This window comes from Ovis canadensis, chromosome 18, assembly GCF_042477335.2.
Source record: "Ovis canadensis isolate MfBH-ARS-UI-01 breed Bighorn chromosome 18, ARS-UI_OviCan_v2, whole genome shotgun sequence".
NCBI classification, from domain to species: domain Eukaryota; kingdom Metazoa; phylum Chordata; class Mammalia; order Artiodactyla; family Bovidae; genus Ovis; species Ovis canadensis.
Genome location: NC_091262.1, coordinates 82,659,984 through 82,721,518, shown reverse-complemented (window position 1 = coordinate 82,721,518; position 61,535 = coordinate 82,659,984). Strand labels below are relative to the sequence as shown.

At 63.9% G+C, this 61,535-nt stretch overlaps 2 protein-coding genes across 11 annotated transcripts; both read right to left on the bottom strand.

The window, feature by feature from the left end:
* Positions 1-6,524: 6,524 nt before the first annotated feature.
* On the bottom strand, positions 6,525-25,400 carry ADSS1 (adenylosuccinate synthase 1). 3 transcript variants are annotated; one of them, XM_069559717.1, is made up of 13 exons: positions 25,030-25,400; positions 18,761-18,863; positions 15,523-15,585; positions 14,757-14,807; positions 14,502-14,568; positions 12,776-12,883; positions 12,594-12,675; positions 11,848-11,974; positions 11,028-11,182; positions 10,247-10,371; positions 9,626-9,723; positions 8,462-8,611; positions 6,525-8,390 (listed from the first exon to the last, which is right to left on the bottom strand). In XM_069559717.1, exons 1-13 carry the CDS (start codon positions 25,219-25,221, stop codon positions 8,338-8,340), a joined length of 1,374 nt encoding a protein of 457 aa, XP_069415818.1. In that variant the 5' UTR covers positions 25,222-25,400; the 3' UTR covers positions 6,525-8,337. The 3 variants fall into 3 exon arrangements, with proteins under 3 accessions (XP_069415818.1, XP_069415817.1, XP_069415816.1); XM_069559716.1 differs by having other exon boundaries at positions 11,826-11,974; positions 25,030-25,325; XM_069559715.1 differs by lacking the exons at positions 6,525-8,390; positions 8,462-8,611; positions 9,626-9,723 and having other exon boundaries at positions 9,734-10,371.
* A 3,214-nt stretch (positions 25,401-28,614) lies between these two features.
* INF2 (inverted formin 2) lies at positions 28,615-56,719 on the bottom strand. Of its 8 annotated transcripts, none has more exons than XR_011250436.1 (24): positions 47,571-47,739; positions 44,491-44,890; positions 43,267-43,382; positions 43,031-43,190; positions 42,556-42,589; positions 41,601-41,742; positions 40,639-40,780; positions 39,802-40,476; positions 39,233-39,378; positions 39,095-39,156; positions 38,394-38,496; positions 38,214-38,299; positions 37,630-37,730; positions 36,669-36,739; positions 36,466-36,573; positions 36,123-36,193; positions 35,344-35,464; positions 34,234-34,398; positions 34,023-34,125; positions 33,710-33,871; positions 32,467-33,102; positions 31,999-32,055; positions 30,707-30,759; positions 28,615-29,499 (listed from the first exon to the last, which is right to left on the bottom strand). XR_011250436.1 is itself a non-coding variant. In XM_069559986.1 (24 exons), exons 3-23 carry the CDS (start codon positions 44,879-44,881, stop codon positions 32,000-32,002), a joined length of 3,651 nt encoding a protein of 1,216 aa, XP_069416087.1. In that variant the 5' UTR covers positions 44,882-44,890; positions 55,317-55,438; positions 56,568-56,719; the 3' UTR covers positions 28,615-29,499; position 31,999. The 8 variants fall into 8 exon arrangements, 7 of the variants coding, with proteins under 7 accessions (XP_069416087.1, XP_069416088.1, XP_069416085.1 ...); XM_069559986.1 differs by lacking the exons at positions 30,707-30,759; positions 47,571-47,739 and adding exons at positions 55,317-55,438; positions 56,568-56,719; XM_069559987.1 differs by lacking the exons at positions 30,707-30,759; positions 47,571-47,739 and adding an exon at positions 56,568-56,719.
* Between the last annotated feature and the right edge of the window lie 4,816 nt (positions 56,720-61,535).

Here is a 61,535-nt window from a genome sequence, read left to right as displayed (position 1 = left end):
GATTAACAGTGTGGCGGTAGTTTCAGGTGACTAGCAAAGGGACTCAGCCACACGTGCACGTGTGTCCGCTCTCCCCCAGTGCCCCCTCCCGTCCAGCTGGCGCCCAGTGTGGAGCAGAGTTCCATGTGCTAACTTGTCTTTATTTCTTAATTTGGAGGAACGTCTCGCCTTCACAAGTGGAGAGTGCCTTACACGGGGCCGTTCTGGGCCCTGCTACGTCACTGAGCAGGGCTGAGGCAATGTTGGGCTCTGACCGAGCAGCGAGGCTCCGGCCCCACCCAGGCCTCTGCCGGCTGCCTGCCTACCTGACCCTCATCCTGTCTGCTGGCCCAGGAGCCATCCAGCATGTCCCTCTGTAGCCCGGATTTCTGGAGACAAAGCCGAGGGCCTGTCTCACAGGACACGCCCCACATGAGGCACCTCACAGCCCTGAACACTGACCCCGCCTAGAAGGAATATGGGCGGGGCCAGCCTCTGGTCCGGGTGCCCCTTCCCGCCTGGCCTAGTGGGTCTGGAAGAAACAGGTCCGGAGGGGGCTTTGGCAGCGTTTTCCCGGTCGTGTGGCTGTCGTGTGGTACTATTCCTGTTAGCCATCTGCAGTAACTGACTGAAGAGACGCTTGATTGGTTTTATCCTAGAAATGGACGAAATTCCCAAGAATATTGTTTTTAATCTTACAGATCTTGGGAATTTTAAAAACTTTCTTTGGGTTCAGATTTGAAACTGCCTTAGACTCTTTTCAGTCACAGTAAATATTCAACAGGTGCAAAACATTGTGATTAAAAGAGAATCTTGATAGCTCTTCTAGCTCAATTTTAAGAAATATTTGTGGAGGGCCTGTTCATTGTTGGATTCCTTTTCTAGAGGTGCTAGTAACAAAGCTCTCAGACTAGGGGCTTAGACAATACACATTTCTTCTCTTTAGTTCTGGGAGGTGGAAGTCCCAGATCGAGGCGGGCAGAGCTGACTTCTGAGGCCTCTTCCTCATCCCCTTCTCTTACAAGGATCTCAGTCAGACTGGATTAAGGCGAAGCCATAAGACCTCTTGAAAACTTATTACATCCTGGTTTCTCAAAAAGTTGAAAATAGGACTACCATGTGATCCAGCAATACCACTTTGGTGTATACAAAGGAACTGAAGCCAGTATCTTGAAGTGCTGTGCCCCAAGCTCACTGCAGCATTTCTGCAATAGCCAAGACATGGAGACAACCTAAGCGTTCGTCTGTGGATGAATGAATAAAGAAGTGAGTGGTATTAGGAATTACATATAAGGAAATATTATTCAGCCATAAAAAAGGCCATCCTGCCCACTGGAACAACATGAATGAACCTGGAGGACATTTTGCTAATTTAGAGAAAGACAAATATAGTACTGTATAAGTGCGCTTACATGTGGAATTCAGAATCATCATAGAAGCAGAGTAGAATGGTGGTTGCTGGGCGCTGGCATTGAGGGACATGGGGAGCTGATGGTCTGAGGGTACAGACTTCAGTTATAAGATGAAGTTCCAGGGTTCTCATAATGTATAGCACAGTAACTCTAGTTAACAAGTATTATGTACTTGAAAGTTGCTAAATGTAGATCCTAAATGTACTCACCATAACAAAAACAGCCAAATGGTAATTATATGAGGTGAAGGATGTATTATCTCACCTTATCATAGTTTGCAATATGTATGTGTATGAAATCATGGCGTTGTACACCTTAGTGTTATAAAAATTGAGAGACAGAAACCTCATTTAGAAACGAGTCGGAGGGACTTGCCTAGTGGTCCAGTGGTTAAGATTCCAGGCTCTCAATGTAGGGGGCCTGGGTTTGAGCCCTGGTTGGGGAACTAGATCCCACATGCAACCAAGAGTTCAAGCATGCTGCAACTGAGATCTCGTGTGCTGCAGCTAAGGCCCAGAACAGCCAGACAGATAACTCGATATTTAAATGAAATACAGTGGAGTCAGAGAAAATTCCCTGGCGGTCCAGGGGTCAGGATTCTGCACTTTCACTGCCGAGGGTTGAGGGTTGGGTCAGGGAACTAAGATCCCACAAGCGGCGTGGTCAAAAACTTAAAAAAATAAATTGGAGTCAGTAGGCCAGAGAGGGAGCAAGCAGACCCTGTGTGTGCCGTGCGCTCAGTCACTTCAGACTCTGCAACCCATGGACTGCAGCCCACCAGGCTCCTCTGTCCCTGGGATTCTCCAGGCAAGAACATTGGAGTGGCTTGCCACGCTCTCCTCCAGGGGATCTTCCCAACCCAGGAATTAAACCCATATCTCTGGCATCTTCCTGCAAGGAAGAGAGTGCCTTGTGTTACTTTACTAATAGGAGGAGGGAGGAAGGATTTCTCCACTCCTGGCAACAAGCCAGCCAGTGGAAGACCGCTTACATGCCAAATTCTCAGTTTCCACCAATGGACTTCTTGCTTAGACGGGCCCTTCCTAATTCTCCATTCTCCTCTATTAAAGAATTGCCTCTTTGTTCTCCAGACTTGCCTGTGGTTTGCCATAGACTGCATGTTCCAAACTGCAACTCTTGGCTGTTTCCGAATCAACCCATTTTGCTGGTCTCTTTTATTGTTGTAGGTCAAGAGTGTGTAATTAAAGTGTGCACTGTATGTGTCAGTTACTCGTTCTGTGTCGATTGCATCTTGATATATGTTGGATCATAAGAAAAGCAAGCGAATTCCAGGAAAAAATCTGCTTCACTGACTACACTAAAGCCTTTGACTCTGTGGATCACAACAAATTGGAAAATTCTAAAAGAGATGGGAATTTCAGACCATCTTACCTGCCTCCTGAGAAACCTGTATGCAGGTCAAGAAGCAACAGTTAGAACTGGAAATGGAACAACAGACTGCTTCCAAATTGGAAAAGGAGTACGTCAAGGCTGTGTGTTGTCACCCTGCTTATTTAACTTATATGTAGAGTTCAGTTCAGTTCAGTTCAGTTGCTCAGTCGTGTCCAACTCTTTGCGACCCCATGGACTGCAGCACACCAGGCCTCCCTGTTCATCACCAACTCCCGGAGTTTCCTCAAACTCCTGTCTATTGAGTTGGTGATGTCACCCAACCATCTCATCCTCTGTCGTCCCCTTCTCTTCCCTCAATCTTTCCCAGCATCAGGGTCTTTTCAAATGAGTCAGTTCTTCGCATCAGGTGGCCAAAGTATTGGAGTTTCAGCTTCAGCACCAATCCTTCCAATGAATATTCAGGACTGATTTCCTTTAGGATGGACTGGTTGGATCTCCTTGCAGTCCAAGGGACTCTCAAGAGTGTTCTCCAACAGCACAGTTCAAAAGCATCAATTCTTCAGCGCTCAGCTTTCTTTAAGGTCCAACTCTCACATCTATACATGACCACTGGAAAAGCCATAGCCTCGACTAGACAGACCTTTGTTGGCAAAGTAATGTCTTTGCTTTTTAAGATGCTGTCTAGGTTGGTCATAACTTTTCTTCCAAGGAGCAAGCACCTTTTAATTTCATGGCTGCAGTCATAATCTGCAGTGATTTTGGAGCCCAGAAAAAGTCTGTCACTGTGTCCACTCCCCATCTATTTGCCATGAAGTGATGACCTGCCTCTTGAGAAATCTGTATGCAGGTCAGGAAGCAACAGTTAGAACTGGGCATGGAACAACAGACTGGTTCCAAATACAAAAAGGAGTACGTCAAGGCTGTATATTGTCACCCTGCTTATTTAACTTCTATGCAGAGTACATTATGAGAAACGCTGGACTGGAAGAAACACAAGCTGGAATCAAGATTGCTGGGAGAAGTATCAATAACCTCAGATATGCAGATGACACCACCCTTATGGCAGAAAGTGAAGAGGAACTAAAAAGCCTCTTGATGAAAGTGAAAGTGGAGAGTGAAAAAGTTGGCTTAAAGCTCAACATTCAGAAAACGAAGATCATGGCATCTGGTCCCATCACTTCATGGGAAATAGACAGGGAAACAGTGGAAACAGTGTCAGACTTCAGTTTTTTGGGCTCCAAAATCACTGCAGATGGTGACTGCAGCCATGAAATTAAAAGACGCTTACTCCTTGGAAGAAAAGTTATGACCAACCTGGATAGTATATTCAAAAGCAGAGAGATTACTTTGCCGACTAAGGTCCGTCTAGTCAAGGCTATGGTTTTTCCTGTGGTCATGTATGGATGTGAGAGTTGGACTGTGAAGAAGGCTGAGTGCCGAAGAATTGATGCGTTTGAACTGTGGTGTTGGAGAAGACTCTTGAGAGTCCCTTGGACTGCAAGGAGATCCAACCTGTCCATTCTGAAGGAGCTCAGCCCTGGGATTTCTTTGGAAGGAATGATGCTAAAGCTGAAACTCCAGTACTTGGCCACCTCATGCGGAGAGCTGACTCATTGGAAAAGACTCTGATGCTGGGAGGGATTGAGGGCAGGAGGAGAAGGGGACGACAGAGGATGAGATGGCTGGATGGCATCACTGACTCGATGGACGTGAATCTGAGTGAACTCCGGGAGTTGGTGATGGACAGGGAGGCCTGGCGTGCTGCGATTCATGGGGTCGCAAAGAGTCAGACACGACTGAGCGACTGAACTGAACTGAACTGAACTGATGGGACCAGATGCTGTGATCTTAGTTTTCTGAATGTTGAGTTTTAAGCCAATTTTTTCACTTTCCTGTTTCACTGTCATCAAGAGGCTCTTTAGTAGGGTACATCATGTGCTCTATGCAGAGTACATCATGTGAAATGCTGGGCTGGATGAATCACAAGCTGGAATTAAGATTGCCAGGAGAAATATCAACAACCTCAGATATGCAAATGACACCACCCTTATGGCAGAGATTGAAGGGGAACTAAAGGGCCCCTTGATGAAGGCTGAAGAAGAGAGTGAAAAAGGTGGCTTAACACTCAACATTCAAAAACCTAAGATCATGGCCTCTGGTTCCATCACTTCATGGCAAACAGATGGGAAAAATGGAAACAGTAGCAGATTTTATTTACTTGGGCTCCAAAATCACAGTGGATGGCGACTGCAGGCATGAAATTAAAAGATGCTTGCTCCTTGGAAGAAAAGTTACGACCAACCTAGACAGTATCTTAAAAAGCAAAGACATTACTTTGCCAACAAAGGTCTGTCTAGTCAAAGCTATGGTTTTTCCAGTAGTCATGTATGGATGTGAGAGTTGGACCATAAAGAAGGCTGAGCACCAAAGAGCTGATGCTTTTGAACTGTGATGCTGGAGAAGACCCTTGAGAGTCCTTTGGCCATCAAACCAGTCAATCCTAAAGGAATCAACCCTGAATATTCATTGGAAGGACTGATGCTGAAGCTGAAGCTCCAATCCTTTGGTGACCTGATGTGAAGAGCCGACTCACTGGAAAAGACCCTGATGCTGGGAAGATTGAGAGGAGGAGAAGGGGATGGCAGAGGATGAGATGGTTGGACGGCATCACTGACTCAATGGACATGAGTTTGCTCAAACCCCAGGAGATGGTGAAGGACAGTGAAGCATGGTGTGCTGAAGTCCACGGGGGTGCAGAGTCAGACACAACTTAGCGACTGAATAAGAACAGCAGTCACATGACTGTTGATTCTCTTTTTAAGTCCTTACCTCCAAATGCAGTCACAGTCACAGTGTGAGGCGCTAGGAGTTGAGATGTCCACATGTGAATTCCAGGGGGACACAGTCCAGCCCGTGACTGGTGCCACTCTCTGTGCTAGGCCCTCGGGGGTGCTTCTGGGCAGAGCCAGCTGGGTCCCTGCCCTCTGGTGGGACAAATGTTACCAAAGGGCCAGCCCAAGGAGCTGTGGAAGCAGAGCAAGGAGACCCACCTTGCCCGGGGTGGGGGGCACCCCAGCAAAGCTGGCTGGCCGGGAACCGAACGCAGGCAAAGCATCTGTGGAAGGGCATAGTTTGATCTTAGAAAGTTGGGCATTCTGGAATTGAATACACATCAGATGAGGAAGGAACATGCTTTGTGTTTTCCCAGAAGAAGCGCAGCAATGTTCCCCTCCAACAAAGGCAGAGGGGCAGGGCTGGCCGGAAGTGTTTTCGCTAAAATGTCTAAGCAGTTTCCCCGGGGTCCTGCAGTTTTGACGCTAATCATCTCAGTTGCGCAGCATGGTTGTCCTGCTTTGAGTGACTGTTAGCTTGGGAAATAGTTTGCTTATAGTGCAGTTGTGTGTCCTTACGTCCACTGGAATGCTCGGATGGTCAGTGTTGCCATGGTGACCCGTCGCCCCTGCCCGCCCCGGCAGAAGCGATCCTTGCTCACTCTGCGCACAGCCCTGTGTCTGGCTTTCCCCCTCAGCTGGCTGACTCCCAGACCGTCCAGGGTCCCTCACCGGCCGTGGTCTCCCCCTCCGGTTGCTGAGTGTGCCCGTGTGTGGACGGACCACAGCTTTCGTTGCCCTGTGGACAGGCGCGTGCGCTGTGCTGGGTTTCGTGCTGGTGAAGGCAGCTGCTCTGAACATTCTCTTCTGAGGCTTCTTCTGGACATTCATGGGCCAGTGCCTAGGAGTGGGATGGCTCAGTGGCAGGGTAATGAACATTAACGACAGCTTTCCAGAGAGCTTGAAAAACACATTTTATCGAGCAGCAGCCTCAAATCACTTACTTGTCTTTTCCCCACATACTCAATTGAGACTAGTGTAAGCTCCTCTACCCTGGAGGTCTGCTGTTGGTGCCAAGGAGAGAGGACACCAGGTTATAATTGCTCAGACCCTCACAGCACCTGATGCTGAAAGAAGGCAGCCAACCTCACCCCCCACCCTCCCATCTCTGGGCCACACAAGGGTGAGGACGCCGGTGCCAGCCAAGAATGGCGACCCCTTGAGTTTGGTCTTTTCTGTAAAACTTCTGCAGATAGTCAGACATACCGCCTGCGGCTGCCTCCCCAGGATGTGGTCCAGAGCTGGAAGGAAACAACAGCTTGTACTGGAGTGAAGGATTTAGCGGCAGCTTTCTAATCTAAGTTGCAGGCTGACCTTGCTGAGCCAGGAGTACAGCTTTTTACACAGAACAAAGTGATTTCTCTTTCTTCTGAAAAATGTCCGTTCTGGTTGATTGCCCAGAGCATGCACCCCTCTGTTGTAGCAAGATGGGATGAGACGGTCATCTGGTCACAAGAAGCACAGTCCCCGGGGGCAGGGAGGAGAGCTGGGGTCCACCTCCTCCTTCCCTAAGAGCTCACCCTGCCTCGGGGCTCTCTCCTTTCCTCTCCTTTGCTCTATCGTGAAGGGAACGCCAGGGTCTGTTTCTTCTTCTAGCCCTGCTGCCCGAGGAAGCTGGTCCACACATGTGCTCCCGCATTCTTTCAAATCACCGAAGGCCATTCTCGGCCGTTTGGAAAAGCTCACTAGTGTGTGTGAAGCCATACTCCCAATATGCGGCCCGTTCACCTAATATGCTGTCACGAGAGTCCGGGACTCCAGGGTGCGAGCCGGTGACACCGGGCCCGGCAGAACATCCTGGGGCTGGCGGGGCCCACGGGGAGCGAGCAGGTTGGCATCTGCCCAATGCCAGGGAGCCCAGATGACATCCTCAGCTCCAGAAAGTGAGGGTTTAAGCCTGGCAGACTCCCAGTCTCTCCATGTGTATAAACCCTCCCCTCTCTGAAATGACACCAAAAGGCCAATTATTTCTCTAAACTGACTGCGCACTCTGAAGCGTTGTTGAATGAGCCGAGCACGGCTTCCAGTTGAGCACAGACCACAGCAGGGCCTCTGCAGGTTCTGCCAGCTGAGAAGCGTCTTCCTCGCCTGGGGAACATGGGGCGGGTCAGAGGGTGTCCCACTGAAAGGCAGGGCCTGCCGTGTGGGGAAGGGCTCTGGCGTCTAGAGCGGGTCTGCGGAGACATTCCATCTTGGAAAACATGCTTCATGCCCGTGGCCTTCCATCCCTGGGCTGCTCCCATTTTGTTGTCTGAGCAAACAAACGGCTTGGCTTCCTGACACCGAAAATGTGAGTCACCCAGGCCACTGATGCTGCCGAGTGATGCCTCTGAGCAGTTAAAAGTCGAAGCAACGATGACGAAGTCAGAAAAAAGCCTGCACTGCTCACTGCTGCTCAGCGGCTGCGGGATTTGTTTATTACTCAGTGGCTCCAACTGCATAGACAACCACGTGACAGTTAAGGAGCCAGAAAAGGGCTCTGGTTTGAGCTCATGTGAAACAGCAGGATTTTAAAAAACGCACACAGCACTGGCTTTCAGATGTTTCAAGTTGTGGAAGTCAGTGGGTTGGGCTGAAGGCTTAAAGAGTAATACGAAAGTACAGAAAATAGCTTTCAAATCTCTTTGTTCACGGCGTTGGTTCTGCCGGCCGAGGAAAGGACACGACGTGGGCCACGCCGCTGGGGTCAGCTCCGGCTTTGTCTAAAACAGCTGGATCATCGAATCTCTGGACTTGCCGACACCAACCCATTTCACTGAAAGGGGAAGGGGAGGTTCAGCCTGGGGTGAGGCGGGTGGAGGGCGTGGCTGGACGCGGGGCACCCACCTGCCACTCCGACGCGGTTCTCCACAAAACGAATGTAGCTCTGGGCCTGCGGGGGCAGGTCCTCCCACTTCCGGGCGGCCGTGGTGTCCGCCTTCCACCCCGGCAGCGTCTCGTATTCCACCTCCACCTTCTGCAGGACCTCCTGGTTGGCTGCGGACATGGGCTGGGTGAGCCGTGCGCCACCGACGTCTGCGTAGCTGCGGGCCTGGGACCCCCAGCCCGGGGTCTGCTTGCCCCAGCGTTCGGGGGCAGAGAAGCCAAGCAGCTCTGCTTGGTTTTCTCAGGGATGGGGGGTGGTTCTGGGACGCTACCTGATCCCCTTCCAGCCAAGAGGACACGCCACCCTGGACACGGATTCCAGGGGACACCTCAGCTGAGCAACTCTGAGGCCCCCGCTTCTAAGGGGATTTGAGGTCCTGCGGTATTAGGGTTCCTGAAGGGTCTACGTTCCCCTCCCCAGGGCAAGGATCCCACTTGGTCTGGACTCCTGGCCTCACAGCAGACGCCAACGACCCCTGTGGTCAGAAATTGCTGGAAGGAGCTGTCCATTGCAAGTGCATGCCCGGAGTCCCAGCGCTCCCCTGCTGTGTCCTCTGAGTTCAGAGTCAGTCAGTCCGGGGGACACTGGCCGAGAGGACGCACGGGGCCCCACAGCCGGGCCTGCGCACACACACTGGGGGCAGCTCGCCCACGGCCGCCAGTGGGGGTGGGGTCATCCGTGACCCCAGGCCAGACACACAGGACAACATCACTGCCTTTACGCTTTTCAGAAGAAGAGACGCTTGCTTGGTCACAGAAACTTCAGGGAGACCTTAAAAAGTCTAACCAAAAACATGTGTTTTCCTAGGTCAACATCTTCTTCCTATTTGTCCAGAGCTTTGAGCGTCCAGGGCCCATGTCTGCTATTTCAGGTGAGTCCCCAGCTCCCGGGAGGTGGGCATTGACCCTGGGGATTCCCCAAGGTCTTGGGGTCAGGCCAGCCCTTGAGTCCCTCTGAGCCCTCCTCAGAGTGTGGACGCACAGGCCTCCGCTCAGGGTGAGAATCTGCAGCGCACAGAAGTGGGAAGAGCCTCTGTCACAGGCTGCCCCGTGTGCCCAACGTGCACACGCTGTCCCTTCACCCAAGACCAGTGGCCAAGGGCAGGGGGGCGGCGGTGCCCGCACCTGGGAAGTAGGGGATCCGCTTCCCGCCGAGCTTGTACGCCACGCCAACCTTGATCTCGTCCAGGGCGTCCAGGATGTCCAGCTTCGTCAAGGCCAGCCTGTCCAGAGCACAGCGAGAAGCCGAGGGCCATCAGCTGCCTCGCTGCTCCCGCCCAGCCCCACCCCTCGCTCCTCTGTTTGCAGGACTAGGACGGAGGATGGCAGAGCCCCCGACGGTTAGGCTGGGAGTCCAGCACTGCCCCGGCCCTACGGCCCAGCAGAACAGGGGTCTGGACGAGTGCAGGCCCTTTGCTCTGGGATTGCTCCCCGGCTCCAGGAGAGCCGTCTGCACCACTTCCGGCGGCGGGACACCCTCTGGCTTCACGATGTTGCCTTCCCTGTCTATGCTCAGGAGCCAAGGCAGGGCCAGCCCCAGGGCGCCCTGGACGGCCCTCCCCATCACCCCCCAGTGGCCTCGCTGTGTGGAAGGGTCTCGCTGGGGTGAGGTCCCCCTGTGTGGGGAGGACTGTGGGCCGGAGCCCCGAGGCCCGGCTGCCCTGCTCCTGCAGCGTCTGGGGAGTTGGGGCTGGGCCCCCGGGGGGTGGGCGCCAGGGGAGTGGAGGGCGCCTCAGCACCACCCACGCGGTGAATCCGTTGACCATGTGGGCGTATCTCAGGATCATGAGGTCCAGCCAGCCACAGCGCCGCTTCCTGCCCGTGGTCACGCCCCACTCGTGGCCGCGGCTCTGCAGCAGGTCCCCGATCTCCTGCGGGGCGACAGAGGGTCCGGGGGCTGCGGGGACGGAGCCCGAGCTGGCTGCCCGCCCCGCCATGGCCCCCAGACGACCACCCTTCCTCACGCCCGCTTGCCCGTCCCGGGCCCCAGGCAAGCCCGCCCCAGCTGAGCCTCGTGGCCGCCCCGTCCCGGCCTCATGGGCAGGTGAAGGTGGATCTGTAGACCCTGCAGCTGCCCTCAGGCAGGCTGCGTGCTTATTTTGTGCTTCTTCCTCCGGGATTCGTAGCTCTGCCCAGCATATCCCCTTCCTGCTCTGGCCCTCACACACCTGCTCAGGACAGGAGCCTAGTGTCCCTTCAGCCTCGCGGGCACAAGGCTGGGGAGAGAAAGGCAGGGGCCGTCCTGAGCTTTCAGAGACACCCACGAGGCTGGAGGGCAATTTGCTGGGGAGGCGGGGCGCTGCTCCACCCTGCTCTCGTCCGGCTCGCTCAGGCCCCGGAGGAAGGCGGCCTGGGTGCCCAGGAGGAGCCAGAGAGAAGGCTCTCAGGGTCCTTCCTCAGCCGGGGGCTCTGCGGGACAGCCACACGGTGGTTGGGGGGCGGCTGGAGCTGCAGCCTCAGCATCTTCTCTGCGGCCTCCCCGGTCCCTCCACAAGGTGCCCGCAGTCCCCCGGGGCTGGGGACTCACGTTGATCTGCTCGGTGGGGAAGGCGCCGATGCCCACGCGTGTGGTGTAGGCCTTGACCACGCCGTAGACCTCGCCTATGTTCTGGGGCGGGATGCCCAGGCCAGTGCACACACCGCCTACCGTGCAGTTGGAGGACGTCACGAAGGGGTAGGTCCCTGCGAGACAGAGCCAGTCGGGTTGCTACCCCGCAGGAATCCTGGTGAGGGGTCGCCCCGGTGGGCCCAGGGACCCTTGGGGGCGTGGCCGACGCAGGGTGCTGTGTGTATGAGCTGGCGGGGGGGGAGGGCCCCTCAGGTTTGGGTGGTGGGTGCCTCGCCTGCGCCAGGCGGCCTCAGGACTGGTGTGTCCCTGGGCACACCAGTGGGGACACACAGAGTGGGGACAGCGGGGACAGAGGCCCAGGCGGGGCAGTTGGGGCTCCCCGGCCCAGCCAGTCTCTCCCTCATCCCCATCCCTCATCCCCATCCCTCATCCCCGTCCCTCATCCCTCATCCCCGTCCCTCATCCCCACCCCTGTCCCTGATCCCCCTCATCCCTCATCCCCATCCCTCATCCCTGCTCCTCATCCCCACCCTCATCCCCATCCCCGTCCCTCATCCCCCTCATCCTTCATTCCCATCCCTCATCCCTGCCCCTCATCCCCGTCCCTCATCCCCAGCCTAGCCTCCCTTCCCCCCTCCCAGCTGAGGTCGTGGGAAGAGGGCAGTAGCACTCTTTCCCGGGCACAGAGGGCAGCCTGGTGTGGAAGGCGAGCCCACCACAGCTGTCCCCTTGGCAGACAGCACAGGCGGGACTCACGGGGCTCTGGCCGGGGACGCACCGAAGTCAAGGTCAAGGAGGGCTGCATTGGCGCCCTCCACGAGGATCTTCTTGGGGGGGCCATGGAGCGCCTCGTACATGAAATACACGCCGTCTCGGACCATGGGGCGGATCCGCTCGGCGAAGCCCTGGGAGAAGGGGCCAGGATGCAAGAAGGGGGTCCACCAGGCTCTGGCCTCCTCCCGTCTTCCAGCAAATTCCTGCCCTGTGAGGCCCTTGGTTGGCATGCATCCCTGTGGGTCCATCCCTGCCTACATCTAGGGCCCCAGAGGAGGCTGGAGGAGCTGGGGTCCGGCCCTGGAGGTTTCCAGAAGGGCTCTGTGCGGACATCCTCCTGTCTCCCGCCTGCTCTGTCCCTCTAGCAGTGAGCTGGGACACCTCGAGCTCCTGCCCGCAATGGACGGGGTTGGCCTCTGTCCCCCAGCACGTCCATCCCACCTGCTCCATCCCTCTAGCAGTGAGCTGGGATGCCTTTGCCTCCTGCCCCAGACCGACAGGGTCTGCTTATGGTCCCTGGAGTATCCAGGGTCGTTTCCTCAGAGAGGACTAGAGCGGCCAGGTCAGCGGGTGAGCCCCTGGCCTCCTGAGAAGACCGCCAACCAGGGGCTCCCACAGGAGGCCTGTGGTCCCCGAGCCCAGCCACCGGGAAATAAGGTCTTGTTCCAGGGGCGCCACGGCAGTGCGCACGGCTGTGGAGGGACCCTCGGTGGGGCTGGGCCTGCCCAGCGCTGGGGTGCTCAGCTCTACCTTGAGCCTTTTGAGTTGACCTTCAATGTCCACTTCCAAACTGGGGAACATGGACTGGTGCTGGTGTGCCAGGTTCTTGAATCTGCGGAAGCGACAGTGACTGCCACCCCATCTGCCTGAGCCCCACGCCCGCCTCCCTGGCCTGGCTTCCCCCAGCCCAGGGCTGGGGACGGGTCAGGTACCGGGAGGAGAACTCGTCGAAGTCGGACAGGAGGTCGCAGATGCGGAGGCCAGTGCGGGCGGCCTTGGACGAGTAGGCCGGCCCGATCCCCTTCCGGGTGGTGCCGATGCTGGAAGACAGGGCAAGGGCCATGAGCTCAGGGGGCCTAGGCGGGCCTGCTGGAACTGGGGGAGGAGCCTGGGAACCCGGGGCCCCCGGCCAGCCCTCAGCATCCACCCCTGTAAACCAAGGTTGAGCCGGGCGATGCCCGAGGGCCCTCCCCAGCCCTAGCCTCAGTGGCTGGGTTGCGGGGCCGGCACGTGGGTCCAAGTCCCGGCCCTGGCCCTCCTGTGGCCCCCAGAGGCCCAGTGCCCGGCGGTGCCCTCCCTGGCCCAGCTGCCTTCTGCCCAGCACTGAGGCTGCTGCTCTGGGCACCTGCCATCTCCTCAGAACTGAAACCTGGCAGTGCCACCCTGTACCCACTGCCCACCACAGCCCAGCCCAGGTCGGGGAGTGGCCAAGCCTTGTGAGTGTGTACTTGTGCATGAGTGTGTGAGGGCGTGTTCATATGTGAGCATGTGTGAGCGTGCGTGTGAGCATGTGTGTCCCTCTGTGTGAGCACGTGTGTTCCCGTGTGAGTGTGCATGCATGTCCCTCTGTGTGAGTGTGCATGCGCGTCCCCCTGTGAGCATGCATGTCCCCCCGTGTGAATGTGCACGCACGTCCCCCTGTGTGAGTGTGCATGCGTGTCCCTGTGTGCATGCGTGTCCCCGTGTGAGTGTGCATGCCCGTCCCTCCGTGTGAGTGTGCACACACGTCCCCCAGTGTGAGTGAGCATGCACGTCCCCGTGTGAGTGAGCATGCATGTCCCTCTGTGTGTGCATGCGTGTCCCCCCATGTGAGTGTGTGCATGCGTGTCCCCGTGTGAGTGTGCATGTGTGTCCCGTGTGAGTGAGCATGCGCGTCCCCCCGTGTGAGTGTGCATGCGCGTCCCCCCATGTGAGTGAGCATGCGCGTCCCTCTGTGTGTGCATGCGTGTCCCCCCATGTGAGTGTGTGCATGCGTGTCCCCGTGTGAGTGTGCATGCGTGTCCCGTGTGAGTGAGCATGCGCGTCCCCCCGTGTGAGTGTGTGCATGTGTGTCCCCCTGTGTGAGTGTGCATGCGTGTCCCGTGTGAGTGAGCATGCGCGTCCCCCCGTGTGAGTGTGCATGCGCGTCTCCCCGTGTGAGTGAGCATGCGTGTCCCCCTGGGAGGCATGCGTGTCCCTCTATGTGAGTGTGCACGGCCGTGTGTGTATAATCTGCGCACACGCATGCTCTGGTTGTGCGTGTGTGCACACGTGTGAGAGGCAGGATTCTGGCCTGCTTCGCTCCTGTCCTGGCTTTGACGCTGTCCCTGGCCCACTGCAGTGCACGTCTGCGGAGAACCAGTGACTGGCCATTGAGGCGGCTAGGCAGGCTTTGGCGCCTGCTGGAGCTGCGGTCAAGGCTGGCCTGGGACTGCAGCAGGGGTGGGGGGCGCGGCAGGTGACGGATGGCACGGGCACTCCTGGGGGTGGCCCCAGGGAGGACTGCCCGGCCCTGGGAGAGGCGGCTCGCGTGGGCTTCAGGGGTGGGGGGGCGCGGGGTGAACTGACGGACACTGTCCTCGGGGTTCCTGGTGGACGCACGCTCCCCCCTCCACCCGACACGCCCCCAGCTCTGCAGCCGTGGACTTGAGGCCCGGGGGCAGCACAGACGCCACTCACTTCTTGCCCTCCTGGGCCTGCCGCTGCACCTCCTGGAGCCCGTCCACCGCCTGGTGAAAGTCGAACACTGCCGGCCAGGTGGGCAGGAGCATCGGGGGGCAAGAGAGACAGAAGGTTACGGGGTCTCTGGGGACACCACAGGTCCCTCCCCTAGGCCTGTACTGGCAGCCACCCTGACCTGGCACGGCCTCGGAGAAGGCCTGGGGGGCCTGGGGTCACTTATTTGCAGGCGAGCAGGGAGGCCCCAGGACTCACCGAGGTGGGCCCGGTCAGAGATGATGAGCCTCTTCTCCCAGTCCTTCAGGCCTGCAGACACGGCACGCAGTCGGAGACGGGCCCTCCCCCGGGGGCCTGGGGATATCCACCCGCGTCCCCAGGGGCGGCTCTGTCTCCTCACGGGCTCCGTCCCAGCACCTCCTGGAGCCCACGTCCCAGGGCCAGGGCCCGCTGGCTCCTTTTGCGCCTGCTCTGAGCCTGGGCCCCGAGGCAGAGGCTCTGCTCCATCCAGGGCACCTTAGGGCTGCAGTGCCGCCCACCTGCCTCTCGACAACCAGTGGGGGCCCACCTGCCCGTGTGCCTGGCTGGCAGCCTTAGTCACTGCCTGCCCGCCTTCTGCCCTTGAGCAGCCCCCAGGGACCACACCCTTCCCTGCAGGGATGTCGGCCCAACCGTCCCCATCCTCAGGACATCAGGGTCGAAGTCCAGGCTTCAGGGTTCTGTCCTGGAGAGCCTGCGTCTGCAGCTCCTGGCATCACCGGTCCCCAGTGTCAGGAAAGCTCGCTTGCAAGATAGAGGCTGTGGCCTGAAGCCAAAGTCTGGGGCCCCTGGACTGACTGCCTGCTCTCAGGCTTCTGGTGTGAGCAGGGCCAGCAGGCACGGGCCGGGGGCCAGCGTGGAAACCGCATCACCTGTCCACCTGCCGCCGCCATCGGCAGAAACCACACGGGGAGCACCACCAACTCGGCCGCGGGGAGCACACACGGCTCCCGGACGGCGCGGCTCCGCGGGGACACGGACCTACCTTTCTTCTCGTTCTTCTCTGCTTCTTCAAACAAGCCCGGCAAGTGGACAACCACTCCATTGCCTGAGAGACATGGACACGAGATTGAATTGGGTTACAGAGGAACTTCACACTTAAAACGCCGTGAAATTCACGCCCTCATGCTGACGGCTGCATCGCTCATGATGGCTAAGATGGGGAAAGAACCCAGCTGTCCGTCAGTGGACATCAATGATGGACAAAGAAAATGTGGTTCAGCCACAAAACGGGATTAGTATACAGCTGTGAAAAGGAAGGGCATGCTGCCCCACGGATGGACGTCAAGCGCACTACGTGACGTGAGATAAGGGTGGAAGCCTTTGCCACTCCGTTGTGCCTGACTCTGTGACCCCATGGATGGTAGCCGGCCAGGCTCCTCTGTCTAGGGAATTCTCCAGGCAAGAATACCAGCTGCTGCTGCTGTTGCTAAGTCGCTTCAGTCGTGTCTGACTCTGTGCGACCCCATAGACGGCAGCCCACCAGACTCCCCTGTCCCTGGGCTTCTCCAGGCAAGAACACTGGAGTGGGTTGCCATTTCCTTCTCCAATGCATGGAAGTGAAAAGTGAAAGTGAGGGTACCGGAGTGGGTAACTATTCCCTTCTCCAGGGGATCTTCCCCACTCAGGGATTGAACCTGGGTCTCCTGCATGGCAGGGCAGATGCTTTACCATCTGAGCCCCCAGGGAAGCCCTTCTGTGAAATAAATAATAAATAAATAAAGTGAAGTAAGCCAGACACTAAAGGCCATTCTCTGTATGACCCCCTTGTATGAGGTCCCCCTTGTACGAGGTCCCTGGAGGAGTCAGACTCACAGGGACAGAGGGCAGGGTGCTGGGGGCTGGGGGCGAGGGGAGGGAAAGGGGATGGAGAGTTCAGGGGGGACGTAGCTCTGCAGACGGACGTGCTGATGCTGCGAGACAATACTAACGTACTCGATGCTCCTGAACTGGACGGTTAAAAATGGTTAACATGGAAACTTTTTTTTTTTTTTTTTGCCACGAGAAGGAGCTTAACAATTCTCATTAAGAGGCTTAATTCCCAAGATACAGTTTGAAAGAAATGAGTGGTTAAATTGCTCACTGGGCCAACGTTCCCCGAATGTCACATCGCTCACTGTCAGCTGTGTGGTGGGTTGGGGTCAGATCCGATGTGGTCAGCTCACATCTGGTCGACTCAGACCTGCCTGTCCCCTCCACAGACTTGGCTGTCAGGTGACCACTGAGCTGCCCAGGGCTTCTAAGAAGATTCCACATTTCAAAGAAAACTCAGCGCACGGATCTGGGGTTGCCAACTGTTTTGCCATGAAAGGGCATTTACAAAAAACACTGTGTGGCCACTGTTTCATCAAATAGAGGGAATCTGAAGACCCAGAAAGGAAGTAGGGCATAACATTTAGAAGAAAATACATGCATTTACATAAAATGAATTCTGCTTCATGAAAGATGGAAAGTTTATATTACGTGTACTCTATCACAATAAAAAATGGTCCAAACAAAAGCCTTCATTTAGAGAGACAGCAGATGAGGGCTGCTGGGGAGGTCTTCAGGAGGGAGAAACTGTTCTGGAGCTGAGCTGGGCCGATGCACTATCCTACCCTTCCGGGGTGCATTTCATGGTACGTAAGTTATACCTCAACAGAGCTGTTGTGGTTGATGTACACGGAGACGGGAAAGCAGCAGGCGGGGAGAAACACAGCCTGCAGCTGTTTGGTCTCGGGAGCCAGGCCTCCCCGTCCCCGTAAAACTGAGCCAGGCCTCCCCATTCCCATGAAACTGAGCCAGGCCTCCCCATCCCTGTAAAACTGAAGCAGGGGTGAGTAGAGGGCGGGCGCGAGCCCAGCCGAGGAGGGGGCTCGCCATGGCCACAAGCCCACCAGGGGCCCAGGCTGAAGCCAAGGCTGCCCCTTCCTCTGAGACCAAAGCCCGCCGGGTGGGGCCCCCGCGGCCTTCCCGGGGGGTGCGTCCCCCGGGCGCTGGGATTGGCGGAGGGAGATGGGACACAGGTCCAGACGGGAGTGACTCAGAGGCAGCAAGCCACACCGGGCTCGAAAGGTCATCTAAATGCCAGGAGCCCGGAGATGGCCACGGGGCGGGGCCTGGCGGGGGGCCGCGTGAGCGCCGGTGCATCCCACCCTTACCGGGGCTCCCGTCAGTATCTGGCCGGGCTGGCCCCTGCCCATGCTCCTGGGGGCCGCTGGCCCCCATCCACCCCCGGCTCCCAGGACACCGGGCAGACCGCCTCTCCCCTCCCCGCAGCACGCGGTGCCTGCTTGGCCTGGTTCCCACCTAGTGGCGCCCAGCAGCCTCCTGGGGCAGAGACTTGGCCTCCGGGTGCGGGGTCCTCACCCTCCACCAGGGCCCAGTCTGCACCACGAAGCCCCTGGGCCACCGCCCTCTCCTGCTCAGCCTGACCGCCCACCGCCCCACAGGCCCACTGCTGCAACAGCGCCCCTGGGCTCACACCCAGGGCTGGACCCAAGCCACCAGCGGGCACACCCTCGCTGTGCCAGCCCTGCTTCCTGGGGGGGCGGGGCAGTGAGTCACGCCCGTGGCCCTGCTCAGCGGTGGAAAGAGCCGAAAGGAAAAGTCCCCGAAGCGCCCAGAGTGTGTCCTGGAGGGGTGGGCAGGAGAGGGCAGCGGGAAGGGGTAGGGGAGGGGGCTGCCCAGGGGCTGGAGGAGGGTGGGGGACAGCTGCCCACGCAGAGCCCACGCAGACCCACAGGCGAGCCAGCCCCACAACATTCGCACACTCACCCACGGGCATCACACGTGCACACACTCTCACAGGCACGCACATTCCCATACAGGCATGCACACACGCACACAGACTCACACACGTGACACCCACACTTGCCATACACACGCGTGCACACCCACACCCTCACTCACCCCCACACACACCTACAGGCTTGCACACACACACATCCAGGGAGTCTGAGCGCTCAGGGAGCCTCCTGCACCCTCCACCTGTCCCTCCATCCCAGGCGTGGGGAGGAGGGGGTCCTGGGCTCCGAGCAGGGCCCCGAGGCGGGGTCCCCAGATCAGAGGCCTCTGCAAGGGGTCCCGGTGGGGCTGGAACCTTGACCCTCGGGGCCCAGCCCTGTGCCCCGCTACATCCAGCCTGCGTACGGACCCCTGGGCTCGAAGATGTCCAGGCCTCTTCCACTCACATCCATGGGTTCCTGGGCCGAGGTGGGGCAGGCGGGTGGGCGGGCACTCACCGATGAAGGACACGGCCTTGGGGTTGATGATGCCGCTGGGCAGCAGGTGGAAGTCATACTCCTTGCCGTCCACCACCACGGTGTGGCCAGCATTGTTGCCTCCCTGGGGACAGAAACCAGATCGGCATCTACCCCAGGAGGCCTGCCTGGCACCTAGCTCACTTGGGTAGCTCTAAATGCAGGTGCTCAGGAGCTCCCTCTGGGCTGCCCGGGTGGCAGGAGTGTGAGATGCCATCTCTGCTTGGGTGTGGGGAGCCTGGTCCAGTGGCTGGCTCCGATGCGTGTCTGGGGTGCCAGGGCCTGGCCGGGACACTGGGTCCAAGAAACAGGCTGGCCCCCACACCCAGGACCCTCTTAGGCTGACTCCGGGGAGGCCGGCTCAGTGAAGCCCCTGAAGCCTCCACAGGCTCAGAGCCCTGCCAGCCCGCTCACAGCTCCCCCTGGGCTTCCTCCTCTGATGCGAGGATGATGCAGGGAGCAGAGATTCAGGCCCTGCTGCCACAGAGCCTGAACTCCGAGGGGGGAGGGGGCAGAGGGCGGGCAGCACAGCCTTTCCGGGACCAGGAGCCGGTGCAACAGCAAGCCCTCCCTTGGGCCTGCGCCTCACACCAGGAATAAAGCGGGAAAAACCATCCTGAGGCCGACTGCGGTGTGCGGGTAGCCAGGAGGAGGCCCCACCCAGGAGGGAAGCCGGGCTCCAGCCCCAGGTCTAGGCTCTAGAGGCCAGTGCGGGCCCCAGAGCCGGTGAGCAGGGCCCGGGGAGGGGATGTGTCCTGGCTGCGGCCCGAGGCCTTGGAGCCCCGCCAGCCCGCCTCCTGCAAGGCACTCTAGTATCCGTGGGGCCCCTCCACGGCTGGACCCCTGCCCTCCATGCCCCGCTCTCCTCCTGGCTGGCAGAGGAGGTGATGGCCACTGGCTGTGAGGGTTCCAGCACCCGTGCCCCTCAGGGCCCAGCAAGGACGAGCCCCACACGTGTGCGTGGTCGCTTCCTGCCCGGCCAGGCCTGGCCGAATGAGGGCCATGTCCTCCCCCGGGGGCACCTGCTCCTCGTGGCGGGGCTGGGAAGGTTCACACACCTCCCGTCTCCCCCACGGAAAGGGCCCAAGCGGGGGCGGGGGGACCCGAGTGGGGGCACTTTCTCCTGGACCTCCCTCACTTCACACTCGGGCAATTTAAGGAGAGTGACCAGAGCCTGATCTCCCCTCAGCGCCCCTTTCCCAGCCTCCGTCCCAGCCACCCCCGACGGCCCTGCAGACCCCGAGTGTCCCGTGTGCCACGCGCACGCGCAGAGGCCTGTCTGGAATGACCCCGGGATTGGAGGGCCAGGGCAGGTTTGCCTCTAACTGACCCCTGGGGTCAGTGGGGTCCCGGTGTGTGTCCTGGGGCCCCTGCTGCACAACAGGGCCCTGTGCCACAGCCCACTCACCCTGGAGGACAGCCTGCCGCCCCCCGGGTGCCTGAGCCAGGTGGTCCCTGTGGGAACTGACCACAGGCTCTGAGCTGATGATGGGGGGCAGGGGACATGGTGGAGGGGGGGCTGGGGACCAAGGAGGGGGCCCCACAAGCAGGGGTGGTGCAGTGCCAGGCCACAGGCGGCTCAGGATGGAGCCAGCTGGGAGTGAACAGGGCAGGTGGGCCAGCAAGCAAGGGACCCCAGGGGGGCTGCTGGAGGGGAGGGAGCTGATGCTGACCAGGGTGCGGGGGGGAGAGGTGGTGGGCTCAGCCTTGAGCATCTGAGTCACTGTGACTGATGGCCTGGGTTTGGGGGTCACTGGGCCCCCCCAGAGACCCCATCCTTACTCTGCCCTCACCTCGGGACACGCGCAGTGCCTCCCGGCACACGAGGTTCTCTGTGCAGTTCATGCCCACGGTCACCTTTGCCACGTAGGTGGGGCAGCCTGGCGGAGGGTGGGGGGACCTGAGGTCCCAGGAAAGGAGTTTGCAGCAAGACCGGGTGGCGGGCTGATGGCCTCCCTGCAGCCTCTCTCCCTGTGAGCCAGATCCACCCCCAGCTGCGTCCTGCCTGCGGTGGCGGGGGCCTAGACACTCTGCCCCCTCCCCGGTTCTCAGTTGCCCAGTGCCAGCGTCAGCTGGGCTGAGCACACTCCACCTTCGTTTGGGGTAAACACCAGTGCCTAGGAACAGGCGCAGGCCACCGTGGGTCCATGGGTGGCAAATGACCCCCGCTGGCTACAGGGCCCAGGCACCAGGCCACAGTCCACTCCTGGGGTATAAGCCAGCCTTGGACGCTGAGCTCAGGGCCGGCTGACCTGAGGGTGCCCCTCCCAGCAGCTCTGCAGAGGTCCAGGCAACCGTCCCAGAAACCCCCATCTGCCCTCTCCTGGGGCGTGGGTGAGGTCGGGGCAGGGATATTCCACCCACCCCGACTCCTAACGCCCCAGCCCTGCTGTGGTCTGCAGTCCAAAGGCTGGGAGAGCTGGGGGCATGGCTGGGAAAAGCCACCTAGAGGGACAGCTGGTTCAGAGTCCCAGGCCCAGCCTGGCAGCCCCCTCAGGGCCTTTGCCTCCAGGCTGCACTGTCTCCCTGTCCCCCCAGGTGGACAGGCTCTGGAGGCTCCCGTCCAGAGTGACCGGGAGCCAGCCTCACCCCTCTTTTCTGCCCGGGGGACCCTCAGGACTCTACCACCCTGCAGGTCCTCCCCTCCGTGATGGAGCCTCACAGGTGGCACAGCCAGCTCAGAGGCCCCAGGGACGCTACCGCCGCCCCCACGACCTGGCCGGGCACTCAAAGTCCCCAGTGGATGGCCCCACCAGGTGCTGCCCTGGCGGCAGGCATCTAAGCAAGTGGGGCTTTCTCGTTCAAGGACACAGCAACAGCACCAAGGCCGGCCCACTCTGAGATCTGGCCAGCCCCGGCCCTTGCTGTCTCTGCGGGTGTCCTCCAGCCCACCCTCCTTGGGGCCAGCGCAGAGTGGACGAACAAGACACAGAGGGTGGGTGTGGGCGGCAGGCCTTCAGGCTGTGACTCTGCTCTCGGCCCTGGGCGTGGCCGCGGGCGGAGGCGGAGCCTCTGGGCCGCCACAAGGCGGGTTTTCTCAGGATCCTGCCCAGCAGGCAACAGCCAAGGGTCTGCCCTCCAGGTGGAAGGCCTTGGGAACTGGCCCCACCCCCACCGTGGTCTGGGTGAAAGCGCGTCTTTTTGGGTGTCTGCTCTGAGGGACTCTACCATCGGTCCACCATCCATCCGTTCACCCCAAAAAGAACTGCTCTGCGTGAGGCACCAGAGTGAGGCCTAGAGGGGGGAGGGCAGGGGCCCCAGGTGGGTGCACGGGTCTCCCCCGCCCAGGGCCACGACCGCCCAGGTGACCGTGCGGAGGCTCTCCCCCTGGAACCTCTGCTGGGGGACAGGTGTCACGAGAGGGAGCGCACGTGGAGGCACCACCGGGCGTCTCCCCCAGAGCCCCCGACCCGAGAGGCCCCTGGGCCGGCCTGGGGTTCAGGGCATTCCCGGCCTCCCGCCCGGGGAGAGAGATCCCAGAGCACCGACGAGCCACAGGGCGCGGCCCCTCACCCCGCAGGAGTGAGACCATGTGCCCTCGGTCACCGGCCCCGGAGCTGATGGGCCCACCGCGCTGGACTCCTGCACCGAGCCGCCCCACCGCCCTTGGAGGGGGAATCGTATATAAACCCTGCCCGGGGCGCCCTGAGGCCTCGGGGCTGTTGTGGGGCCCAAAGGCTGCTGAAGGTAACTCTGGAAACAGAGGGAGGGCTGGCACCGTGTCCTGGGGACAGCACGCGGCGCAGGAGGGGGCGTGACAGGGGCCCTGACAGGCAGGCCAGGCGCGCGGGCTCTCGGGCTCCCGTCCGGACGGGGGTCGGGGGTGGGGTACCTCAAACAGCAGGAAGGATGCCCGCGGGCACCGCGACAGAAAGCCCGGCGCAGGGGCGGGGTCTCCCGGGGAGTGGGCGGAGCGCGCGGCCCGAGGAGGCCGGCAAGGGGCGGAGGGAGGCGGAGGCGGCTCTGGGGTCGCTGTCGCGAGGCTGCCGCGGGACCTGGGCCAGGAAGAGGGAAGCGGCGCTGGGCGGCGAGTGAGGGGAGAAGGGAGCCCTGGGGCCGCGGGCCCGGAGCAGCCCCAGGACCTGCGCCCAGGCCGCAGGGGGCCTCCCGACGCCGGGGGAGGGTCGGGCGCCATCCACACGGGGAGGGGAGGCAGGCGGAACAGCAGGGGCCAAGGCCCAGGTCTCTGGACCCTAAGGAAGGTCTTGGGGGTCTTGCGGTGCATGCTGCCCACGGGCCCCAAACCCCCGGGATGGGGAGCACCGAGGGTGGCCACCGGGGGCGCCTTGGGCAGGTGGAAAGTGAGTTCCCGGGAGCCAGGCCGCTGAAGGGCTTCCCAGGTGGACCGCGGGCGCCGGGAGGGCGTGGCGGAGGGCGGTGCAGCGCCAGGACCGGAGTAGGGGCCCCGGGCGGCGGCGGGGGTCGCGGCTGCCGCTCGGGATGACCCCAGGCCCAGGTGACAGGCCAGGCGACCCCCCTGGTCACGAGCTGTCTGGTTTCAGCCCTTCTAGACAGCCACCCAGGCAGGGCTGGGTTCCCAGCCCACCCTGTCCCCCACCCGTGACTCTGCGGCCAGCTGCCCGCTGCCCTGGCCCGGAGCTCCGAGATCAACCCAGCTCTGGGGCCAAGTGCGTGTGAAGGCCACAACGCTGGGCTCCAGGCAAAAGCAGTCCTCCCTGGGTGGGGGCTGGACCCTCCCTGCACCAACAAGAGCCCAGCACTGGTGCCAGGCGGGTGTGGCACGCAGGAGGACCCATATGTGCCGCTTGTTCTAACGGCTCAGTGGCTCTGGCCCCGTTTCCCCGCCTCAGCAGCTTGTTTGGAGGCTGGAGGGGAGAAGTCATGGTGGGCTCCCAGGATACCTGGAGGCCTACAGGGGGAGACTGGATCTCAGGGAGAAGCTGGGTCAGGGAGAGGGTGCTGTGTGGGCTCCCGCTTGGGTGGGGGGCTCCAGGCGGCTCTGCCCTAGCTTGGTCCCGCCCACGGCTCTCACAAGCAACAGGAGAGGGCAGGGCCCGGCCTGCCGACCCAGGTGGCAGAGCGCTGAGGGCCTTCCTCCAGAACCGCGGCGGCAGCGGGGAGCCCTGCGGTTCCGAGGCGAGGGCCCTCATGGACACCTGCCAAGCCCCGAGGTCACTTCGAGGAGGGTGGGTGAGGTTGCCCAGAGCGGGCAGGTCACATGGAGGGCCCTGGGCGTCACAGGCAGGCCCCCCGAGGGGACACGCAGCAGACGGGCTGCGCGCCCGGCCCAGGGGCCAGGGGAGGGGGGGTGGACTTGCTCGCTGTGGCTGAGGGGCTGAGACGGTGGGAGGCTCCCGCTCCTCCAGGAGACACCTTCTAGGAGCCCACAGTCAGCCTTCGAGCAGCATCTGCCCCAGTGGGCACACTGGCCCCCACCCCGGTGGCGCTGAGTCCTGGGCCCCACCTGGCGGGAGCTCAGGCATGAGGTGCCCAGAGGGCGTCCCTTCCTCACTTCTGGCAGCCTCCCCGCATGGGGCTGTGAGCCTCAGGAGCAGTGTACCCCTCCAGGCCAACCCCACTGCACCCTGAGCGCGGCACGGCCCGAGGGGTGCAGGAGACAGATGAGGTGCAGAGAGCAGCCCGCAGCGGGCAGGAGCCCTTGGGGGACAGAGCTTGTGTCTGGCATCCTGGGTGGCACCACCAGCCTCGGGGTCACCCTGGCCAGAAGACCCAGGCTCCCCCCTCTCCTCCTTCGGGCCCTGGCCTGCAGTCCTGCCCGGGTCTCTGCCCCCGCTGGGCTGACCCTCTGCAGCTCCAAGAAGCCATGCCTGCTCCCACTCTGGGCTCCAGCCGGCTGCCTCCTCCCGCACACTGACCCCTTGTGGTCAGCCAGCACTGTCCCAGCCCCAGGCAGAAGGAGGAAGTGCGGAGTCTGGGTGGCCTCCAAGCCACTGGGGACCGGGGTCCCCGCCTCGCCCCCACATGCCCGCCCCAGTGTCACCCATGGCACACCCCACCCCCTGAGGATCGGGTGTCCCCAACTCAGCGACTTGTATTTATAGCTCGGGCCCTGGCCCACGGCCCTGGGGGTGGGGCCGGCGGGGAAGGCGGGGTCCCTGGGGGAGACCGTGGGGGAGGGAAGACGCTCTGCCCCAGTGGGTGGGGGTGGCGGCTGGGGAGGGAGTCCCCGGAGGGAAGGCGTCCAAGGGGCGTGTTGGGGAGGGGGGAGGGCAGGGAGGGCAGGGTCCGGCCGGATCGGGGTGGGGGAGGGCCCGGCGCCCGGCCCGCACCTGGCAGCGGCTGATGATGTCGGCGTCCGTGGCCAGCAGGTCCACCACCTTGCCTTTGCCCTCGTCCCCCCACTGCGCGCCCAGCACCACAGTCACCCGGGAGCCGGTGGTCGCCGCCTCGTGCTGCAGCCGCCCCCGCTTGACGCCGCCCGCGCTGGGGGGCCGATCGTTAGAGGCTCGGGTCCCGGACATGCTTGCTCGGCTCGTCCTCTGCGCTGGGCCGCGCGAGAGCCCGCCGCACCCGCGCGCCGCGCCATTAAAAGGAGCCGGCCTGGGGCGGGGGGCGGGGCCGGGGCGGGCTCTCCGGCGCCGTGAAGCGCCGCCTGGACCTCAGGGCCGCCGGTCCCGCCCCCGCCGCCAGCCGGGGCCCGGTGGGGCGGCGCGCCCGGCCGCGGGGCTCGCGGGCCAGAGGCGCACTCCGGGGTCCCTCCCGCGCTGCCAGGCTGGAGCGACCCGGGCATGCTCCTGGGGGCAATCGCGCTTGTCCTCCCCGTGGCGGGGCCTGGGCCCGGCGAACCCACATTTGGGGGTCTAGATCCCCTCCAGGGCGGGCGTGCAATTTGCCCAAAGGGAGCTGCATCTCTGCGTTCCACGCGGGGCGCTCTGGGCACGCACCTGCCCCCGCGGTGAACCTGGGACCCCGGCCTGGCGTGGGCGCCCTCTGGTGGTCACAGAGAGGACAGCGCGTCCCCTTGTCCACCCGCTCGGGCGGGGACCCCCATTGCCTGTCACAGGGCACCCTGGCATCAGCAGGCGGGCCCCACCCATCCAGGAGTGCGGCTGCCCTCCAGCTGCCCTCGGTTCTCAGGGCTCTGAGTCCAGGGAGAAGCGACGGTGTTTTCAGGTCACCTGGCCGGCACAGGAGAGGGCCGGCACAGGAGAGGGCGGCCACAGTGCTCACTGGCCACCCCGAAACTTCCTTCCTGCTCCTCCTGTGCAGAGACTGGGCGCCCAGAGACGGTGCACGTGGTCTGCTGGGCTCCCGTGTCGGGCTGAGTGCACTGCAGCCCGGCACACTCCAGGTGGACTGGGGCTTGGACGTGACTGGCCCTGCAAGTCATAGAAACGCCAGGGTAGGCCCCAGGGGGTGGGGGCGGTCTATGCGGCCCCGGCCCCAGGGCCGGGAGCCAGACCTCTACCTCCTTTCCTGGGGCGCTCTTGGTACCGACGAGTCCGGAGTCTGCCCCCTGGCCTCTGCCCAGGGCTCAGAGAGCCACGGAGCTCCTGGGCTCCCAGGCCCGAGGCAGGGGGAGACCAGACGCTCCCTGCCTGCTCTTGTCACACCCTCGTGGGGGGTTAGGGATTCAAGCCCGGGGGGAGGGGGGCCGCGCCGTGCCCCATCCTCCCCCTCCCTCCTCACCCCACCCCCACCCCAGCCTCATCCCCTGGGCTCCTGGGCAGAGCCAGGCTCTGACCCTGGGCAGGTCGCTTGGCCCCTGTGTCCGAGTCCCTCTTCTCTCACACGGGGACACCACGGGTTACAAATCGGGTCCCAGGCCTCCCTCGGTGATGGTGACGGGACAGACAATGCTCCTATCCCCTCAGCCCCGGGCCACCCGCTCTGGGAATCCGCTGGAGCAGCTGCAGGCGGGCTGGGTGCAAGGCTGCGGAGGCTGAGGGTGGGCGAGCTGCGGGGTGCGGCCGGGGGCGCAGGGTTTCGGGAGTGAGGGCGTGGGAGGCGGGCCGTGTCCCTGCTGAGGGACTGTGGTGGGCGGGACCGAGGGTGGGCGGGGCAGGAGGGGTGGAGGGGTCTCCTCTTTGTCTCCGAATGCGGGGGTGGAGCCTCAGGATGCCCACTGGGAGCCTGCAGAGGACTTCGCTGCAGTCCTTTACCCTGGAGGCGGTGGGGTGCTTCCCTGTCCATCACTGGTGCTGAAGGGCCCGCGTGGGGAGTGCCGACCCCGAGCCCTGCCCGAGGGAGACCCGGGGCTCCCGGCCAGCAGGTGTGAGTTGGAGGCCTGGGGGGGCCAGGGGAGTGCCATGGGGTTCAGACAGGCTCCAGAGACAGGTGCTGGCTGAGGCACCCGCTCCCCCAGGCCCCGGTCTATAAATAGCAGCATGCCTGGTGGTGAGGGTGGGGAGTTGGGCTTTTCTATAAACAGCCCTGTCCAGGCCCGGCCGCTGGGGCCTGGCCAGTCACACGGCCCAGCCCGAATTAGAACGCTCCCCAACAGAAGCCCTGCAGGCGGCGGGCCTGTCCCCAAAGCGAGGGCAGCACAGGGCCTGGGGGGCTCCCTGTGTGACCTCACTGCATAGCGCACACGATGCCCCAGGACCCACAGCTCTGAACCAGGCACAGGGCAGGAATGAACGCTGGTGCAGACGCTTTGGAGCAAAGTATGGCAGTTTCTTCAAAAGTTGAATGTAGAACTTGGCATATGACCAGCCATTCTTGTCCTAGGAACCTGTCCCTGAGCAATGAGGGCGGACTTACAGAACAGACATTCACAGCGGCGTGGCTCACAGAGCCTCGCACGAAGACTGCCCGAGTGTCCATGGACAGAACGGACGGACAGAACGCGGCGCGTCTGTACACCAGAACGTCACTCAGCCACGTGGAAGAATGGGGTCCTGACGCACTCCGCACAGCTGAGTCTCCAAGTCACGCTAGGTGAAGTCAGCCCGTCACGGAAGGCCATGTACTATCCCGTTCCGCTCACGTGAAGTGTCTACGGAAGGTCAACCCACAGCAACAGATGGCAGTGCAGTGGCTGCCGGAGCTGTGGGGAGGGGGATGCAGGAGCTTCAGGGGGAGGACGGAAATATTCCAGAAGTAGATCGTGATGACTGCACAGCCTTGTGAATCTGCTGGACAGGCAGCTGCGTCACACACGCTTACGACAGGCAACATTTACGCGTGTAAGTTAGGGCCCCGTGGGGCTATGCTCGTCTCACCACGGCGCTGGCGCCTGCTCACCGTCTGCCCTGACGCTCTCCCAGGTATTCTGTGGGGGCAGCGAGGCCCCTCCATCCCCCCATCCACACACCCACCTTCCTGCCAAAGCAGCCACCCACCCATCCATCCACCTGTCTATTCCTCCCTTCCTCTACCCACCTGTCCACACATCCGTCCATCCGCCCACCCATCTGTCCATCATCCACCCACCCATCTGTCCATCATCCATCAATCCATCCACCTGTCCATCATCCATCCATCCATCCACCCATCTGTCCATCCATCTATCATCCATCCAGCCACCCATCTATCCATCCACCCACCCATCTGTCCATCCATCCACCCATCTGTCCATCATCCATCCATCCACCCACCCATCTGTCTGTCATCCATCCATCCGTCCGTCCATCCATCCACCCATCTGTCCATCATCCATCTATCCACCCACCCATCTGTCTGTCATCCATCCATCCGTCCGTCCATCCATCCACCCATCTGTCCATCCATCTATCATCCATCCAGCCACCCATCTATCCATCCACCCATCCATCTGTTCATCATCCATCCACCCACCCATCTGTCCATTCACCCACCCATCTGTCCATCATCTGCCCATCCACCCACATCATCACAGCTGCTGTAATCATACCACATTCACCCATGAGTTGTAAACACATCACAGTCCCTGCTGGGCTAGCCTTGTTCTTTATTGGCCAAAGTTTCTCCAGTCTTGGCAGCACACACACATAGGGTGGGGGCAGTGCAAGGGGCCCACAGGTCAGTGAGGAGAGATGGCAGCCCCTCTGGCCCCTCAGCCTGGATCCTGGCCTCCCCTCAGCCCAGTGGGGCCTGGAGGAGGGGGCAGCAGTTGCAGGCCAGGTGTTTTGTTGACGAAGGGACCCCAAGGGCAGCCCCCTCCCCACCTCAGGGCTGGAGGTGCAGGAATGGGTGCCGATTCCACGGGGTTCCCCCTCTTCTGAGTAGAGGGGCCCTGGCTCTCCTGTGCGCGGCCAGACAGCCTGCCTCTACCCAAAGGCCCTGGGTCCTCTCACCCACCTACCTGTCCCCAGCTCGGCCACACAAAACAGTAGAAACCCACAAATCATCCCATTTCAGTTAAAAAAACGACTGCTTCAGCCCAGCTGAGTGAGTTGGGGGCAGAGCTGTGGAGCGGGGGCTCCGGTCCTCCCTGGCTCCGTCGCTTCGGCGGGGAGGTCTGTGAGGGCCTATCCCCAGGGTAATCTGGGAGCCAGGTCACAAGCTCGGGGTGCCCCGGATGCAGCCACTTGGCCCGCGCACCCTGGGTGGTGCATGCCGTGTGGGTCAGGGCTGGGCAGTGGCATTTAGGAAGCAAACCACGAGGGCAGGGGCGTGCAGTCAGGCCAGGGGGCGCCAGGGGGTCCTGGCCTCAACGGCCCTAGGCTCCGAGAGGCCGTGGTGAGGCCGGGTAAGGTAAGGCACGGAGTCTGGGCTTCCTGGGGGCTGGCCCAGCCTGGCCCGGGGCCCCGCCCAGCAGCTCGCCCAGCAGCCTTGCCATGGCTCCTCTCACTTGGCTCTGGACCTGGGCCTGAGGCCTGTGGGGAGAGGAGAGGACGTGATCAGAGCAGCCTGGCCAGGGGCCGCGGCACGGTGCCCACCCCAGAGGCCTTTTCTCTGGAGCAGCGAGGCACCCCCAGGCGGCAGGTGCCAGCTGACCCCCAGCAGGCTGGCTCCCGTCCACCCGTCCGGCCCGTGGTCGCCAGGCATGCTTCTCGCCTGAGACGGGCGGGCGGGCTCTCCGCGGTGTCCTGTCCCCGAGTCCCACCCCAGCCACACTCTCCGGCCCACTGTCGCCGGCTCTCCCCGGGGCTTGCTCGGCCACTTCCCCACCAGCCCCTCGGTGGGGGCCTCCCGTGGTCTTTCTGCTCCATCCTCGGGGCACCAGCACCGCCCCAGGCCCCCAATTCCTGCTCCTGTGCGCACCCAGCGCCCTCCACACTCCCGAGTCCAGGGGCTCTTGCCTGGCTGTTTCCCCCAAAAGCCCTGCTCTCCTGGCCCCCACGGACCCAGGCAGCTCGGGGCCTGGGCACCAGTGCTCGGAAGAGACAGATGAGGACAACCAGGGCAGAAGCAGACGGTCGGCCACTCCTGCTGGGGCCCTGCCCCATGAGGAGCCAGCAGGCAGGGCCCGGCCGGCGGGGGTGGACAGATGGAGGGGTGCAGCTCTGCTTAAGAAAGGACCCGAGGCGGCGGCCTGATGCCTCTTGTCCCGCAGCCACGGGAGCACAGACCACCCGCCCCCGACACTGCCCACCAGGGCGAGGGCAGCAGGGAAGCTCGTGACAGGAAGCACGGAACAGGAGCCACAGTGCAGACCGCGAGCCACCCCCGGCCTCGCCCACCGGCTGCTCACGCACCCCAGAGCGAAAGCCCCGCTCAGGCCGCGGAGGGTCTGCCGGAATCACCAGCTGGCCTCTCAGCTGGTGTCCGTGCTCTGAGCATGGGGCAGACAGGCCCACGAGCCCCTCCTGCTGTGCTCTGGGGAGGACTCCTGTCACTGGCTGTGGGTCCTGCCCCCAGTGCAGTCTGGACCCGGCGGGGGACCAACAGGATGCCCCCAAAGTGACTTGTGTCTTCAGCGTCACGCGAGACGGGGGGACTGGGTGTGCGGTCCTGGCAGGACCTCGGTCCAGAAAAGCAAAGCAAGGGCCACAACAGGCAGACGGAGGCGCGGGGCCGCCCTGAGGATGCAGGGGAGGCCGGCTCACCGTCCAGGTATGTGGGGGGGGGGGTGGCTCTGACCTGGGGGCCAGGGATGAGCCCAGGGGCAGCGAGTCCTGACGGCTCAAACTGGTCTGCGAAGGCGCATGGGGAGGGGGTGTGGGTGGGAGAAGGAAGCAGATGTTAGCAATTTTCCTATATTTTGCATGTTTTTGAAATTTCAAGGTGAACAGTAGATGGTGTCCACTGGGGCTTCCTTGCAAATTTTCCTTCAACTTGAGTTTTTTTCCAAACAAAAAGCTGGGGACACAAAGAGGAGGGCCCTTCCTCCCTCCTAACCCAGGGATGAGAGGCCCGCAGGGGCAGTGGGGGCAGAGCTCGAGGGAGCTCAGACCCCACATTGGGCTCAGTGATCTTCACCAGACAGCAGTCACATGTGGCTGCTGTCCCCAAACCCACAGAAGCAACCCCCAGGGTCCCCCACACCCAGGGCCAGCAGCTGGGGCTGCAAGGCCAGATCCTGGCCCTGAGGGCTGTGCAGGGCTCCTGTAAAGTGAAGGCGAGTGTGTCAGAGCAGAAAGCCCAGCTGGGAAGCCCCCAGGGGCGACCCCTGGAGCAGAGAGAAAGGCTGTGCCCAGTGGCCAGAGCTGCCCCGGACCACACCCCTGCCCCAGCCTCTAGCACCTGCTAGACCTCGCCTCGAGTCCGGCGGGCAGGAGGTGCATGGAGAACCAGGGCCGCCCTCGTGGCAGCTCTGGACCCCGCAGGGCTCCCAGTCCCCGTGTCTGGTCATGGTCCACAGCCCAGGCCGGGGCGCGGCGAGGGCCCAGACCTGTTGCTCTGGTCACACCTGTGAGCTTTGTCAAAGACCCCAGCTGGCCCGCCCACTTTCAGGGGTTCTGGGAGGCCCAGAGCCCGTCACCGGGGAGGCACCTACAGGCCCCTCCCTAGGTCTCCTCCCCACTAGAAGGGAGGCCTGAGCACCCCTGCAGGGGCGGGCAGCCTGCCTGCCCTTCGCTGGCTCCCTGGGGATGCGTGTGGCTCGCACCAGGGCCAGAGGAGGGTGCCCTGAGGACAGACTCGGGGAAAGGGGAGGCCCTGTGGGCGGGAGTGAGCCAGCTGCTCAGGCAGGAGGGCCTCTCTCCCACCCTCAGCGCCCTGGAGCCCCGTTCACCTGTCTGCAGGCAGCAGAGGCCCCATCTGCCCCAGGAAGAGACGAGAAGGCAGCTAAGCGAGGCTCCGAGAGGGCAGGAGGGGAAGCCGGGCCCCAGGAGGGTCCCGGGGAGGGCTGGGGGAAGCGGTTAGTGTTCAGGAGGGCCGGCGCGGGCCTGGCCCTGCCTACAGTTAGTGCTGAGCGCCAGGCGGGTACCTACCTCATTGGATCACACAGAGCCTTTTTGTTTTATTATCGTCAGGGTCGGGGGCAACCTCTGCTTCCAAATAAAAGAAATGCGCTCAACAGCTCGTCCCTCACAAGCGACCCTGGACTCAGAGTCGGGGCTGGGCCGCATGGACGCTGAGCTGAAGTGCAGCCACACCCCAGGCCCCCCGCCACAGCCGGCTGGGGTTGGCATCACCAGGCAGAGGTAGTGGGTTAGGGGTGCAGCTGCCAGGCGGGGCCCTCCCAGTGCAGGGACACTGCTGTCTCCTCTGCGGGAAGACCGGAGGGGCGGGCGGGGAATTGCCCACTCTCAGGGGGCAGCGGCCGGCCTCAGGGGAGGTCCAGGCTCCGGCGTGGGATGGATGAGCTTGGACCACGTGTCGACGCCCCCAGCCCTGCTTACTCGCCCACCCGGTACCCCTGCTCCGCAGGACAGGGAGGGACAGGGAGCCTGAGTTACCTTCCTGGTTCCTGGAGGGGCGTTTCTTCCTCCGTTTGCCTGTGCCCTTTGACGTCCGGCCCTGAGCCCTGGGGAGGGTGCTGGACCCCGACGAGTCAGTCACCGCATCCTCAGAGAAGGACCTGTCCAGGGAGGTGTCCAACGAGGAGTCTGGGGCCGTGAGCTCCCCATCCTCGTCCTCATCAGGGCCTGCAGCGGGGAGGCCGGCGTGGCGGCAGTGGGCGGCTGCATCCTCCGGGCCCTCATCTGTGCGGCTGGCCTTGGCCTGGCAGGCACCCAATGTGGCCGGGGGCTCCTCAGCGTCTGGCCTCAGATCCATGGCTTTGGGGGGCTGGTCACTGAAGTCGAGGGGCTTCAGGACTTGAGCGTCTCCCAGTACCACTGGCCAAGCCCCTGCAGGGGGCTGGGGGCCCTGGGGGTTCTCCATGGGCAGGAAATCACTGGCATCTGTGTACCAGGAAGAGCGCCTCTCCAGGGACCCAGGGCCACCCGTCTCTGATGAGTCTCCAGTGGGCTGGAGGCTGGTGGGAGTGGCATCTGCGAGGTCCCAGCTCTGGGGCTCCCTGGCGGCTGCAGCGTCCAGACCAGGCTCAGAGCTGGGGGGGCTGGCACCTCCCACGGCATCCCTGGTGGCGGCTGTGGATGAAGTACTGGTCAGTGGAGGGCATGGGCCCCACCCCCTGAGTGATCCCAACCCCCAGGGCCCTGCTCAGGATGTCCCAAGTCAATAGCGCCTGTCCTGTGAAGCCCCCTCCCTGAGAAGCCTTCCCTGGTGGTCGAGTGGGTTCCCACGGGGCAGGCCTGGGCCCTGGTTTCCATGGTCTGTACCTAGCGTGAGGTATCAGGGCACACTGGGCCCACGGCGATGACATATATTATTCCTGCCCCCAGAGCCCCCAAGGCAGCCTGGCCAGGAGTGGAGGGTCCCACTCCAGGGCCTCATCCCGCCTCCGCCAGCCACCTCGAGACCCTCTGAGCCCCAGGGCATATGTCAACGAGCCCATTGGCCCAGCTCTCCTGCCCGCCTGGGGGCCAAACAAATGGCTATCACAGCAACCAGGGAACCCTCTGCTGCAGCAGAGATGTGTGCAAGGAACATGGGAGTGAGGTGTCCCTTATTTCAGGGCAACAGGGAAGAGGAGCAGGCTCACCTGTGCAATCAAGGAGGGCTTCCTAGAGGAAGGCACTGGGCTGCAAGGATGGTGGGAAGGGAAGGGGGACGGGAGGTGGTGGAGGGTCTCACCAGGTGCCTTGTTCCTCGGGGGGTCGGTGGTGGGTGCCCTGCTGGCCACCTCTGCGTCCCCTCGGCCGCGGGCCGTCTTGCGCAGCTGGAAGCCCTTCCTGATGTCAGCCAGCAGGGCGTCGATGACACACACCTCTTCCTGCTTCCCGCCTCCTCTCCTGGCTGAGGAGCCCAGAGACCTTCAGGGACACTGCCCAGGGTCCCCAGAGCCCCCGAGAGGGAGGGGTGGTGGCTTCTCGACTTTCGAGGAGGGCGGAAAGGCCACAGCCGAGACGCGGCGGTCCCCAGCCGCCCTGCTGCCCGCTCGCCTCACCTGCCTTGCCGCCCACGCCCCGCGGCCTGCGGGCCTCCTCCTCCGCCAGCTGCTGCTTCCTCCTCTCAGCCTTGGCCGCCTGCTCCTTCCGATCCTTGTTCTCCTGCGGGACGGACGCAGTCCGTGACCCCAGGCCTCCGGCACCCCAATTCTGCCTGCCCTGCTTGGAGACAGCGGCGACTGCAAACCCACCACACATCCTCCCACCCACCTTCAGGGCGCGGAGGAAGAGATCCCGGAAGGTTTTCATGGTGCTGAGCGTGTCCTCCAGGGACAGCTGCTGGGCATCCTCACACAGGTAACTAGCCAGCTCCAGCTGCTTCTGCTCGATAGCCTGGAACACCTGCTCCAGAGCCTGTGAGTCTGTGATGCTGGCCTATGTAGGGGGGAGGCGGGGGTGGGGGTCAGGGCCTGGGGGGCCAGGGGGCGGGGTCAGGGGCCTGCGGTGGGAGGGGTCAGGGCCTGCGAAGGGTCAGGGGCGGGGCCAGGGCGGGGTGGGGCGGGGCCAGGGGCCTGTGGTGGGAGGGGCGGGGGCGGGGTCCGGGGGGGCCTGCGGTGGGAGGGGCGGGGTCAGGGGCTTGTGGTGGGAGGGGGGCAGGGCGGGGTCAGGGGCCTGTGGTGGGAGGGGTCAGGGCCTGCGAAGGGCCGGGGGCGGGGCCGTCCGGGGGCGGGGCCGTCCGGGGGCGGGGCCGTCCGGGGGCGGGGCCGTCCGGGGGCGGGGCCGTCCGGGGGCGGGGCCGTCCGGGGGCGGGGCCGTCCGGGGGCGGGGCCGTCCGGGGGCGGGGCCGTCCGGGGGCGGGGCCGTCCGGGGGCGGGGCCGTCCGGGGGCGGGGCCGTCCGGGGGCGGGGCCGTCCGGGGGCGGGGCCGTCCGGGGGCGGGGCCGTCCGGGGGCGGGGCCGTCCGGGGGCGGGGCCGTCCGGGGGCGGGGCCGTCCGGGGGCGGGGCCGTCCGGGGGCGGGGCCGTCCGGGGGCGGGGCCTGGCCAGGGCCCCACCCACTGTCCCAGGTGATGCCTGCTTGGGAGCCTCTGGAGCGCTGGGTTCGGCCACAGCAGGACGGCCTCCAGCACAGGCTCTGCAGGCAGTGGTCGCCAGGGCTCTGAGGGCCGGGGCGCTGAGCCCTTCAGCCCAACATCAGGCGAGACCCCTCAGCTGCGGAAACCGCCTGGGGGCCAGGAACAGGGGCTGTTCTCCTACAGGGGCCCTCCCTCTTGCTCTCTCCTCCGGGCTCACCCGCTCGGCTAGCGCTCCCACTTTACAATAGACCCCAGGCCCAGCAGACACCCCAACCCTGGAAAGGGCTGTGTTCGCCCATCGCTCGCCTGGAGGCGGTGGGCGTACTGCTCCTGCACCTCCGGGACGGAGGAGGACACCTTCCGCTCCATCTCCAGGAGCTTCTTCAGGTTAGTGCTGGACTCCGAGTGGACCGCATCAAGGTTGATCCTGAAGGCGCCAGTTGAAAGCTGCCGTCCAGCCTTGCTAGGACAGCGGGGCCCCCGGACGGCACACCCTCAGGGCAGTGGCCCCCGACAGCACACTGGCTGCCAGAGGCATGTCAGAGGTCTAGGATGGGCTGAGCAGTGTGGGCTCAGACGCCCACCTGAGAAGGTGCTGGGCGGGTGGTGTCAGGACAGTGACCCTGTCGGCTCAGCCTGCCCTCCTTGCCTGACTCTCTGCAAGGCTCAGCCTCCCCAGGACCAGAGAACCTTCCATGGTGGCATGGAGCCGGGCTAGCCAGTGCTGAGTGTGGACCCTGCCCTCCCAGAGCCGCCCCTGGGCTATGTGACCCCACAGCCCTGACCCTACTTCCTGGGGCCTCAGCTTCCCTGACTGTACAATGGGGGCAGCATGGACATGGCATGAAAGTCAGCCTTGTGAGGGGGTTGTGCTAGACCAGCCCCTGCTGTGACCGTGGCTGGGTCACTCTCCTTCCCTCTAGGTTGCACAGGGGCAGGCCACAGTGGACACAAGGTCCTGTGCCAAAGTGGGATGACTGTCAGGCAGCAGATCCAGGGTCCAGGGCGGTGCCCCAGCACGGGAGCAGCCCAGCTGAGCCCACATGCCCTGGCTGGGGTGTGGGTGGGGGAGGGGAGGCACCTACCCTGCAGCTCGGGCGGGCAGCTCCAGGTCCTGGGGCAGCTGCAGGAGGTCAGGGTGGCTCTCCTCCACTTCCTGCAGCATGACGTGTCCAGTGAGGCCCACTGAGGCCACACACCCAAGGCCACCATGCAAGCCCCACCCTCGGTAGCTCTGGTCCACGTCCCGCCTGACTGCAGTTCTCACAGTTTTGCTGTCCCGGGGTTGGGGCGGGACAGGGGCTGGTCAGAGTGGGTGGGGGCGGCAGGGTGAGGCAGTGCTGCAAAGGGGAGACCTGGGGGGCTGGGCGGGGCCCCCGAGGCCTCTGGACCCGTGTGCTGCACTCAGGAGGCCCCCCCTGCCGGTACCTCCAGCACGTGGTGCAGCAGTGTGACCCGGCTCTGCTGGGACTTGGTCTCTGTGAGCTTCAGCAGCGTGCTTATCTTGAATCCATCGGCGTCCCCAGTGTGGCTGCCCTGCGAGGGGAGGGCGGGGAGGGAGTCCCTTGGACTGGTGGAGGGGTGGGGTCGGGGGTCTGGGAGCAGTGGCGGGCTGGGTGCTGTCCACTCACGTAGTTGAGAAAGTTCCCGATTTTCAGGATCAGCTGGCAGAAGACCGGCAGCCGGCGACTGGTGAGCAGGCCTGCGGGATAAGGTCCCTTCATGCCCCGCCCCCCCGGCCTGGCCCCCAGGCTCCGCCCAGGGTGGGACAGGGGCGCGGGGCACGAGGGAGGGGCAGGACGGTGGAGCCCTGACCCCAGGAAGCTTGGGGCGTGCCGCCAGCAGCGCTCCCTGAACCCCAGTGCCCGTTCTGTGGGCGAGGATGCTGAGGGGACCTTCTGGGACCTGCGGCCACCTTGGCTCTCGGCCCTGTGGGCGAGGTGACAGGGATATCCCTGGGTGCATGCCCAGCAGAACCGGGCTGTGCCTCGGCGGCCAAGCCCGTCCACGTCCCTGCCGCGCAGCTGCGGTGACTCCCTGGCTCCTCGCTCAGGGAAGGTGGTGTGTGTGTGCGCGCGTGTGAGAGCGTGTGCATGCGTGTGTGCACCCGGGCATGTGAGCGAGCACGTGCACGCATCTGTGTGCGCATGCGTGTGCGCCTGAGTGCGGGAGCATGTGCGCGTGGGCCAAGAGCATGTGCCCGCACAGGTGTCTGCACGTGTCCAAGAGAGCGTGTGCACACGTGTACATGCATGTGACACCGGTGTATGTGTGATAGCACACGTATACGCACACATCTGCACGTATGTGTATGTGTGTGCACCCGTGTGCATGCGTGTGTCTGCACGTGTGCACGTGTGTGCGTGTGCACATGTGAGCGTGTGGGTGTTTCTGAGCGCATGCACGTGTGGGCACGTGCATGCACATATGTGTGAGAGCGTGTGTGTGTGCACGCCCACATGGCATGTGCACACGTGACTGTGCATGCGTGGCACAGCCCTCAGGACCGGGCGGTGGTCTGTGGGGAGGGGAAGCTAGGCATCCACAGGCGCCGTCCAGGGCCAGCCTGCCCAGCCCCGCAGCTGCACTCACTCTCACAGGCGGCGAGCAGCAGCTGGGCCTTAGGCCGCACCATGTCCAACACGACGGCCGTGCCCTCACACAGCAGCATGCACTCGATCCGAAGCTGGTAGCTGGGGCGGCAGAGCAGGAGTTCAGGCTCCAGTGGCCCCCATCCACCTGCCTGGGGCCCGCAGGGTCCTCAGCTCGGAGCTGCCAGGGGTCTCATGGCCTGGCCTGGTTCAACAAGCACATTCCCAAGCCAGGCCCCAGATGGGATCAGGCAGGACTGAGAGGGCTCAGCAAAAGCACTTTGGACAAGCCCGCAGGTGCCAAGGACAAGGGCAGTAGCCCTCTGTGGGACAGTCCCCTCCTAGAGCAGAGGGGTCACACAGGAGGGCCTGGGCTGGCCTGCAGGAGGCCACGGAGCCCTGCCCACCACCCACCCCCACGATGTCCCTGGCCTGGAGGAAGGGCTGGACCCCACAGGGCCCCTTGGAGGGCCCCAAGGCTGGGGCTGCACCAGAGTTGTCAGCCCCCAGCCTTCACGGAACCCCAGGCAGGGGTCTGCACAGCCCAGGCCCAGCTCCCGTCCACCCCCGGGGCTGCCGGCTCACCAGGGGATGCTCAGCAGGAGGAGGTAGAACTGGTCGGCGCTGGCGAGCCTGGCCTGATCCTCCGTGAAGGAGCGCAGGTTCTCAATCTGCGGGAGGCGCCCACACGTGCTCGCTGCAGCCCACTCACAGGCGCAGCTCTGCAGGAGGGGCCCGGGCTCACCTGCTGCCCCGCTCACTCACCTCGTGCTTCTCCGGAAGGAGCTTGAGGAGCTGCTTGAGGACCTCCACGTCAAACTTGGTGCTGTCCCCCGCCCGGATCATGGCAGTGACCTCCTCGTTGGAGCTGGTGGGGCGAGAGGGTGGCGGTGGCCGAGGACAGCATGAGCCACAGCCCTTGGCCTCCTGGGACCCTGCCTGCCTGGGATGGCCCTGGGCCCACAGCCCCACGCCGGTCATAGCAAGCTTTCTCCTTCCACCTAGGGAGTCTCAGGGCACAGAGAAGGCGGGCCACCTGCCCAGGTCGCGGCTGAATGACGCACTCCCCAGCTGCCAGAGCGCCCCCTGCCTCCTCCTTCCAGGGGGCTGCTCAGGACAAAGGGTGAAGGCTGAGCAGTGCCCAGTGAGCTCCTGCGCAGGGCACCTGCCGCTAAGAAGCACTCAGGGCAGGGAGGCAGGGCCAGGTCCTCAGCCTGCCGCAGCCACCACTCGTCTGTGGCTTTAGGGGGTCCCTGCCATTCTCTGGGTCTCATATTCCCCAGGGAGGCTGGACTGGTGGTCTCCAGGGCCCCCAGCAGGAATCCTTTGCCGCTATTATCTGACTGTCTGCAGTCCCCGGGATGGGATGTGCACTTCCCAGGGCGGCCTGCAGAGGGCACTGCTGAGCCCAAGATGGGCCACGGCAGAGGCTGGGCTTCTGACCCATCGAGATCCTGGATGCTCACCATTTAAACTGCTTTAGGAAGATGTTGAGGTTCAGGCTCTTCTTGGAGTCCAGAAAAGTGATCTGCAAAACAGCCCCAGTCCGTCAGTACCTGGAGGGCGGCTACGGAGCCCTGTCTGAGCCCCGGCCCCATCCCTACCTCCTTGGGCTCCTTCCTGGCCGGGGCCACCGCCTGCTCCTTGGGTTTGGCCGTGGGGAAGGAGAAGAGCCGCTCGATGCTGGAGAAGTCGGGCTCCACCACCTCGGCGTCGGGGCTGCTCAACGTCGCCCACATGGAGCTGTGCTCTGTGGGTGAGGGGCCTCCAGTCAGGCTCACGCCTGCCCCCCAAGTCCAGGGGCAGGTGGTGCAGGCCTGGAGGGCTGGCAGGGGTGTCCTGCCTGGGGCCCAGCCCAAGGCAAGCATACAGCAGGCACTTGATAAATGCCCAGCTACAGAAGCCCTCCAGCTGATGCCACGCTGTGTACGTGCGTGCGGGTGCCCAGGGCCCTGTGTCCAGGCTGGCCGGCGACCTGGCCTCTAGCCACCCTTGGCCTTGACCTTCTCTTGGCATCAGCACGCCCAGCCCCTGGGCCCGCGCAGTGCAGGGCCCCAGCAGCAGAGACCCGCAGCCTCCAGGGGGCGTGTGGGAGCACAGGGGCCGGCGGGGCGACCCCTGACCTGTCCCCGCCCCCTGCCCCGGGAGGGAAGCCGTGCGGGCTGGGCCTCACCGCGGGCCACACTGGATGGCAGCTTCTGCCAGTTCAACTTCTTCATGCGCAGGGTGGGAGGGTTCACGCGCCGGTGCCGGGGGACCCAGGCCGAGCCCAGGCCGCTGTCCACCTGGGCCACGATGATCTCCTCCACGTCGCCCGCGGCAGGAGGCCCGGAGACGCAGGGCAGGGGCGGCGGCGGGGGCGGGCCCCCCAGGCCCGGGAGGGGAGGTGGGGGCGGTATGGTCCCAGCAGAGTTAGGCAGTGGGGGCGGCGGGGGCGGCGGGGGCGGCGGGGGCGAGGGGAATGCAGCCCTCATGCTCGGCAGGGGCGGCGGCGGCGGCGGCGGGGGAGGTGGGGGAGGGGGCGCTGGAGGGGGCGCGGTCGCGGGGCCAGGGAGCGGGGGCGCCGGTGGGGGCGGGGGTCGCTCCAGCTGCTCTGGGGCTGTTGGCTGCGGTGCAGGCCCGCGCTCGCCCTGGATGCTGGCGACGAGAGGGCTGCCGAGGGCCGCGGCTGGCTGCTGGCCACCCAGGTCTGCTGTCGGGGCGCCAGAGTTTTGCGGGGAGCTGCCCCTTTGGCTCTGGCCAAGGTCGGCCTGGGTGCTCTTGTGGGCCTTGTCCAGGGAGCGGGGGCGGGGCCGCCCCTTAATGGACAGGAGGCGTTCAACCATCTCCTCCAGGGTGCACTCTTGGCCTGGGGTGGGGACGTCCGGGCTCAGGATGGGGTCAGGGTCCAAGGCTGGCCTCCTCCACCCGCAGGCCGAGAACCCCGTCTGCCCACCCGCCTGGGGTCTGGGAGGGGGACGCAGGCTGGGGCTGCGGGCTTGGTGCTCCTCCCCCAGCCCCGCAGGCTCACCGTCTGTGGCCAGGAGCACTGCCCGGTTCACCAGGCTCTCCAGGGCCTCCCAGAGCAGCTGGCTGGAGCGGAGGTTGGGCTCCAGGTGCAGGAGGCCCTGCAGCACTGAGAGCAGGTGGGCAGACGCAGGGGAGCAGCTCACCTGGGGGCAGGCGAGGGGTGCGGGTCGGTGGGCGTCACCGCCCGGGCGTCACCCGCCGGCCTCCCCGCCAGGGTCCCTACGCCCCAGGTGGTGGTGGTGTAGTCGCTCAGTCGTGTCCAACTCTTTACAACCCCATGGACTGTAGGCCCTGGCAGGCTCCTCTGTCCTTGGGCATTTCCCAGGCAATACTGGAGTGTGTTGCCATGGCCTTCTCCAGGGGATCTTCCCCACCCAGGAACTGAACCCAACTCTTCTGCATTGCAGGCGGAGTCTTTACCAGCTGAGCTGCAAGGGCAGCCCCGGGAATGAGTCTGAGTTAGGGCTCCCCGATGGGCACACTGGTGACATCAGGGCCAGGTCAGCGCGGTGGGGCTACCCGTGCCCTGTGGGGTGTCAGCAGCACCCCTGGTCCCCGCCCACTGGAAGCACCCCTGCCCAGGGTGACAGCCCCAGTGTCTCCAGCTGTTTCTGGATGGCCTCTGCGGACCCCGGCCCCTGGCTGAGAGCTGCCGGGTTCAGCGAAGATGGGGCCTGGGCTGGACTGGAACTCAGCTCTGTCTCAGCCTCTCACTGTCCCAGCATCCCCTGGGACCACCCCACAGTGGCTGGGCTGCTAGGCCCAGGACCACGCAGCCACCCTGTCCTGCTGGGTCCCCGCTCCAGGCTCCTCCTCTCCAGACCCCTACCCCTGTGGGCTCGGGGTGTGGCTCTCGAGCTGCCTGAGGCCCAGCAGGGCGGGGTGTGAGCGGGGCAGGCCCTCGGCCCCTTCTGAGCCCTGGGCCCCCACAGAGTCCTGGGAGGCGCTGCCCGCCGCGTGCACCTTGTGGAAGAGCGCGGAAAAGACCTCCTGGTGGCTGTTGACGTCGATGCCGCCGAAGGCCCGCAGCAGCTCCTCCTCGTCCTCAGCCTTGGCCTCCCTGAAGGTCTCGAGCTGGATCAGCAGGTCCCCATCCTCCAGGTCTCTGGGGTGGGGGAGGGGAGGGGGCCGGGGAGTTCAGCTGGCTGCCCCCCATGCCAGCTGCGCCTCCCTGGACAGACACGCAGACCACCCTGGGCAGGGCCTGAGGTTCCCACAGCAGGGGCGGGAGGCGCGGAGATCCGTGGGGTGGGCTTCTGGGTCAGCTCCATGCCCCCTGGGACAGAAAGTGTGAGTTCTCACACTTGCAGGGAGAGCCGGCATGGCTGTGCTGCTTGGGGCATGAGGCGGAGGGCAGGGGAGCACCAAGGCCTCTGGGGGGCCCACCGAGCCTCAGCGCTGGCCTGAGCTGGGGTGCTGTGTCCACCAAAGCCAGCCCTGACCAGTCCTCACATCCAGCAGGCCTCTCTCCGCTAAGGCCAGTTCAGCCCCAGTCACATCAGCCGGGAGCCTCCTCATGGGGTGGCCCCCCCGCCCTCTCCCCGGGGGGGAGCGTGGTCCTGGTTAGGACCAGGATGGGGTTCTCAGCTATACCGGCTTCTTTAAACATCGACTGATAAACAGTCTAAGTGTGTCCCGTGCGATATCTGGGCCACACACTGATGGGACAGTCTGCGTACACTTCAGTTTAACTGCGCATCCTGTATTAAACCCGGGGACCCTGGTTCTGGGGCAGCTGCTGACCGCTGGGGGAAATTCCACAGAATGGCCTGTCCAGCTAGGGATGGCAGGCTGGGTCCTCCCTGGGCCTGGCCCCAGGATGGGGGGGGCCTGTCAGGGCTACTCCAGGAGGCCCCCTCCCAGCCCTCCTGAAGGTGCTAATTGGGAGCCGGGTGGGGGGAGGTGTGTGGGGACTCACCGCAGCCGTGTCAGGATGTCCAGCAGCTGCAGCCCTGGGAAGGGGCAAGCAAATTACCGGCACATGGGACGCCTTCCCCTCCGCCCTTTCCCCGGCCTCACTCCCACCACCCAGTGCCCAGCTTGTGGGGCAAGAGGGGAACCCGCTCCCTCGGGTCGCTGGAGGCATGGGGCTCTGGAAAGATCTCATTGGACACACGTGGTGCCCGGGGAACAGTCACGCCAGCAGGGCCAGGCCTGGACGTCAGCCAGCCGGCCTGCCTCCCTCCACGCGGCAGCCTTGCACCGGGATCCCTCCAGCGCTACCGTCCAGGGGTCCTGAGGCCCTGTGTCCACTGAAGGGAGCGGGAGGGCAGGAGGCTTCCCAGGCCCAAGCAGAGCCCGCCCCAGGGCCCTGGAGAGGGGCGAGGGGCATCGTCCCCGAAGCGGGCAGCGCGGGCCAGGTGGCCAGGGCCCAGCGCAGAGGTCAAGGTTACCGATGAACTCGCTGCGCAGCTGGGCGCGGGCGCGGACGTCCTCGGGGCCGAGGATGATGGCGTTGACCACGCTGAGCAGGGTGGCCACGTAGGGCACGTTGTCGCTGTCTGAGAGCTCGCTCATGATGACGCTGAAGCGGTACTGCTGGCCGCACACTGTCTGCGGGGTGGGGGGGGGCGGGCAGGGGTCAGCGTGCCCCCAGGCTCCGGCCCGGCCTCCACCACATGTGGCTCACCTTGTAATGGTCCAAGGCGTCCAGGGTCAGGGCGTGGCCCTCGGGTGAGTAGATGCACAGGGCGGCCAGCAGCTCAAACACCTGCTTCTTGACCATCACGTTGGACGTGTCCAGAGCTGCCAGGGGTAGGGGCCTCTCAGAGGGGCTCGGGGCCCCCTCCTCTGGGTCCTGCCCTCCCCATGCCTGCACCCGCTGCCGGGCCCAGGCTCCCACCCTGCAGCTGCCAACCTGCTGGGCTGACAGAGACCAGGGCCCACCGCCCACATCAGGCACTGGTCTCTGGACATGCTGGCTGCCCCCAGGACCCCCGGAAGGGGTGTGGAGGCAGGCATGGCCCCAGTCACTGGGGTTCTACTCCCGACAGCCCTCAGGTCTAAGTTGCGGGCTCTGAGCCCAAGGCCCACACTGGCACTGCTCCCAGCACTGAGCCCATGTTTTCTCCAAACTCAGAGCAACCGTGTTTGCGACTCACAGCCCACGAAGCCGCCTTGTCCCCGTGGCCCCTGCCTCCCACCGCACTCCCGGAGCTGGGGAAGCTCTGGGGGTGTCTCCTGGCTGACCCTGCTGAGACTAAGGCACTAAGGACTCTGCAGACGGCAATGGCTGGGCCTGAGCCGGGTGGTTTCTGGTTCACTTGCCCACCTGGGCCCTGCCCGCCCTGGAGCCCCATGCATCAGTGGGGGCAGCACAGCCTGGCGGGCAGAGCGTGCAGTGACCACTGTCCACCAAGGGCCGCCTGGGGTCTCCCCCAGGTTGGGGACTACGTCTAGCCACAGCCTGGGGAGACGCCCTCAAATAGGTGAGTGAGCCAGAGCTCAGAGGGTGAGCAGGACTTGGCAGGCACACATGGGCACCACAGCCTGAGTGGGGAGGAGGCGCCCCCAGGAGGCCAGCGCAGAGGCGGGGGTGGGGGTGGAGAATGATGCCAGCGGGTGGCCCAGACCTGAGGAGCTGGAAACCAGGCGGAGTGGAGGGGGCCCCCCTCAGATGGACATGTTTCTGATCCAGATGACTCCGACTGCCACGGTGTGGACCGGGCCCTCAAGGCCAGAGAAACCTCAGGCTGGGGCAGAGCCTGGACTAGCACCGGGCTGGGCGGAAACGCAGGGGAAGTCAGAGCAGAGCGGGTGACCAGGTGCAGCTGGCGGAGGATCACGCTGCAGTGTCCCGGCTTCAGAGTGGGCGGCCCGCCCCTCCCACCCTGCGCGCGTGCCCGGGCCTCACCCAGGGAGAGCTGGCGCACGTAGGCCTGGTTACTGAGAATGTACCGGATACCCTCCTGGGAGTTCATTACGGCGCGCACGCAGCTGACGCACGTGAGCTGCAGCAGGGCATCGGCGATGCGAGCCACGCCGCGGCCCGACAGGCGCGCCAGGGCCTCCAGGAGCAGGTCCAGGCCGCTCTGCTCCAGGAACTGCACCATCCAGCCGCCGTCGCTGCCCTCCAGCCGCTTGCGCAGCCCCGAGTAGTTGACCACGGAGGGCACCTGCAGCAGCCGGATGCAGAGCTCGGGCTCGGCGCTCTCCAGGTTGGCCTCCGTGGGGTCTGAGTCCTGCGGCCCCAGCTTCTCCTTCAGCGCCGCCCACTTGCGCTGCGCGCCCTCCTTCACCGACATCTTGCTCAACTGCGGGCGGGAGGAGACGGCTGTGAGCCCGGGGCGAGGCCCAGCGAGGCGGGGGCAGGCGGTGTCCCTTGCTCCGTGTCTCCACCTCCCGACAGAGGACTCGCCTGCTGATGCCCGGGGGGACCCGCTGTGCTGGCGATGCCTCACCCCGCCAGGCCTCCCGCTCCCCACAGGCGTCCCCTGTGCCAAGCGCCTCTTACACCCACCCCCCACCCCGCCCCGTCTCGGTCATCATAGCAACCAAGGAGGCCGCACCCCTGCCCTCACGGTAGGCACCAAGACCCTAGGAGGCCTCACTGGCAGGAAGGCCACTGACCCTGTGGTGCTCAGGCAGCAGAAATGGTGTGTCTGGGGCTCCTTCACCTGGACCCCAGGGTGCTCCCCTGCCCAGTGGACAGGCTCAGATGGGGATGATAGGTGGGCGGGGACAATTCCACACCCGGGGCATTTCCAGACTGCCCACGGCACCAGGAATGTGGCTGGCTCCAGGGTCACATGCAAGGCCCACTCGATTCCAGGCATGACCAGAGACCTTTGGGGAGCAGCCCTGCCAGGCCCCAGCTTCTGTGGGCTTCTGTGGGCTTCTGGGGGCAGGGACCAGCGTCCCCCAGGCCCGGGGCTCTCGGACACTGACCTGGATTCAGCTACAGGCAGTCTGATGGCTGCCCAGAGAACATCCCCCAGAGGGTGGGGGGTGGCCCAGGTCAGGACATTCCCAAACACTCCACTCTCAGACCAGAAGAGTGGTAATGGAGGGGAGTCTTTCTGTGTCATGACGAGAGCTGGTTGGGTCCCTCTCCTGGGGCCCAGGGCTGTGATGTGGGCCCCAACCCGAGCCCTGGGACTGGCCCAGAGGGTCAGAGGTAGCCCAGGCTCTTCTGTGACCATGTATGGTCTTGTATTTAGCATGTGAGCGGGGCAGTGTGGAGCTCCTGGGCTGGAGGCTCAAGGGGCAGGGCACGGTGACACCACTGCACCTCATGCCGGGGGGCCTCATGCTGGCACTGCCCACCCTGACCCCTGACCTCCCACCACCTGGAGGGGGCTCACGGTACACCCCCCACTTCACAGGAGGGAAATGGAGGTGGCACCCAGGGAAGCAGGGTCACGCACGTGCCCAGAGTCCCAGAGATGGAAATGGCAGAGCGAGGCTGGCCCCCAGAAGGTGGCCTGGCGCCCCTGAGAGGCTGGCGCCCACTGTGGCATCACCCTAAAGGCTGCTGGCTCTGGCCAGTTACGGAGGAGACCCCAGGGGCCAGCTGGGGCCATGCGTGAGACAGGCTGAGGGGCAATGGCCCAGGCGCCCATGCTGGGCAGGGCTTGGGGTCCCCAGCACTTGCCGTTCACTCCTGGAGGAGGCCCTCCCCCCAACCTGGGTGAGGGTCTTGGGTGTCCTCCCCTGTGAATTAGGAGACAGACGGGCCCCTGGGCCAGGAAGCTGGCCCCTCAGTTCGACGTGAATGACGCCTGTTTCCCTTCCTCCATTGATACGGGGGGATGAGCTAGCAGTGAGGAATCTGCCGCAGCAAAAATAGACGTGAGGCTTTTCTTAAATAGAAATGAGACTTTCCTGACAGACAAGGAAAGGAAGGAAACAATGAACAGGCTGGGACAAGAGCGTTAACAGGCCTGAGAGCTTGAAAATCTCAGTTGTTCTTCACCTGTTGCCACGAGCATAAAGCGCTCGCAGGTGGACTTGTCCTCAGCAGAGCTGATCCCTCTGGCTTCGCGCCAGCTGCTCTGTATCGGGCATCACCTCCCCCTCCCCTCTCGCTGTTGTTGCTTTAGTCGCTCAGTCGTGTCTGACTCTTTGCAGCCCATGGACTGTAGCCCGCCAGGCTCCTCTGTCCATGGAATTCTCCAGGCAAGAATACTGGAGTGGGTTGCCATTTCCTTCTCCAAGGGATCTTCCTGACCCAGGAATTGAACCCTGGTCTCCTGCCTTGGCAGGTGTGTTCTTTATCACTGACCCACCAGGGAAGCCCCATGCTTGTAGCATTCTACATTTCAAAAAGATCAGGAGTCGAAAACTTCAGGGACACCAGACTTGGTGATGTCAGCTGAGTTGCCCAATGTCAGCTGTGACCACTTTGAAACTTTGCAAAAGAAAGGGAAAAGAAGAAAAAAAGGCAAGCCCTTCATGAGGTCACGAAGCCTCTCCCTCTCCCGAGGCGGGCAGCGTTCCTGGGGCACTAGCCTCCGGTCTCCCTCTTGCCTGGCAAATGGTAAAGCCGCCCGTTTCTCTCCACCAAACTCGATGTTTCCGTGTTTCTTCTATTAGGCATTGGTGGACAGGGAGCCAAGATTTTGGAAACACCTGAGTTTCCGGAGCCTCCCCCCACCCCCCTGGGGGCCTCCTGGCAGTTCAGCAGCCCCTCCTCTGTCTGCAGGGGCCCCCCCATCCCTCATCCTCCCCCCTGCCCTGCAGGACCCCTGGGTCCTCCCAGGAGGCAGCCTGGCTGGGGCAGGGCGGGGGTCCCCTGACCACTGTACCCCCAGCTCCGGCCCTCTCAGCAGACCCTGGCCGAGACCCAGGTCAGGCTGCTGCAGCAGCTGGGGGGGTGGGGGTGGGGGCATGCGGGGTGTCCCCAGGGGCCCCTGTGGCCTGGGCCCTGTACTGGACCTGGCCCGCCCCACGACTGCAAGGTTTAACCCACCCTCCAGGCCCCCAGGTACTCACCCAGACACGCAGGGCCTTCCTGCTGCCTCTGCCCACCCAGGCTGGGCCCTGCCTGGGGCTGCCCCCCACACTCCCCTGGCTTCTCATCGCTGCTGCCCACAGACGTGCCCAGCTGCCCCTCCCAGGCAGCCTCGCGTTGTGGGGGAGGGGCACTCCCACCAGCACTGTGAAGAGCCCGGCGGACGGACAGACAGATCTCCGCACACACTGCCACCGGCCGTGGGTGCCGCCGCTTAAGGAGTACCCAGAGCTGACCCTCCCTTCCTGCCCCCGCCTCCCCTGGCCCGAGGCCCCGGCTGCCTGGCACAGGCTGGGCGGACCCAGCAGAACTCTCCCAGACCAGCGCTCTGGCCTCCAAGTGTGTCTCCAGCCAAGAGCCCCAGGGGTCCCCTGACTCGGAGAAACAAGCTCCCAGAAGCCACCGGGTCACCAGAGCTGCCCAGGATTCCCCACACACCCCTAATTCCCGGGGCCACAGGCTCACTGCCCGAAAAGACCCCCCACAGGGGAGCCCCTGGGTCTGAGGGGAGGGGAAGCCCGACTGGTGACCAGCCCAGCCTGCCCAGCTGTCCGCCTGATCCTAGGCCCTGTGTCCTGCAGCCCAGCTGCCCTGGTTGTCCGCCACCACCCCCCACGCACTGAGCCAGTCAGAGAGGGTGCAAGGGGCTCCACTGGCCGCAGCCCACACAGCCCAGTGAGCACGGGGCATCCAGCAGGGACAGCGAGCTCAGCTAGGGACCCAGAGGCTGAGGTGGGTGACTTCTCCCTCTGTGATGCCTACCAGGCTGCCAGCCTTGTCCAGGGTCCACCTGGTCAGGCCCCAGGCCAAGGACATCTTCCTAGAAACATTCCAACCACTTTTCAGGATAAAGAGTGAATATAAAATGGAGCTCAGCCAGACCATATACAGACTCTGACCCACAGGGGCAGCCACCAGACCAGAACCACCAGCACCCCCACAGGAAGCAGCCCAGGACGCAGCCCACTCCCTGCGGGCCAGACCTGCAGGATGTCAGACTGCTATCTCTAGCGACGGCCCCGGAAGCCCTCCGAAGGCCCTGGGACATCCCCCCGCGGCCCAGGCTCCATCAGTAACCCACAGCTTCCTGGGCTTTGTCCTCGCTTCCCACTGGGGACCAAGCAGAGAAAGCTGGACAGGACAGGACATCACCCAGCCACCGCATGGGGGCCCTCATCTCCTCAGCCGTGCAGCTCCCGAGCCCTGCAGCCCCCATCCGGACCCGGGAAGCCCCGTCCTGTAAAGAAGCTTTCTATACACAGAAAATAGTTTAACATAGTAACGCGTGTTATATAGTCAAGGGTGTGTAGGTAGCACTCTGTGTATATAGTAACCACACGGCGGTGATTCCCTGGCCGCTGCAATTCCGAATAAACAGCTTTGCCTGTTCCCTTCTGGGTGGTGACTGAGCATCTCTGCAGGGAACACTGGAGGGACTCAAGGAGGGAACCAACGTTTACGGCTCTCAGGAGCACAGGCTGTGGGCGACGGCCCTTGGGGACAATGCAGGGACCCTGCGTGGGAGGCAGCGAGCCGGAAGCCGGGCTGCAGCGGGTTTTCATACTGAAACCGGGCCTGGCGGGCACCGGGCGAGCGCGCAGGGCCCTCACGGCTGTGGTCATTCAGTCCGTGGATGCCAGGCTCTCAGCCCCGGCCTGCCCTGTCCACAGACTGAGCGCCCACCCTGCAGCCAAGGCCGGGCGCAGAGACCAGGGCTCCGAGGGACAGGACCCGAGGGGCGGGGCCTCGGGCCCAGCTCTGTTCCTGGCAGGGCCCCGAGGGGCGGAGCCGCGGCCTGGGTGGGGCGGGGCCAAGGGGCGGAGCCGCGAGCTCAGGAATGTGTTCCCGGCGCTCAGGGCTCCCTCAGGCGAGGGGCGTGGCCAGCCCGCCAAGAGCTGGGCCTGCGCAGGAATTTGGAATCAGCACCGCAGGCTGAGAAAGTCTGGGGCTCCCAGGGTCCAAGTTCAAGAGGCTCAAGCCAGACCCTGTACCTTGAGCATCTGAAACGTCGGGTGCTTCAGCACCTCTTCTGTCCTCCAAGCGGACCACCCCACCCTGTAACGAAACTACAGCGGACAAAGGGAAGGGCCCTTTGCAGGGGAAGCCCCCGAGGCTCTGACATTAGTGGGACGTTGACCATAGATCCTTAGCGTTCATCTTTCTTCTTCCGTTAACGTGGGGTGTCCTCTGGGAAGGGGTCATGCCCTGCCCTTCCGACTGCGGCTATGGAAGGTAGGGTCTCCCTCTGAGCTTTCCCAGGGTCCACTCACTAATCTGGGTGTCCTGCTCACCGGCATCACCCAGCCCACACAGGTGCCACCTCCTCAGACACCCATCTGGCTCTCCTGCACATGGCCAGCCTGGCATGGTGATGCTGGCCCCTCCACCTGGGTGCCCTCATACCTGGGCAGTGGTACGGACCGACAGGAAGCCACTACCTCTGCCTACAATAATCAAACTCTGTGTGTGTAGCAGGGGGCAGGGTCAAAGTTGGCCTCCCAGAGCCCTGAGACCAGCCCTTGCAGATGGAGAAGCTGAGCCGGGCAGACACTGGGCTGTATCCTGGACACACACTGAGCTGCAGCTAGGAGGCTCTGGAGGGGTCCAGGGCCCACTGAGCTTTGAGCAGCCTGGTGGGCAGGCAGCCCAGCCACGGCACTGAGCCTCTCACCTTGTGGAAGTGGCTGAGGTTTTCTGTTCCGCAGTCCCTGTTGGTGAGGGGTGCAAGGTGAGGGGTGTGGGGCTGGGGTGGGGACTAGGGCTAAGGAAGGCACCTGTGACGGGCAACGGTTGCTGGCAGCTGGGGAGACAGCTTGGGGCAGCCCTGCTGGCATCAGCACTGAGCTGGGGTGCTTCTGGGCCCAGAGCCAGCAAGGCTGGGGGCGGGGCGCACAGAGTGAGCTCGTCTCCCCGGGGTGGGCGGTAAACCGGCAGGAGCGGGGTTCCGGAACTGGGAGGCAGGGGCTGCCACACAATATTTTTAGCTCCCAGAAAACCAAAATTTTTCCACTGCCTGGCAACTCTTGGATTACATTCCTGGCAGCTCCCTGGAGCTCAGGGGCAGCCCAGGCCCTTCCCGGTGGGAGGGGGAGCTGAGGCTGCCCTGCCGTGACTTCCTGTCTCCCTCCTTTCCAGAATCTCGGCGTCTCTGTGTCACGCACCAGGCCCCGAGCCCTCTGGGGATCTTGACTGACCTGGGTGGGTCACCTGCTTTGGGCTCATCCCAGGTAGGGGGTCTTGCAGACAGGGGGCCTCGGGGAGGTAACTGAGTGTCCGCCCACCGCCCACCCGTGCTTGGGCGCAGTCCACAGGGCCTCAGGCATGCAGGGTCCCATGGTTCCCTGGTCCATCTCCTGTCCACACAACCCTCCTGCCCACTGCCACCTACGTCTCCAGGATGGGGTGCGAGGCCTCTGCCTGCCAAGCCTGACTGTGCGTGAGGAGGCTGGCTGGCCACCGTCGCACCCAGCAGCAGGAGAGAGGGGCCGGGGAGGCGGGTGGGCACCAAGACATCCAGGGCAGCGCCGAACTACGAAACAGAGGCGACCACCAGGAGGCTGGTTGCGCTGTGTGGGATTCCAACCACATGGAATGGGGTGTGTCATACAGGACACACGCCAGACACTAGAGAGGCTGCATCCAGGGGGAATATGGTCATTTCGCCATGCGAAAGGGAGCCTGCGAGCACAGTGGCAGAAGGGGGCCAGCGGCATCTCACAGGCAGAACCGGGCTCCGAGCGGGTCTGTCCCCGGCTCGGTCACCAGGGGTGAAAGGGCAGAGCCAGGAGCCGGGTCTCCTGCGCTGTGAGTGGAGAAGGATCGGGGCCCGGGCGGGCTGCATCAGCAGTCGGGGGAGCCAGGCTGGGGCTTGGTCCCTGGTGCCCCAGGACCTGGGTCAGGTTGGGTGGTGATAGACACAGACCTCTCTGGACCCCACTGTCCTCATTAGGAGCAGGAGTTGGCGGGGGCCCCACAGGGCGCCCCTGGTAGGGGACTGACTCGACAGGGAACACTTGCCACTGGAGGCGGTGGGTGGTGCTGCCCCTGTGCTGGGCGCACTGGGAGGAGGGCCCACCCTGCGCTGGGCACTGCGGGTGTTGGGTTTTGGGGGATGGGCTTGAGGGAATCTGGGAGTCCCCCTCCCCCAGGATGAGCCGGCTCAGGTTTGGGTGCAGGGAGAGAACAGGAAGGGTGGAGGCACCCGCACCAGGAAGCCCAGCTTTCGCTTCCACCTGGCCCGCGGGCGCACAGGGGCTGCGTCTGTCCTCGCCTTCCGCTGTCACCTCCTCTCTGGGCTCAGCACTCCAGGTGCACAAGCCGGGCTGACAGGGAGAGGCCTGGCCCCCCTGCCAGTCTCGGGTTCTGATCGAGCTTCCGGGGGCCCGAGGCTGGAAGGGCGGGGAGCGGCTCGGGGGCCGACGGGGACAGTGGCCACCACTGCCACCCCCTATCGCCGAGTCAGCGGCGGCGCTCGAGGGAAGTGATGTGTGCAGGCCTGTGGTTAGAGGGTGAGGAACTTGGTGGCGCCCCGAGGGGCAAGGTGTCTGGCCACAGCGTCCACCTGCAGGCTCTGCTGGGCCGCACGCAGACCCGGGGCTCGCCACCAGCATCCGCTCTGCCCAGGTTCTCTCCTCGAAGAGCAGACACAGCTCAGGGCAGGAAGCGTAGGGTCCCTCCCCTGGCCCCTGCACCCTGCAGGAAAGGCCACTCAGGGAGGAGCCGCAGAGTTGGGTAAAGGAGGGCATAGGCCAGCTTCAGTCACTGACCACCCTGTGCCTGTCTGGGAGTCTCAGGGTTGAAGGCCACCCACTGCCCGCCCCAGGGGTCCCCCTAGCCCCAGCCCGCCTGTCCTGTGTGCCCGGTCCAGGCTGCCTGCCCAGAGGAGGGAGAACAAAGCAGCAGACTGGGGAGGGGGGAGGGCCCAGCCTGCAGAGCCTGGCACCGCCAGGGGCTGTGGCCAGGGCCGGGGGCAGGGGACAGCCCAGGTTCCAGCTGAGACCAGGCTCTGCTGTGGACCAGCCACGTCCCCTGGGCACGGACCTCAGCACCTCTGGCCCTGACTCCTGTCTTTACCCAGGGACAAGCAGGTTGATGCCACCCCCGCCCCCCAATCTGCCAACAGATCCGTGGATGCCAGCTGCAAAGCAGGCCCACCACTGCCAGAAAGCACGGGCCCCTGCCCACTGCCGCCTCCTCGGCCGGCTCACCGAGCGACGCTGAGCGGGAGGGTCACCGCCTTCCAGGGCCCCACTCAGCACTCCTGAGCCTCCCAACCCACGTGGCGGTGCCAGCAGCCCGACCGGACCGGGCGAGCAGGATCCTGAGTGTTGGGCGTGAGACGCTGCACGCTGCTCTTTGCCAGGCACCAAGGGCCAGGCCCAGCCTGGACTTGGTTTTCACATCTGTAAAATGGCCAGGATGCTGTCCAGGGACCTGGGTTGGCTACGCCACTGCCGCCTGCACAGGGCCGAGCCCGCCTGGCCAGCTCCCCCTCTCCTCTCAGAGATGACTGCCCAGGTCCTGGCCGTGCCTCCATCACTTCCGCCTCCATCTGGACGGCCTCGTCCTGCCCCCGGGGAACAGCCCAGAAGCACAGGGGCTGGGTGGGGGGCATGGGTGTCCCCAAAGGGGGCAGCAGCTGGTCTGGGTGCCCCGGGCTGGTGCTCTCAGGCCATTTATGCTCGTGCACGTGGAGCGGCAGAGCCAGGCAGGAAAGGTGGATGGCCAGCGCCCCCCGCCGCCCCCCGCCCCGGGGGCCAGGGAAAGAGCAGATGTCTGCTTCCTGGCTCCTGCGCGGGCGGCCGTGCAGAGCTGTGCGTGAGCAGAAACGGGGACGCTGGTACAGGCGCATGGGTGAAGGGAGGCATGCTCCACACTGAGGCCGCATCCCAGGGTCCCAGACAACCCAGCACCAGGCCAGACGGAGAGACTGAGGCCCCCTCACCCAGCTGGGCAGGGCCCATGCTGGTATCCACGCCCAGACCCACTGGCATCGGCAAGGATCAAGGCCAAGCTCAGGAATGGAGCAGTGCCTGCCCCAGCAGCGGGCTCTGCTGGGAGAGCGTGTGTGCGTGGGTGTGGTGGGGGGACCACCACGGTCTGCGGGGCGAGGCGCTGGGCTGGCCTCTGCCCACAGCAGCCCAGGGCGGACTCCGAGGAGCCCTGGGAAAGCACCATCCAGGCTGTTCGTGCGGCCAGAGTGGGATGGCCCTCTCCGCCTCCCCGGCCCACAGCGCACAGCGCTCACCTGAGATGCTAGGTCTCAGTGGCACCATCTGCAGAAGGGCTGCAAAACACGCTCTCCTGCACTCCCCAAGCGTGTTTTCAGGCTGGCCTCCCATCTAAGGAGGCCGCACAGCCCCTCCCGGGGGTCTGCCTTCCCTGTCGGGTGGGTCCAGGCACAGCCTGTGGGAGCAGGTGGTCCCCCAGTTCAGCCTCCTTCCCCATCAGGCCCCAGGGTGCTCTGATGGGGACTCAGCTCGCCAGGTCGGGTGCTGGAGGGTTCAGGACTAGCCCATGAGCAGAGGGATGCCTGAGCGAGGCCCTCAGGAACTGCAGCTGGAAAGAGTGGGGATGAGGGAGGGGTGGGGAGGACGGGGGCTGCAGGAAAGTGGCCTCGCCCTCGCCCTCAGCCCTCAGACAGCTCAGGGGGGGCCCTCCACCCGTGCCTGCCCCCTCCCCTACTCCTAGGAGGGTCCGCTGCCTCGAAGAACATGTGGCTCCCGGAGTCCAGCGCTGCCATCTGTCTGCAAGGGCTGCTGGGCTCTGGAGTCACACAAGGGGGTGCCCCGAGGGTGGGCCAGCACCTGCCCTCCACTGCAGGCCCAGGGGCAGGGGGCGCTGCTCAGCCAGGACGAAGCTCCCCCAGCTCCCAGAGCATCGCTGGCGGGACCCTGAGGCGGCTGCACGCACGTGCCTGCTGTTCCTGGGGGACTGCGGGGGTGACGAGGGGCAGGGGGCCGCCGGCCTCCAGGTGCTGGATCCCCCGGCTGCCTACTTCTCTCCCGCTCGGGGCAGTGCTTCCCCCATGCCCAGCGTGGTGAACGCCGCAGCCCCTGTAGAGGCTGGTGCACACAGGAGGGGCTTTATTGGCCCCTCTTTCCAGGACGGCAGGCACTGATCCCATCAACCAATGACCCCCGTCTCGGTCTCCTCTTCCGTGAAACACAACCAACCCTCCCCCGGGGGCGTGGCAGTCAGAGCAGGTGGGGACGTTCAGGCCAGCTCACTGGCTACTCTCCTCCACTCATTCAGCCCACAGACCCTCAGGCGATGGCGGGGACTTCACCTCTGGGTTTCCCCTCTGGCCACCCTCACAAGCCAGGGGCTCAAGCCCACCTCTGGGCACACTGCTGCCCGGGTCCAGGCCAGGCCAGCTAGTTATGCCTGCATACAGGGCCATGCCCCTCTCACTGCCCAGGATCCATCCCTCCCTCCCACCACCTTCACGAACCAGTTCACGTCTCCAACCCGGGAGACAACTGCACTTTGACGAAAGGCAAATGGAGTCTATTCAGGGCACAGCTTCCCGGCCCGGTTTAAGGGGGAGGTATGTGCAATTAGCTCCGACAGCCCGTCAGCACCTCCACGCAGTGGGGGCCTCACCTGGTGGTTAACTCTCTGTCACGAAGGAGCAGAGCCTTTGGGGGACTGGCCACCTGTGTTGGTCACGGGAGGGCAACCCCACCGGTCACCTGGGTTCACACCAGCTCCGCCTCCACCCGCACCTGCCCTGATGACCTGTCAGCTCCAAGCTGGGCGCTGGCAGCTCCTGGGAGGGTGGACCTGGGCAGTGGTCGGAAGGGGCTGACGGTACCAACCGGGCTTTGAGCAGAAAGTTGATGCTGGGCTGGAAAGGGGTGGGTGGGAATGGTGTGAGGTCTCAGACTCCAGACTGCGACCGAAGGTCCTGGCAGCGGCTGCAGGAGGGCCTCAGCATGCTCGCCACCCCCTGCCCCCGCCCCTGCCCCGGGCAGCCATGCCAGGGAGTCTAGGGCTTTGCTCCAGGTCCCCAACTCCTCCACTGCTGGGCGACATAGGAGGTCCAGGCCTGAGCCACTGTCCCCACTCTGTGGGTGAAGATAGGGAAACTGAGGCCCTAGAAGGCCAGAGTCCTGGCCGGTTCCCATTGCCAGAGGGAGAAGGGGGAAGGGCTGGTGGGGAGAGGACTTCCCACTACCGATCCTGCATGGGTGTGCCCGACCTCTGGCCTTGTTCCTGATTCCTGGCTGGGGCAAGGGCTTGGCCATCACAGGGCCTCTGACTCCTGGTGTGTCCGGCTGGGGAGGGGCAGCCTGGGGCCTCAGGGGTCAGGCGGGCACAGCTGGGGGTGGGGGGCGGCACAGATTCCCTCCTGAGGTTGTGGTCACTCGCCAGGTTCTTCCCCAGTAAGGGGTCCCAGGGTGAGGCTGGAGGAGCAGGGGCTAGACTGCCAGCCCTACTCTGGAGAACGGAGGGCAAGGCCGGGGCTAAATCCCCTAAGGCCTGCCTGAGGAGTGCCCAGGACGCCTGCGCCCACCTGCTCCCCAGCACCTACAGACCCAGCAGCTCAGATGGGGCCGAAGGCCACCGCGTGCCCGGTGTCACCGGGCGGCGGCCGCGAAAATGAAGTTTATTTTCCCAACTGTGGCTGATTCATGGTCAGGATGTGGCAGCCGCAAGGCGGGGGAGACCTGCCGGCACTGGATAGGGCGGCGGCCCGGCCGGCCCTCGGCCCACCGCTCGCGGGCAGCGCGCGCTCGAGCGGCGTCTCCGCGCCGGGGCCGGCAGTCTGGGGCGGGGCAGGAGCCTACGGGGCCGGGGCGGCGCGGGATCCCCGCCGGGGAGCCGGGACCCAGCTGCCCTGCGCCGCGGGGCTGCGGGCTGCCACCCGGGCTGCACACGCCGCTACCTCAACTCCGCTCCCGAGCCGCAAGCGCCCCACGGCCCCGACTCAGTTTCCCCGCGGCTCCCGGCCGACCCAGAGGGCGCGGACTTACCAAATAGGGACGGCGGCCGAGGGCGGGGATGGGGCCGGCGTTTGGTCCGGGTCGGATGAGGGGGCCGCGGGCTGCCGGCCCACCTTGCGGCTCCGCACGGCTCGGGTTTGGGCTGGGACTCAGGCTCCGAGGGGCGCGCGGGAGGAAGAGGAGGCGCCGCCCAGCCCCGCCCAGCCCCTCCCGCTGGCGGCCACGTGGGGAGCGGGCGCGGGCCGGGGGCGGAGTCTACTGGGGGGGGGGCTCCTAGAGAGGCCCCGCCCACCGCTGCCCCCCGGGCGGGGCGCCCAGGGACTCTCCCCAAGCCCGTAAATATCCGCGCCACCTCCGCCAGGCTCGGTCTGTTCCCGGGCCTCCCAGTTTCTCTCCTGCCGGGCGGGGGTGGCGCTGGGGGTTGGGACACACGGAGCGGGGAGTGGGGGTCCCGGGAAAGCTCTGGAAGTGGACCCCCCGGCCTCAGCCCTCTCTGTCCGCCCCCCTCCCTGGGCTCCGCTGCTCCGCCCCCTCCCACAAACCTCCTGCAGGTCCACCTCGCCCTGGCAGCGCGCCAGGTAACCGGCTCACCCACTGAGGCTTCCTGTCAAAGCCTGGCGGCAAGTGGACCAGCCTCCCGGACCGCGCTCGCTGAACCCCGCGTGGGAACCCCCTCGGGCCAGATGACCCCGCGAGCTGGCGCCTGGGTCCCCTCATGAGGCTTGGTCTTCTGGAATGCAGAGCGTCCCCATCAGGGGGGCAGCCCGGGACCTGGTCCCTGGTCCCCAGCAGAGATGCGGTCTGAGTGGTCTCTGGGCCTGGACGCTGCTGGCTGCAAGCAGCAGGCCTGAATGCCTCCCCCTCTTTCTGTCCTGCCTCATCACTCCTACAGACTAGGCGCAGGGGGGGTGGCGAAGGGGGATGCCCACTTCATCAAGAGGCCCTAATGGCCCAGCAGGAGGCCAGCCCATGGGGGAGGGGCAGGCGTGCATTCAGCCCCAGGCCTGGTCGGGGAGACACCACCCTCCGCAGGGTCCTGCGCTGGCAGGGCCTGACCTGAACTGCTGAGCTTTAGTTTCCCCATCTGTTAAAGAGATGGACAGTTCGGCCGAAAGGTTACTGGGTGATATGAGCGCAGTGGGTGAAACGTCTGCGCTGACAGCTTTGGCTTATCAAATTTCCCCAGAGGCCTGCCGCCTTTGGACGCTAGGGGAGTGGGGCTGGGGGTTGAGGGCTCACAGAGGGTAGGCGGCTGGGAGCAGACCCTTCAGATCGGGGTCTAGGTGGCTTCATAGCCTTGCTCCGTCTTCTCCCTGGGGCCAAGCACACACCCCTTGGTGCCCAGCGCGCCCCTGCAGGGGCAGGGCTGAGACTGGCGGATGCAGCCCGTGCTGGTCCAGCGGCCTCAGCCCCTGGAGTCTCCTTGGCTCGGCCCTGGTGTGGGAGCAGCTTCTGGCAACAGGCCCGTGTGGAATGAGTGCCGGGCGTGCCAGGTGAGCCACCGAGGAGGGTGCACTGGCTCCTGGACACCGTCCAGCCGCGGACCTATGCGTGTGGCGGCTGCCTGCCCCGGGACTGCCGTTCTTGGAATGCCCGAGTCCTAGCTCTGCGGACGCGCTTCTGCCTGGAAGGCTGGCTGGCACCCCCGCCCGGCGCCCTGGCCCTCTCCTCCACCTCCAGAAGCTTTCCTAGCTCCCCTGAGCTGGGTTTCCGGTCTCTCCATTGCTCCCTGGGATCCAGCAGTTGGACCCTTCCGAGGGAGTGGGGGGGGGGGGCGGTTGGCACTAGTCACTGACTCATCGGTCTCCCAGCCTGGCGCCTGGCTGTAGCCGGTTGTGGTCAGTGGGTGTGTCTGTGGATCCAGAGGACAGAGGAGGGCAGGGGAGGATGGTGGGAAGTGACCTTCCAGCCTTCAGGCTGGGCTGGGGAGGGTGACCCAGCTGTGAGACCAGTGCTGAGCAGGGGTGTGTCTCGTGCCCCAGATCCCCAACTCTTACCCACCTGGCGCAGGGAGCTGGCAGAGTCCTGAACCTCCCTCTCAGAGGCTGAAGAGGGAAGCCTGGCATTGGCTGGGAATCTGCAGTTCGGCCACCCAGTCATCCACTCATTACGCCCATCCACTTATCCATCCTTCCATCCATCCATCTGTCCACACACCCACCCACTCATCCACCCAGGACTAAGTCTTCCTGGTGAGCAAGAATGGTGGGACCCAGCCCTGCTACAGAGTGGCCGTGGCACCCCGGGCAGCCGCTCCGCCTCTGGTCCTGCTGATCCGGGCCTGACCACTCTGCTCATCTCCAGAAAGGTCAGCTCTGGTGGGGCAGTGGCTGGGGCTCTGGCCCTCGGTCCGCTCCTGCCCCTACCTCTGCCTCAGCCACTTTCTTCTGTAGCCTGGCAGCTCCGGCTGCTGTAACCTCAGCACCCTGTCACGGCAGGAGGTGGACGTCCTCTCGTGCAGGAGGATGGACCAGGGCCCACCCTGGTCCCCAGTGGGACAGTGGGCTGGGTGATCAGTCAGAGGCTCTGGTAGGTCAGTGACGTCTAGCCTCTTCCTTTGAGGGTCACTCACACACTCAGGAGATTTTCATCATTTGCTGATTCTGCATTTGGGAACTTGCCTACTCGCTGCAATCTATTTGTAACCCTAAAATCAATACTTGTCTCGCAATCGTTTGCTGACACGTGCAGACCAGCAGACTTTCTGAGTCCTCAGCTGAGGTCAGAAGGAGCCACTCTGGGCTTTCTTGTTCGCGCTGCAAACGCGGCCAGTTTAGCACTCAGTCTTCCGCAGTTTTGTGCTTCTGGGGGGAGACGGTCCTGTTTCACGTGGCCCTGGCCTAGCCCTAAATGCGCCCAGTGTCCCTAAAAGTGCAGGAAGGCTGGGTGTGCTTCACAGAGAAAACACGTGTGTTTGAGGAGTTTCCTGTCCATGTGAGTTTCAGGGCAGAAGGCAACGGCACCCCACTCCAGTACTCTTGCCTGGCAAATCCCATGGACGGAGGAGCCTGGTGGGCTGCCATCCATGGGGTTGCGAAGAGTCGGACACAACTGAGCGACTTCACTTTCACGTTTCACTTTCAGGCATTGGAGAAGGAAATGGCAACCCACTCCAGTGTTCTTGCCTGGAGAATTCCAGGGGCAGCGGAGCCTGGTGGGCTGCCATCTATGGGGTCACACAGAGTCAGACATGACTGAAGCCACTTGGCAGCAGCAGCCTTGGGTTCAGGGCTCCTGAACCAGTAATACAATATGTACCAAATGCGGTGTCTTTGAACAGTAAGGAACACAGAACAAGGTCATGTATTGATGGGCTGCTATTTCAGCCACGTGGTCTGAGGACCCTGACTCTGGGCTCCCCCAGGGAGATGGCTCAGTTCTCCATAGTTCAGTGTTTGTGGTGACTCTACAGACCAGAAGGAAATGGCAACCCGCTCCAGCGTTCTTGCCTGGAGAATCCCAGGGACAGAGGAGCCTGGTGGGCTGCAGTCCATGGGGTCGCAAAGAGTCGGGCACGGCTGAGCGGCTGACACTGCAGACCAGACCCGCAGCCCTTGCTGCTGGCTTTGGCTGCTGGGCTGTCTTTTCCAGAGATTCAGGGCCAAGCCTGGGCCTCACGGGTCTCTAATCCCAGCTGGCCTGCCTCGCAGCAGCCACCCCTCGCGCCTCCAGCCTCCAGGCCCCGCCCCGCTGCAGCCCCCTGCTAGGCCCAGAATAGCTGTCTCCATTTGGCTCCCAGCCATCCTTGAATTAGGCTCTGAGCCTCTCCTCCGTGGAGAAGAATCCGCTGGCATCTGAGCTTTCCCGTGCAGGAAGAGTTTATAGATCTCATGAGGGGGGGTTGGGGGTGAGTGGGCGGAGGAAGGGGCTCCTGTGGCCCCTCGGCCCCCTGGAGGTGCTCTGCTCCCTGAAGGCCCCGGGACACATCTCTGCCCCCGCCCCTCCTGGCTCACCCCCTTGGGGTCTCCTGCCCCTCCTGACCCACCCCCTTGCTCAGCCTCTTCCTGACCCCAGCAGAACTCTCCTTTTATTCCTCCAGAACAGTGGGGAGGTTTAAGGGTTAAAAATAACCCCAAACCCAAGCATGAGCCTCCGCAGGCACCTCTCCTACCCGCTCAGTGCCTGGTCTAAGACTCTGCTGGCTTTCCCACTCCTGCCTGCCCTCCCCCACCTCCCAGGGAACTCCCCCGCCAGGACCCCTCTGCGGGGATTCTCTGACTCCAATCCTCCCCACCCTGGAAGGATCACTGTGCTCCCCTCTCCCAGGAACCGTGGACCTCAGCCCTCCGTGACCAGTCCTGTGGGGCAGCCATCGGGCTCCCCGGCTGGACTGTGAGCTCCAGTCGGGGAGTGGCTGTGGCTCAGGGTGCCAGCAGCCCCGAGTGACCAGGATGTCGGGGTGGGAGGTAGGAGTGAGCTCCAGCCGCCTCCCCACCCCCAGCCCCGCGCGCTCTGCCTCTGTGGGGCCCCACTGCGTGTGCAGCTCCGAACCTGCCAGGCTCTCTGTGCCTGCGCGCCCGCCATCCCCCTTGAGCTCTGCACCCAGCCCTCCTCTCTGTGGCCACCCGGGTGGCACGCCGTTTCCTTTCACCCATCAGTTCCTGATTTCCTTGGCCATACTTTTGAGGTTAACTAGAAATCAAGCTCTAATTTGACGAGCGGCGCCAGAACCAGGACCGAGCACCGCGGCTCGCAGCGCTCAGGGACAGCCGATTGCTGCTTGAGCGCCCTGGGGTGGGAGGATCCGTGGGCGGGGGCGGGAACCTTGCCGTGCGCATGGTGCTGGGTGTTAAGCCAGGCCCTAAGCCCGGCACTCTTACAGTGAGTCCTACCTACCCCGAGTCTTACCCCAACCCTCTCTAGACCACACGAGTCTTACCCCAACCCTCTCTAGACCACACCGGGAGGGAGGAGGTGTGGGAGGCAGCCGGAACCACATCTGGCTCTGCAAAGGCGAGGGACAGCCACGGTCTTTCCCTTGATGGTCAAGGGATGTTC

What these genes read in the sequence shown, in the direction of transcription:
- ADSS1 (XM_069559715.1), bottom strand. Translation starts at nt 25,221, where the DNA reads ATGTCCGGGACCCGAGCCTCTAACGATCGGCCCCCCAGCGCGGGCGGC. An exon ending in CTCTGACCGGGCCCACCTCG is followed by an intron (nt 14,569 to 14,756) that starts GTGAGTCCTGGG and finishes CCTGGCCGGCAG; the next exon opens with TGTTCGACTTTCACCAGGCG. An exon ending in CAGGCCCAGGAGGGCAAGAA is followed by an intron (nt 12,884 to 14,501) that starts GTGAGTGGCGTC and finishes CCTGTCTTCCAG; the next exon opens with CATCGGCACCACCCGGAAGG.
- INF2 (XM_069559982.1), bottom strand. Translation starts at nt 47,657, where the DNA reads ATGAGAAGCCAGGGGAGTGTGGGGGGCAGCCCCAGGCAGGGCCCAGCC. An exon ending in GCTGCGCAGCGAGTTCATCG is followed by an intron (nt 42,590 to 43,030) that starts GTAACCTTGACC and finishes GCCCCTTCCCAG; the next exon opens with GGCTGCAGCTGCTGGACATC. An exon ending in TTTCCGCGCTCTTCCACAAG is followed by an intron (nt 40,781 to 41,600) that starts GTGCACGCGGCG and finishes GCCTGCCCCCAG; the next exon opens with GTGAGCTGCTCCCCTGCGTC.